At 42.6% G+C, this 68,671-nt stretch overlaps 3 protein-coding genes across 21 annotated transcripts; 1 reads left to right on the forward strand and 2 right to left on the reverse strand.

The window, feature by feature from the left end:
* Positions 1–382: 382 nt before the first annotated feature.
* Positions 383–32,402, forward strand: EXOC7 (exocyst complex component 7). Of its 19 annotated transcripts, XM_083429878.1 has the most exons (23): positions 385–618; positions 1,669–1,734; positions 2,087–2,271; positions 3,374–3,479; positions 4,162–4,384; positions 5,813–5,953; positions 6,559–6,726; positions 8,080–8,091; positions 13,550–13,642; positions 14,333–14,401; positions 16,000–16,145; positions 16,235–16,387; positions 17,822–17,920; positions 18,400–18,462; positions 19,248–19,314; positions 22,071–22,109; positions 24,583–24,648; positions 25,483–25,600; positions 28,162–28,257; positions 29,570–29,633; positions 30,709–30,750; positions 30,873–31,006; positions 32,204–32,402. In XM_083429878.1, exons 1-23 carry the CDS (start codon positions 559–561, stop codon positions 32,304–32,306), a joined length of 2,313 nt encoding a protein of 770 aa, XP_083286004.1. In that variant the 5' UTR covers positions 385–558; the 3' UTR covers positions 32,307–32,402. The 19 variants fall into 19 exon arrangements, with proteins under 19 accessions (XP_083286005.1, XP_083286006.1, XP_083286008.1 ...); XM_083429879.1 differs by lacking the exon at positions 5,813–5,953 and having other exon boundaries at positions 383–618; XM_083429889.1 differs by lacking the exon at positions 8,080–8,091.
* Positions 32,403–35,576: 3,174 nt separating this feature from the next.
* Positions 35,577–48,030, reverse strand: ZACN (zinc activated ion channel). Its single transcript, XM_083429931.1, has 10 exons — positions 47,803–48,030; positions 47,227–47,286; positions 45,924–46,084; positions 44,969–45,013; positions 44,622–44,728; positions 42,841–43,010; positions 41,106–41,230; positions 39,900–40,104; positions 37,117–37,311; positions 35,577–36,244 (listed from the first exon to the last, which is right to left on the reverse strand). Exons 2-10 carry the CDS (start codon positions 47,270–47,272, stop codon positions 36,048–36,050), a joined length of 1,251 nt encoding a protein of 416 aa, XP_083286057.1. The 5' UTR covers positions 47,273–47,286; positions 47,803–48,030; the 3' UTR covers positions 35,577–36,047.
* Positions 48,031–63,700: 15,670 nt separating this feature from the next.
* On the reverse strand, positions 63,701–68,608 carry GALR2 (galanin receptor 2). The gene is made up of 2 exons (XM_083429936.1): positions 67,791–68,608; positions 63,701–66,191 (listed from the first exon to the last, which is right to left on the reverse strand). The coding sequence occupies exons 1-2, from the start codon at positions 68,168–68,170 to the stop codon at positions 65,411–65,413; spliced, it is 1,161 nt and encodes a 386-aa protein (XP_083286062.1). The 5' UTR covers positions 68,171–68,608; the 3' UTR covers positions 63,701–65,410.
* Positions 68,609–68,671: the final 63 nt, after the last annotated feature.

Here is a 68,671-nt window from a genome sequence, read left to right on the forward strand (position 1 = left end):
GATGCACCTGTCAAGATGCTCCAGTTAAGGATATTCTTAACTTAATGCAATCGGTTGAATAATTAAACGAATATGACCAGGTGACTAATCCAAGCTTGCTTTTCTCTATGGCGTGAAGGGACTTAGGTACAACTAGCTCCACCTGTTTGGACCCCGAACAGATTGCCACTGACTGTCGTCTTGGGGCAGCATTAGCTGCCTCTCTTAACATGGAGGCGGCCTGAGAGAGTCATAGGTTCTCAGCGTTCCAACCCTAGCCCCCTTCCGCGCGCGCGCGCTTGCGCACTACCGCACCAAGCTCTCAGAACTCCTTTAATCTCTCAAAAGTTCCGCGCGTTCCCCCCCCCCACCCGCACGCGCTCGCGGGGCGGGGCTCCGTTTGGTTCCTGTCAGGTGGCACCTTCGCCCGCCGCTCTCAAGATGGCGTCCGTCCCATGCCGGGAGAGGGCGGGGAATGAGGCGGAAGTGCAAACGGGTAGTGTTGACAGGGAGCTATAGCTATTGAAGCGGCCTTTGCCTGCGGAGTTGCTGAGGAGGGAGAAGCGCCTTGGTGTCAGGATGATTCCGACGGAGGAGGCGTCCGCCCGGAGGAGGGAAATAGAAGAGAAGCTGAAGCAGGTGGGCGGCACCTCGCTGTGCATCCCCCCCAACACCGTCCTCTCAGCCTTGCCCTCGTTGGGCTGAGGTGTCGGGCCTTGCTCTGCCCCCCCCCCCGTTTAAAGTCTCCCCCCTCCAGCCTTCGGTTCCCCCTGCGTGGTTCACTGCCTCCCTCAGAGACCACAGGCCCAAACCCCTGCCCTTAACCTGGGACTCAGTTCCACTGAGCTCAGGGAGGCTTCCTTCCAAGTAAATACAGGACTGGGTTGTGAGTGATTGCCTAAAACCAAGTGGGGGGTAGGGAGGTGGGAGGGAAAGCCCACTACATGGTAAGATTGCCACTTGTTTACTGTACTTCCCCTGTAAACTGCCTGTGTGACACCCTGAAATACAACTATTTTCTTGGTTCTCTAAATGAAGGGAAAATCTTCCCCTGTTAATTGTTTTCTGTGCTTAGCGGCACAAATAAGCCTGGCTGTTTTGTTTCTTTGTGTCCTTTACACGTTGTCCCAATAACTGGGTGGCTTCCAATAAAATAAAATAAAAGTCAAGACAGAATCGCAACACTAAGGAACTGATGCAGCACAAAACCAGAAGAAAACGAGTGCAACCGAGTTTGCAGCAGCACCAAATTATTGCAGACATTTAAAGTCCAAGAATACTACAAAGATGTAAAAATCAGTAAGCAGTATTAAGGCTAAGAAGGTTGACAAGCCAACGTTTTTGTGTTGCACGAACGTGCTCCAAAATGTTTAGAGGTAGTCCCAAGATCCAGGAGTACAGCCTTCCCCAGCACCCTCGACAAGAGAGTGTTTCTCTAAAGCTCTGTGGGCGTTTAGTTCAGAGAGCGCTGTGCCAAATTGGAAATACTTTAAAATATCATGAAAAGGTATATTGGTTAAAGCTGCTTTTTAAAATTTTGTTTAAATTCATACCCTAATCTTGAAAAAATTACATTAAAACATAAAAGCAACACCCTGTTACCATTTTTCAAGTCTGCTAAGCATCTAGAAAAGTAGTTCAAGAGCCAGAGTAATTGGTTGTGTCTTTCCTCCTCTCTTGCAACGACAGGAAGAAGAAACATTATCTTTCATTAGAGATAGTTTAGAAAAAAGTGACCAGCTCACAAAAAACATGGTAAGTTTGCATAACATGCATTTTATTTTAAAGTGGAGCATAAATATATTATAGGGCAATCCTATGTGTGTATGTACTGGGAAGTAAGTCCTACTGAATTCAATGGATCTTATTCCCGAGTAAATGTGCCTTACATTGCAGTTCTAATACATGTTAACTGAGAAATAAGCTGCATTGAGTTAAATGGAAATTAACTCCCAGATAACCGTGCATAAGATTGCAGTGTAAATCTCAGTTTATGTTGTGTTTCACTTGATGGAACTGCAAACTAAAATACAGCAATGCAGGTGGTTATTGTTGAAGGAAATGGACCCCACTGTGTACATGAAATATCTCTGGTTTTGTTTTTTAGGTTTCCATTCTCTCATCTTTTGAAAGCCGTCTGATGAAGCTGGAGAATTCAATAATCCCTGTACATAAGCAGACTGAGAATCTTCAGCGCCTGCAGGAGAACGTTGAGAAGACATTGTTCTGTTTGGATCACGTTATAAGTTATTACCATGTAGCAAAAGACACAGAGAAAATTATAAGGGAAGGGTGAGTTGAGTTTCAGGACCCTCAATATCTTTGTGAGGTCTGTTCTTTTTTTCAGTGTCAGTCTCTTCACCTGTCTTTTACCACCTTGAATAATCTAATTAATTTTAAGAATGGTGGTTGAATTACAGAAGGTAACTGGAGATAGGCATTTTAAGTTATAAGAAACATGGGATCCCCTTTTATTAGGAAAATAAACCTGACAGTGGTTATGAGCAGGCTTTCCCCAGTTGTCCCATTGGTTTTAGAATAATATCTCTGAGGAGGTACATCAGAGCACACCCCTTTCAGGTTTCAGGCGATGAAAATTCAAGGCACAACTGTTAAATATCACCTTTCTGGTCCAATATAAATTGTGATCATTTTTAAAGCACTCTGCTGTTTTATGCATGCATTTATTATTGTAGATTTCATCACAGAAACATAGAGTTGGAAGGGACCCTAAGGGGCATCTAGCCCAAACACTTGCATTGCAGGAATCTCAGCTAAAGCATCCGTGGCAGATAGCCATCCAACTTCTGCTTAAAAACCTCCAGTGAGGGAGAGTCTACCACCTTCCAAGGGTGTCCGTTCCACTGTAGAGCATTAAACATCAGATGAATTGTTTTATATTATTTCGTGTTGGTTTAAAGCACATAGAGCAGAGCATAAAGAGGGCTAAAATATATAAATAAGGTCATTTTGTTGGAGCATAGTGAAGTGACAGCCTGGTTTTTCCCCCATTGAGGACTTCAGATAAAGGCAGTTATTTACCCTTTGCCTAAAAATATCCCTACCACTTGTCTAGGCCAGTGTCTCAAAGAAAACTGTTCTACGGAAGCTGGTGACCTGGCACCTAATGACAAATCATAGGTCAAAAGGTTGTTCATTTGGGCTGTAATGTATGCCAGCTATCCTTATAACTTACATACTTTGATTCCATCAGTGATGGCAGACTTTCCTGTTGGGAAGAAAAATTACAGGGTATTATTATTATTATTATTATTATTATTATTATTATTATTCTCTGGGAGAAAATGGTAAGCCAGCTTCATAGGGATTTTATGGTAAGCAGTTGCCTCTTCATGTAGCTTAGTTGTTGAACCAGATGTACTTTTAATTGCAGCCCTACAGGAAGATTGGAGGAGTATTTGGCCTGCATGGCTAAAATTCAGAAGGCTGTGGAGTATTTCCAAGACAACAATCCAGACAGCCCAGAGCTTAATAGAGTGGTATGTAAAGCAGTTGCACAAGGGACTACTGACTACAGATTCATCTCTCTTCAGAGCTCTCCTTGCTTTCTCCGTTTAGGTTTTGCTCCATTTGGAAGCAAATATCAACACATCATAATCTCTCTGAAGATAGTTATCCAGAATGACATATGAGCACACCTACATTTTGTTTTTGAGCTTTTCTCAGAGAAGCAGCCTCTGCAGAAGCCCCAAACTGTCTGTGTTTAAAAAAGAAACATGCACAAAAATGTTGTGATACAGGAACTTATAAAATAGAAAATGGTGCTCACTTACATGTAGTATTTCCCTTCTCCTTTACAGAGCGACTTATGCCAAATATTAAAAATGGATTTTGAGCAGATGATTTTAAAGTGGGGGGAAATACTGTATAATACTGCTGGGAATCAGAAGTGGGGAATTCAGGCATTGTGAGAACAGGATACTGGGCTAAGATGGGCCATTGGCCTGATCCAGCAAACTTTTTTTGAAAAAGTTCTTATGCCAAATCTCTAGCTTAGGAGGTGAAAGAGCTATCTGGTAGTCCTGCAGGTGTGTCTTCTGAAAGGAAAACAGACATATTTGTATGCAAATGCACTGTGCAGAAGCCGAACAATGCTGTTTTACCACCTTAAAACCAATAGTTCTTACAGCTAATCTTTTTCATATATGTTATTCCAACCAGAAATTGTTGTTTGAGAAGGGGAAGGAGTCTCTGGAGTCTGAATTTCGTAGCCTTATGTCACGACACTCTAAACCAGTTCCACCAATCCTTATCCTGGATCTCATCACTTTGGATGATGAAATGGAATTGCAGGAAGATGTGACATTAGAACACCTCCCTGAGAGTGTTCTGCAGGACATTGTCCGTATTTCTGGTTGGCTGGTGGAGTATGGGAGGAACCAAGGTAAGTCGTGAAGTGATTAGTTGTCTTTCTTTTTCTTTCTTTCTTTTAAGCTTCAGGCAGTCAGCTAAGACCTCCTTATTTTGCTAAGCTTTCAGTGTGAGTCAAAGTTTGGTCTTGCTGTTTTTATGCTGAATTAATTTTCTTCTCTTCTTGAGTTTATTATATGAAATTGATCTGAATAGTTTGGACAGCCTTACTGCATTTCGTGCATTTTAAGACATCAGTAGTGGTTGAGGTTACATTCTTCTATAATATTTGAATTAGTTGTTGTCACCTCATTTATGATACATGAACATATTCTGATATTTGTTTCCCCAACTGATCCTGTTAGAGTTGCATATTCCATGCAACTCCCAGGAATCTGTGGGGGAAACCATGACTGTCAAAGTGGTATAAATGTTCTTCAAATGTATGGTGTGGTTTGTTTGAGCCCCAGTTCAGGCATAATGCAAAGCCCAAGGATCATGGCTCCTGCTCATGAGCGAAGTGGAAGTAAACCATGAACCTTGGCTTACCAGGACATGCAAATCAATACCACTGTGTGGCACAAATCTTCAAAGCCCTTATTTTAAAGTGACTAAATTTGCATGTATTATAAAACTTGTCAACCTAATACTAAGATCAATTATGGCTTATGCAGCAAAGGTGCATTTTTTAGAAACCCAGTTTGTGTGTAGTAGGCAAAGATGCACAGCTGGACGCCCCTCCCTGGGTCTCATCTGTTGTTTTTCATCTGTAGTTATAATTCTACAGTGTACACTTGTTCACTGAGCCTGGAATAGGCTCATTGGTTTTTTTTCCCACTTCACTAGTCCGCAACCTTCAAAATCCCCTGGGTGTCTGTTTTTTGTCTGCCTTCTGAACAGAGGATGGTTATTTTTGTGGTGATATTGCCAGTAGATGAAAATGAAAAATGAAAACATACCCTCTGCCCTGCAAAAAACTCCAGGTGGAACATTTTGTGTGCCAGCTTTGTAAAACAATGCTAAACATTAAAAAGTGTTTTGGAGTTCATCATGCTTCATCTATTCTACACAGTCTTGTTGTAATCCTTATAATGACCCTGTTTGATATATTCTTCTTATTATTATTATTAACATTAACATTAATATCATTATATTGAGAATGAAAGAATGAGAAAGGGTAATAGTCTATTGCCTACACAAATTCAGAAAGGTCAGTTTACTTCTAAGGTGTTCCTGCTTCTATAAAAATTAACTGTCAGCTACTACAGTATTCTGAAATCCCCACTGTGAAACTTTAATTGCTCTTTGTGATTATTACAGTAATGTATTATTATAGTACTATGCGTATAGTATGTATACTCTGACTATTTGTTACTAGAACCCTAATCTATGAAGCTCTCTTGTAGTCTGAACTAAGCCCTGTGGGCATCAGTTGTATGACATGGTTTTTCTTGTGGTGCAGGATTTAGCTGGCTGTGTGAGGAGGAGCATCTGTCTGCAGGAGCCCAGAGAGGAAGCCTAAAGAGGGAGCACAGAACGGGGTCTTACACCAGCATAGCCTCTAGGGAGAGCACTGTAGGGCGAGAATTAGAACACAACCGTAGTAAGTGTAGGAAGCTTAGATTTAGAAAGCATCTGGGAGTGATGTAGAATACAAAACTACTTTCATGTGCACTGAAAAGAATGCTATAGCTTTTTTACAAAGTAACTAGTAGAAGTGGTCCAATTTTACTATAGTAGTAATATGTTGTTTTTTAACATATTAGTGTTAAAATATTTCTATCAACAACTAATGCAATTTTCAAACACGTTTGCTTTGTTTTTCTTTTTCAGCAGGATTTTTTTTATAAACTTAGTATCTACTGGCTAAACCTCACATTCATAAGAATAAACCTTAAGATGCACCAGACATGCATTTTGATGTACTGATGAGGTTTCTTTTAAAATCAAGTTTATTTCAATTAATACAAAATAAGCAAGTTTTATCTGAACACGGAATATAAAATTTATAATTCAAATTTATGGATTATATTGTTTGAAGATTGGCGTTCGTTTTTCCATTAAGCAAGAAATGCTGTCAAATTTTAAACGAAATTATTGTTTGATTCTCTCCCATCACGATAGCTTTGATAATATCAAATGTGGTTTGGGACAAAAAAACTAACTGCTGATGTACACTACTTTAAGTGCATGTATATTTCTTCCTAGACTTCATGAATGTTTACTATCAGATCCGTTCCAGCCAGTTGGATCGTTCTATCAAAGGACTGAAGGAGCATTTCCGGAAAAATAGTTCTTCCTCGGGGGTCCCATATTCCCCTGCCATTCAGAACAAGAGGAAGGACACGCCAACTAAAAAGCCCATCAAAAGACCAGGTTAGTCCAAAGTGTTACATGCCAGTTCCTTGGATTTGTTCTGGAAGCTCCAGGCTTAATAGTCTTGCTTTTTAATCAGTCTGTTCATCTGATGGAGTTCTCTTTGTCTTGTGATGTTTGTTTTTCATTGGGTATTTTCTAGATGTTTTCATTTTGGTTGGATGCCTACATAAATTTCCAGGTTGCTGTGAAGAGCCCCTTAAATAAAAGCTGCATTGTGTTCTTTTCTTTCTTTTTTTAATGAAATGGTTATAAGGAAAGTGATGTATGGAGGACCCAACATTCCCCGGGCCACTTCCAAGACTTTGAGATGCCCATCATATTTCACTGGCCCCAGTAGACATGCTTGCAGATGCAGCAAGCATTTTAACACACTCTATGAATCTAGACGGAAGATCTGTGAATCTAGACAGAAGATTTTTGTACTGTGTTCCTTGAACCATCAGTCTCAGCAAGAGTGCCTAGGTCTCATTGGGGGCAGATGGGCTCTGCTGTTGTCATTAGTATGAAAAAGCTAGAGTCTGTTATAATTCCTCCATTGTCACAGGCTGTGCTAGCTGAAGAAAATTGCTTTTTTGCCAAATATTCATGCGCATATTTCTCAAGTGTAGATGCTAGAGTGATTTCCTTCATGGAACTCCTCACTGCCCACTGTTGGTGATGTGGAGCCTCAGTAAAATTGCAAAATAAAAATCCCTTTGCTGAACTTTCACCCACAGCAAGTACTGTTGGAGCAAAGGGCTTAATTTTAAGGGTTCCTTGATTATTGCAGTTGCTGTAAGTATTTACAATATTCTCACACCAAGAGTTATTTTAAATCTCCTGAGTGCTGGCTCTTTGTTAAGATTTTCTTGCTATTTGACTGTTCTAGGCTGTTGGTCTTTACATCATGGGCATAGCCAAGGTGGGGTGGCAAGGCGGGCATCTGTCCGCCTAGATCAAATAAAACAATAGAAATACTTAATTAACTGACCAGTCACATTGGTTCTGCCCCCCCACAAAGTCCTGCCCCCCTAACAAAAATCCTGACTACGCCCATGTTTTACATACAAGTGTAGAGTGTTGCTGTTTTATTGATTAAAAATGATAACTATCTGAAAGAGAAAACAATGTTTAAGGAGGTAGGTATTTTATACCAGCTTCATCTTCTGTTTATCCAGATCAGTTCAAAGCATTGCGTAGTGTGTCTGGGGAGAAAGATAATAATTTTACTGGATGAAACAAAGAACTATATATGTTCTCCCAATCTATAGAAATGGTCAGTCAGAGATTGAGTTATGAGGCATTACAATAGCATGTTATAATTGTTCTATGTCTTTGTTTTTGTTTTTATAATCCTTATGTGAATGACAGTCCTCATCCCAGGTAAAGTGTGTGTTCTGTGTGTCTCTTCTGCAGCTTGACAGACCTTAACTAAACATCTATGTGCTAAGATGCCATTGCAGACCTATTACTAGTGCTAGCAAAGTCTGTGCTTGGGTTTTTTCAAGGGGATATTTGCCTATGGAGGGGCATAGTTACAATGCCCTGGAGTTCTTCCTGAAAGCTGACTGTGCTAAGAGAGAAGCTGAGGAGGTTTGGGGTCAGATTTTTAAATTAAAGCCAGGTCCACTGTCCATGTGTACATATACATTGACATATACATATCAGACATTTTACCTCTCAGTAAGATGTAAGCAAATGTTAATTTACTGAGTGCAAGATATCACTTTCTACCAATGATGTTTTTGTTTTCCCAACCCTGAGACTAAAACTGCTGTTTTGTCTGAGACATACCACTTTATCTGGCATGTAAGGCAGTAGATGCAGTGAAGTCATCCTTGTCTGACTGCCTCTGATATTTCCAAACCAGTGGATTGGTACAGTTGTGTGAAGTGTAGGAACAATTCAGTGGACCACACGAGACTAATTAACATCCTTAAATAATTTTGTCATGTGTGCTAACCATTTGCCTACAGCACCTATAATGCCAAACTAAATGAAACACGTATTTCTGACATGCTGGATGTGCTCAGTCTGCTAGCTTTCTCAGTTGGTGATCAACTAGAAACCTGGAAAATGATCAATCCAAACTAACAGTGTGTGTTTGAAACAGACCTGCAGAGAAGCAAATCTTAAAACATAATGACAGATAATTGTGCTATATAATTATTTGGCAGATACTGAATCACTCAGTTTTATTTCCCAAAACTATTCAGCTTTCAAGGGCAGCTCTTCACGTGACATTCTAATGTCTCTGTCAAAATTGTCGCTCTTGGTTTCTTTTGTCGGAATGTAATCATCCCTTATTTTGTCTCTTATCTGTCTTGAATGATGGGCAAAGAAGCAACTGTTCCATTTTCTGTGCTGCTGCTTGAAAAAATCATGTTCACTCCACCACCCCCAGCCAATGTTTAGCTTCTAGTTAGTGTTCCATGGCTCTAATGGAAGGGTATCTCTGCACTACATGCCTATTTTAATCCCATACATTGAATGAGTTAAAACCTTGCCCCTCCCTCCTGAAAAAAGAGAAAAGTCTCATGGAGCAGGTATCATGAGTTGGGAGAATATGTGCTACGAAAGTGTTATATTCATGGATGTAAATGGTAGAGCCCCATGAAAGTGTAACTGAACTTGAGGAGAGCTTGTCTTCTCAATATATGGATGTCAACCCTTTTATGCTGTTGCTCCCCCCCACCCGCCCCAATATCTCTACATCATTCCAGACAAAATCTTACAGTATTCAAGGATAGTTTTTAATGCAAAGAAATTACAAGGTGGCATGCTCAGTGATTCCTTGGGACTTCTTAAATGGATCACTAATTTATTGACTTAGGAGAGATGCTTTAGACACATTTTTGCTTCATAATAGGAACAAAGCTGATAGTATGGTCCTAAGCAAAGTGGGGGGCGGGTTTCTGCTGTGGAATGACTTTTAATAAAAGTCTTTGAAGCCATTGCACTAACAGAATTATTTATGTTGAAAATATGTCTCTTCATGGGGAAAGGACCTAAAGTTCCCTCACCACTAGGCTACAAGTAAGCTAGATGTTTCCAAGTCCATCCTCTTGTTAGTGGATCCTCACCACCCCACCATACAAGAACCACTGGGTTAATGACTTCCAGAATGCTTGCAAGGAGATAATGTTTTCAGGACAGCTGTGTAAGCTTAGAAGTAACAGCCTGTTTCTCCTCTCTCTGCTTGATCACTGCCTCTACCTTGAATGTGATGCCTTCATTAGTAACCGCCATGCTGTCCCACTTGGTTCAAAAGTGCCTAATCGGGAGAAATAAACCTAGAACAAAAGCAGTTGGTTTCCAAGAGAATCCATCAAGGCCTAATTAGGATGCTAAGTACTCTGTTCTTCAGTAGCACTGATTTAATACCCAGAAGCACTTGGTGTGTCTGGAGGTAAATATGGCTAATTGTTCTTATGCAAATCAGAGGAAGACAGTGAACCAAGGTCCCTTATCTGTAGAGAGTATGGAAGACTTAACTTTGTAGTTTTGCATAGGGAATAGCTCATACTGATGCTTGCTGAATACATAGTAGCTAGAGTCATATTTACACTCCCAGCAAAAATAAGAGTGCTAATTTCAATTATGCACCAGCTCTTCAGAGCCTAGTGATGCTTTGCATAATCAGTGGTAAGGCTCAAAAATGTAGCATGGGTAACTTAATTCTAGGAAATCAGGAAGCATGGGTCAATTGCACAGTTCAAAAAGCTTAAGAATGGCTTCATACTTTTGCAGGGAAAAGGGGTTTTTTAAGTTTGTTCAATATTTATTAAATTTACACCCCACTTTTCCTCCCACAGGAGCCCCAGGTGGCCTGTGCCTCATTTAGCAATACTTGCTGACTGCTAGCATTGCTTTCAGACACAAGGCATGTAAAAATTAGGCATGTGCACTCCCATTTATGATCTTGTACTGCTCCACTTTAATAATACAGAATTTGAGCAAAATTTAAAATTTGCTGTTCTTTGCAAGCACTTGGAAGATAACTTGATCTGGCTTTCTTAATGCAATGATTGGTCTCATGATTTATTGCAAAAGCATTATCTTAATTGGAACTGTCCCTTGTAAATGAAGTTCAGTGTTTACAGCATTGTTGCAAGTTTGCTAATATAGAGTGCCTGTGATGATTGCAAGCCATTTGTGGTTTTCTAAAATGTTTTAAAATATACTCTATAGGTTTAGTCAATAAACCTCAGCGCAGATTCTGCAGTATTAATGTCCTTGCTGTTTTAAATATCTGGCAGGTGGAGAACAGCTTACTGTACCTTCTGCCCTGCTGTCGTTATCCTACCATATGATGGCATTTGATAAATAATGCAACTATAATATTGTCACAGTGACAACTTTTGAGGAGAGATTTCTGCTGCCTTAGTTCTTTCCCTGAATACAATTCCACACATTCAAAGCTAAACTTGCCTTCTTTGATGTATACTGCACTTGTATGCCCACAAAGTTTTAGGCAAATTGTTAAGTCACATATTCTCTTGTTTCAGAAAAGTGCATTCCATTGATACAAGGTGTGCTTAGCACAAATAGAAACGTAAAGGCTCGCAGCAGTGGCAAGGGTACTTCTTTCACCATTATTTCGTTACAGCACATAAAGTGCAATTGTATCATGATATCTGCTCTAAGTGGGGTACACAGTATTTGCAGTATTTTTAATCAGCAATAGGGCATATAATATTGCATCTCCATGAGATTATGGGTGCTGGGGTTGGCTTGTTTGTGTGTGCATTGTAATCAAAAGTGAAAGGAATTCTCAGTAATGTATTACATAGTTTGTCCATTTTTACCATCATTGGAAAGGTTATAAAGCACTTTATACCTTTCCAGATTTGTTTCTTCTGCGTCTGTGTCTAGAGTGTTGTTTGTCTGATGTCAAAAGCATTGCTGCACTCTGGGTGCATATGTACCAGGGAGGGCGAGGGTTATGCCTATGTGCGCTCTTGATTCTGTTGGTATGTTTTGTTGCATGTTCACTAATACATTCTCATGTAAAACTGAGGTTTGTTTGTGGACTGACATTTTAACGCTTTCTCTTGTGCTTTTTTCAGTGTTTCTTAGTTGCAGCATCCTGCTTCAGCTACAGTTTAATGCTTTCTTTGTTTTTTTTGTTTTACAAAAACGTTCAATTTTTTGTGATGTATTTCATTTGCATTTATTCAGAAGTAGAGTCCTAGGGGCTGGGGAGGGGCACAGCTTGACTTTTTGTCCTTTCATTTTGCAGCTAGGCAAGGGGGCTGGAGCAGATCTGAGCTGTGCTTTTAGCTTCTGCCTTCTATTTTCTACAGCTCTCATGGATGCTTACCCTGTTCTGTAAAGACTTAGCTTTCTCTTTACTTTACCTTTTTTGTCTGTCCGTGGTGAGAATGCTCAGAATAACACACAGTCCGTAACTACTTTTGTGGCCAGCTGTTCCTGCGCACAAGGCCGTGGGTATGCCTTATGTGGCCATTGGGGGCAGGCATTCCCTGTGGAATGTGGTACCTGCTGTGAAGCCTTGGGGCGCTTGGCTGCCATTTGTGACTTACATTTGTGCTGCTTCTGCTAGACTGGTAGGGGATTGGGAAAGAATTTCCAGGATTCAGTATATGGTGGTCTCTAGCACAGAGTCATGTGCCTCTCTGTGCATCTCCCTACCAATTATCCTCAATGTTCTTCCCTCATTTCATAATAGCAGAAAAATATCCAAAATATTCTGCTCCCACATGCAGTATTGGAAACTGTGTGAATTGATTTGGTTTGACTTCAGACATTAAGTGCAATGTGGTTGATGCAAACAAAAAACAAAACAGAAAACAAAACAAAACCGCAATATTTTTGTGTGGCATGGTCTTTCTTGTTTGTAAATGGTAGCCTTGTGGGAAAATGGCAGACCATGCTTGTGCTCACAGACCTCATGGGAGGTGCTCTAACCTGATGCAATCCAACTGATGCAAGCAGTTGCTGCTTACATTATTATTATTAAATAATATTTAATAGCAGCAGCAATCCGTTATTAGTTTTAAAATTCTTAATGTCCTGTTTCTCAAGATTCATAGTAGCTGACAAGGTAATAAAAACAATAAAGCCATCACAAAAAATTAATAAAAACAAAACAGAAAGGATAAAACAATTAAAGCAAAAGAAGTCATCCAAGACTACGAATTAACAGAAGCAACAGAAAATGAGGATTAACCTTCAACAGAGCAACAGAGTTCTCAGCTTTCCCACAAAAGCTTCCCTGAAAAGCCACATATAGATGGGATGGTGATTTAAAATTAAAGAAGGGACAAGGCTATCTTCCACAGTTTAGGCCCTGACCCTTGTATACACCTGCTTAACCTTAGCTGGTTGGGAAACTCAAGCAGGACCTCTGACTATGAGAGTGCACAGGGCTCTGTGTGGAACTCACACTGCAAAGAAATGGTCCTCCTCTTGTGGTGCTCATGCAGCATCTGTAATAAGTGAAGCCATTTAGGGCTTTATCCACTAGTACTAGCACCTTGAATTGGGTCTGGTGGCACATGGTCCCATCAGGCTGCCCAACTTGCCAAGCTAGCAGCTGCATTCTTCACTAACTGCAGCTTCTGGACCATTTTCAAGGCAAGCGCCACATAGAGTTCTTCAGTCTCCCTAAGGGGATTGGTGGCAGTATTAAAGGGCACATAACTGGGCATTCCTTAGTCTTTGTATGTGTATATGCAGAGCATTCTCACTGTTGGCCAGCACTGCCATGCTAGGTTTGGTTGGCAAGGCACTGGTGGAGGGTTGCTTTGTGTTTTGTTTCTCTCTCATTCATTTCCAAGGTCTCTTTGTCTCTCCTCTCTTGTGGCTCTGGTGACAGGCACGATCCGTAAGGCTCAGAATCTTCTGAAACAGTATTCTCAGCAATGTCTAGATGGGAAAAAGGGGGCCTCTAACCTCATTCCTATGGAAGGTAATCGCTTCTCTCACTTTTCACTCTTGAAGGGGGGCGTCTAACTTGGGTATTGGCCTTTCTTCCGCCTTCAAGGCTTCTGTTAGTCTTTAGCCCCACTGCCCTATACATTGAGGTTGCTCAATAAATATCCTGGCTTCTTTGGGACACAAAAAATGCACAAAGAGCAAAGAGACCAATACAAAAAGATAGGGCAGCAGGTAACTCTTTGCAATGCTCTAAAGAGTTGCAGGCCACATAAATTTAGAGAGGTCCAATCTGTGATGCAGTTTGACTGGCTAACAGAAGTTCTGTTGTAGCTTGGTGTGACCTTTTCTCTCCATGATCTATCCTTGTTCACTTCATCTGGAAGGGTAGCAGCCCTTTCAACCTTGATCAAATTGGAATCGTTAATTCAAAGTACAATGCCTTGCTGTCTCTAAATGAATTTTAGGGACTACATTTAGAAACAAAGGCAGAATAACGGTGGCGCTTGCTTTTAACTATGAACCATGTATTATGCCATACATATTCTTGATCATGTTTGAAACTGCTACTACTGCTATGGTATTGGAAAAGGGGGTCGTAGACCAGGTTGCCAGGAAAACACTTGTAAATGTCTGAGACAAGCAAATAAAACCTGAAGAGACAAGCACTGTGATGGCCTGGATAAACCACTCCTTCTGTTAATGCCCGCTGACATCTCGCTAGGTCATGAGCATGATTTACGAGTTAAACACCTTTCCGACACCCTGAGTGACAAGCATGGGCCAGCTGCTGGTAAGTACCATATTAAAACTTAAGCTGGCTAATTTAATACTTTTATTTTTAGTGTTTCTTGAGGTATTCTCTTAGGACAGTTCCAGGTGAATTTCCTCTCCCACCCCAAATCGGAGTATCTGACTTTTTCAAGCCGCACCGGATTGTGCTGATCTCTGCCAGTCTGAAAGACAACATGGGCACAAGAAGGGTTGACATGGATGGATCCGTCCAAAAGAGTGGCCGCAGCACAAAGCTCCTATACTAGCTGGGACCTCTTTCCTTTAGCACTCTTCTCCACAACCCCCGCATACAGTTTAATCTTATAGTTCTAAGCCACTCATATGAGAGATGACTGTCTGGGCTGTTCTTTCCCATTTATTCAAGATTTCAGTTCAGTAGAACTCGTCCCTGGTATTTTTATGCATAATTATCTCTGCTGTGCAAGTTCTCCAAACATCCATCTTCAACTGAATGGTGGGTGGGTGGGTGTATCTCCTCAGTGGACATAAAACTGAGCAGATTATATGATGTCACAGTGCCAGTAGCAAGATATAAGAAGAAATGGAATAAAATAACATCGTCTTGGCTAATGTCTTCAAAACCCCTATTTTAATAGTATTTGCGAGCATTTCTTTTTAAACCTGAGTTGCAACTTTCCTCAGAATTGTAGAATACCTTCACATGCTCTGGTGATAGGTGTGTATAATGGCAAAATAGATGTGTCAGCTTCTCCCCACATCATAGCAGACATCATGGCACAAGGGTGTTGTAATATATTGGATACCTGTTCCATTATTCAAGACAGAAGAATTGGCTTCTGGGGGTAGATCTTGTAGAAATACTGGGGGAAAGAAGCCAATAGGAAAAGCCAGTAGCATCATGGGGAGAGGCACTGTTCCAAGAAGAGAGACGTGGAACATGTTCCTGGCCCGCCGAGGGCCTTATTCTGCTATTTTTGGCATCAATAACTTATTGACATTATTTATTCATTTAAAAGCATTTTTGTCTCACTCTCAGCTGAAAGACAGATTATTCTAGCATCTTGGAGGTATACTGATGTCTTGTGGCATTAGGGTTTTTTAAAGGCATTACCCTAGTTTTATCAGCTAAAGTATTTTTTTTTTTATGTTCCTGTACTTTGTTGGGCATAAATGTTTTAGAAATGGAATGTGCTACTAAATCAAGGCAAGGCAAGCCCTTCCTTTTGTATTAATGATGCTGTTGCAAATAGGATAGATCCTTTGTAGGATGGAATTCTTTAGGAGAAATTCTGTTTCACAAAGGCACATGTCAATCAACACTAGAGACTGTTGTACAAATTTAAGGTGCTTTTAAGGTGTGGGTGAATGTGTTGAATCATTCACATTTGGGCTCCCCTTAAATGCTTGCGCTTAGCTGCTTAAAACATTGTATCCTGTCAAGAAGAACATGAAATATTCACCTCCCACTCCTAGATGCACCCTGTGGGCTGGCATGTAACAAAATTTGGGTTATTTGTATAGTTTGAAGTCAGTGGTGCTAGACACAAACTGCTCCACTACAAATGAAAATATATGCTAATATTATCAGGTTGCCACAGGAAACTGACATCTTCTACGCTTGTGCAATCCCTACAGGGAGAGATGACATGTTGGACATGGAGATTGATGCTTACATCCACTGTGTTAGCGCCTTCATCAAACTGGCCCAAAGCGAGTATCAGCTACTGACAGAAATCATCCCAGAACACCATCAGAAGAAGACATTTGACTCCCTCATCCAGGTCTCCTTGAAACTTAACATGGTTCCTTCCTTTCGCTCTTGTGGAAAAAGCCCTTTTCTCTAATTCACCCAGGATTTGTTTTGCTGTAGGAGTCTTTAGACAACCTGATGATAGAGGGGGACAACATTGTCTCTGCAGCCCGAAAGGCCATCATACGTCATGATTACTCAGCTGTGCTGACTATCTTCCCCATCCTAAGGCACTTGAAGCAGACGAAGCCAGAATTTGATCAAGTTTTGCAGGTAACTGCCTATCAGTAAAACTCACTACAGTATTGCAAAGCAAGGTCATGTACAATCGGGATGCAGGATCCAGTTGTTCATAGCAGGATCAGGACTCCAGACAGGATTTTGTAACAGTTGAGAACTGGTAGGGTGAAGGCCAATTCACAACACAGATGTCTCTTCTCCTTTGGGAATTGCACTAGCTGCCTGTATGCAGCCCAGAACCCAAATATGTAAAGATACATAGAATCATAGAGTTGGAAGAGACCACAAGGGCCGTCGAGTCCAACCCCCTGCCAAGCAGGAAACATCATCAGAGCACTCCTGACATATGGTTGTCAAGCCTCTGCTTAAAGACCTCCAAAGAAGGAGACTCCACCACACTCCTTGGCAGCAAATTCCACTGTCGGACAGCTCTTACTGTCAGGAAGTTCTTCCTAATGTTTAGGTGGAATCTTCTTTCTTGTAGTTTGGATCCATTGCTCCGTGTCCGCTTCTCTGGAGCAGCAGAAAACAACCTTTCTCCCTCCTCTATGTGACATCCTTTTATATATTTGAACATGGCTATCATATCACATCTCCCAATTTATGGTAGCCCATGCTGTGTGATCAGAGGGAAGAGGCCCTGCTTGAAGTTCCACCAATGAATGAGGTACATTCAGTAACGGCACAAAACAGGGCCCTATCTGCTGTAGCTCCTCCTGACTGTGAAACTCAACTGTCCCCCTCATTGGTGACGTTCTGATGCCAGCTTAAGGAGTTTTATTCATTCATGCATTTGAGAGATAGTCAGAAGTGTGGGCCACATAGACAGACTTTTGTGGAGTTAATTAGGTTTTCTGCTGCATGTATTGCTTTTAACAATGCTTTTAGAAATTTCATTGTATTTTACATGTTTTATGGGAATGTGTGTTGTAAACCCTTCTGGGGTCTGGCTAGATGAAGAATGGTTATAAATAAAAATAATAAGATTTCTAGAAACCAAGTGAAAGAGAAGTAGCTGGGACTGAAGCACAAATGTCCATTTCAGACTAGCAGGCTTGTTCCCTCTTTCAAGAGCCGGAAGAGCCATAACTCTGCAGCAGAGCATCTCCTTTGCAGGTTCAATCCCTAGCCTCTCCAGGTATGGTAGGGAAAGACTCCTGCCTGAAACCCTGGAGAGCGGATGCCAATCAGTGCAAACTATCCTGAACTAGATTGGCCAACAGTCTGACTTGGTAGAAGGCAGATTCCTATGTTCCGATGAATGCATACAAGGCCTGGCAGTGTGTTCCGCAGGGAAGCTTGAGTTTTACCTGCTGCTAACAAAGCTTGTGATTGTTTTCTTAGCACCAGCAAAATTGTGAGTGATACACTCTGTGTTCAGTAGATGATAGTAGCTGCCACACACACACACACACACACACACACACACACTTGGAATTGTCTCATGTGCTGTGCTGGATATTTCAGGGCACTGCAGCCAGCACTAAGAACAAACTGCCCAGCCTCATAACCTCAATGGAAACCACAGGAGCCAAGGCTCTGGAAGATTTCGCAGACAACATCAAGGTAATGGCTGCCTTTCTGCTGTTTATCTATTTAGTAATCCACAGTAGTGCAGGAGATCCATGCAAATATTCCATTAATTATGTTTAGGTGTACTGTAAAATCTTGGAAGTTATAATGGGAGGAGAGGGGGGAAAGCGACTTCCCTTCCTGGAATTTAAAATGTGCATTTATAACTAACTTGATTTTGATGTAGTCTCTTTAACAGGCAGCATTGACAATCAAATGAGGGGAGTCCACATAAAGTTTTGTAAATGTTCACAGATCTTTTAGCAGAGAGAGGGAGAGAGAAGTGGAATCTATTTTTGTCCACGCATCTTTTTTACAGTGACCAGTAGATGGTGCCCTTGACCCGTAGGGCTGTAGAAGTAGTTAGGTGGTTCAGGAAATATAACTGCATAATAACAAGAATGGGGTAGTTCTATGGAGTGCACATTTTTATCCATCTTATCAAATATTCTTTGGGGTTTTTTCCTCCCTAGAACAATCCAGACAAGGAGTACAACATGCCAAAAGATGGGACAGTTCATGAACTCACCAGCAATGTATGTGAAGCAATTCAGAATGTCCCTTGGTAAAACCATCTCCATGACTTCATCCTTGTTTTCTGTTTTTCTTTGTTACACAAGGGTAATATTCTTGTTGAACCAGGAGAAATGGCCTGTTTTAAACCTGGGCTTCCATAACTGACAGTGTCTGGGGTTAAAGGAAATTGATTGATATTAGGCTGAGCTCATTCGTGTGATGCCCATAGCTGCAGTGGCATCCTTCAGACCTTCCCCTGACATCTACAAAAGCTCGGAGCCCCTGCCCACTGACTCCTTTGTCATGATCTTCCTGAGATAATGTGTGCTCAAACCTTGGAGCACTTTTCAGGCACAGAAAGGGTGTGCATTACAGTCTGGCAGGCAATTTGGAGCCTCGCAATTGGGTGACCTGGTATAAATAGTAGATGCCTTACACTCTGCCCTTGCCAGCTCATCAGAGGACTTCCTTCTGCTTGCTGTGCTTCAGACTCCAGAGTCCAGCTTCAAGAATAAAATGTCCTTGAGATCTCTGGGCTGGCTGATGCATCCCAGTGTCAGCCACAACTCTCACCTATTACCAGCAGGTCTCATCTTCAAGCAATGACCTCCCTCTCCCTTTGCTTGCAACCTCCATGATCTTTGAAATTAATTACCATAGATTATGCATTCTTCCAGGATAATTATAGGTATAATTATAGATAATTATAGTTTTCATAAGAATGCCCTCCTGTTTCTTTTTCTTCACAAAGTGGAGAATAACAAATTGATTTTTTTAAAAAAATACATATTCCTTCTTTTTACAGGCCATTCTCTTCCTGCAGCAGTTGCTGGATTTTCAGGAAACTGCAGGTGCCATGCTAGCATCCCAAGGTACTCACACACAGCTCCCTGGATACAAGAAACAACTTCCTTGCACTAATAAAGTCATTTCCTTTGCTTGCCTTGCAGTAAAACCTCCTTAACAAGGGTACAGTTTATGCCTCACCTCATCGCCCGTCTAGCTTTATCTGGCACAGCAAAAAAACAAAAACAACCCTCAGCCATCTAAGAAGTTATAAGAGATTCTAAGAGAGATGCCTCTGGTTTTTCACATTAGTTTGTTAGTCTGCTGCTAGTTCTATAATCCTTGAAGAGTGAATTTTGAGATAGCCTTTCATCTCCTAAGATAGGTAGCTTTCAGTGAGAATCATGTTAGAATATTGTTATCGCCACATGAACAAGTTGTTAACTGGTTTTGTGGCTAAGTCATAATACAGTAATATGGAATAATCATATGTTTCTGGGTCAGTTTCTGTTGGTGGAAGACAGTGTAAACTTTTGAAATTCAGAGAGTTGTTGCTTTTGGCAGAATTAGAAGCTAAGACCCTGGTTTTTAATATGTGTACTTAAGATGTTACATCTGAAACCCAGGGTATATAAAACTGTAGTTGACAATAATTTAGCAAGATATGTTTTTGCCTCAGCATTATGCAATGTTTATGTTGCTAGGTATATATAGGTTATGCAGTGGTGTATCACTATAAGCCAATTAAATATCTTCTATGGTTGTTTTTGTTTGAAAAAGAGGTGAGGCCATTTTAAAGATTATAACGTTTAAAGGGGACACCAGTTTGTCCATTGAAGTCCGTGCTAAGGAGGTTTAACTAAGCAAACTGCACCTTGCATGTGCTGTCCATCATCTGTCCTTTAACAGGTGCCTGTATAATACTCAAAACAGGATCCATTTCTGTGGCTGACTCACCAAAATCCCTTCCGCGTGCTCCTTTGCCCGCTTAAATTGGTAATGGGCAAAGACAGTTGTGGAGCCAACTCTTTCATGGGCCAAAGGAGTGGCAATTTATTACCAATAGAGATAGCTGCAATTACTTTTTGTGTCTTTTGATCAGGAAAACATAACAGTGACTGAGATTATAGCAGCTGCCCAAGCAGTAAACAGCTTTGGACATGTAAAGGGGTTTTTTAAAGTCCTAATGGTTAGCAGAATGTGTCTCTGCTAACCTGGCCTATTATGAGGTTTGGGGCTTAATTGCAAGATTTCTTTTGCAGGGTCTGATTGCTTATATTGTCATTGATGTAAAGCAAAATGTAGTAGATAAAGAGCTGGGGATTTTGTTGCTAATTTGAGACCCAGTCAAAGGCTAACCTTGACTGCACAAATCTATGTAAAAGAGCCACAGTGACCTTCATTTTTCAAGGAAGTTTAAAAGTTTCATGAGTGGGTGCCTGTGATCTCAAGTAGTTGCCTCTTTGGGCCAGGTGCCACCTCTTCAGGATTCAGAATGCATATTTATCTTGTGTTTTGAGTCTAGTCAGGTAAGGGAAAAGGGCAGATAAATGATTTGCAGGAAAACCATTATGCACACACCCCCAGCAAAAAAAAAAAACACCCTTATGGATCTAATTACAGTTATTCAGCTTCTCTCATCAAAGAAAAGGAGTTAGGGAACAAGAGTTGTACTATAATGGCAGGTTCAGGCATAATTATAAACAGTGGCTTATTATTACTTGCATGAGCCTTTGGTTCATGCACTTACGGCTTTCCTCCTCTGGCGCAGTCACAACTAGAAGACTGGGAGCTTTCTGTGCCAATTTCAATTAATCACAGTCTAGTATTGTATTCAAACCCTAAGCTGTAGATTATCTTAACAATGGTTAGTTAAAACAAACCAGCTTCATAAATTATGATCTGAAGTTGGCTTGTTTCAGCTAATCAGAGTTAAAGCTAATCACTGTTTGTCTGCAATTAGTTTGAAATGGAAGCAAACTTCTAAACTCTTCTTCCTAGCTATGCCAGGCATGAGGAGGAGCACACAACCCAGAGGCTTGCTGCAGCTCATTCCTGTAACGATAAGACACGCTTTTTTATTGCACCCAAATAAGATGATAAGATAACAACCCCTTCCCCAAATGATTAGCATTTTTTCCCACAGACGTGAGTGCAATTTTCAATTAACCTTTTATTAGTATGCAGGTTGTGACATTCTTCACCTGTAAAGACATGTAGTGAATCTAGGTTGCAAGCCTATGCGTGCTTGTTTGAGAGCAAGCCCTTCTGAAACAGTGAGACTGAAATTAGACCAGGGAGATGTAGGTTCAAATCCCCGCTGAGCCATGAAGCACGCTAGATAACCTTGGAATTGTGTAGGGAAAGGAAGCAGAAGCCACTATCTGTGCCCACTAAATCCCAACAGAGGCCTTCCTTCCTTTCTTTTTGAGTCCACAGCTGCTGTTGACACATTACTGTGATTGCAGTTTTTGAAAAATCTATGCCCACCAAGGCTGGAAACCCCTGTTTTCAATGGAAGCTGAGATTTTTTGGGAAGTCAGAAGCCCTTCGGCATGATGCGCTGAATATAAGCAGCCTTGGCTATAAGTGGTCTCCTTAGAAGGAATGGCATATAAGCTGCCTACTAGAAACAGAAGTTTCCTCGGTTTCCTGTCACATCCATGCTCTAAAAAGGAGTGGCTCCTGCCTGCTGAACCCATGTAATGCTCTGTGTTGGTATCTTCTGCTTGGTTCTTGAAAGTATGGTTGTCTCTAACGTGTCTTTTTGCACTTTGCATTTCTTCCTTTCTCTTTTTTTCTTCCTATCCTTTTTATCTCTACTCTGCCTTAAATTTTATAGTTCTTGGGGACACATACAATATTCCTTTAGATCCCAGAGGTAAGCAGCAGGTGGTACTTGTACTACCCACATGCATACATAATACTACCTCCCTTTTTTGCGCCTGGTTACATATTTCTGCTTGTCTTTAATTGTACCCGATAAAAAACATGTCTTGTTTCATTTATCAGAAAATGTCAGAATGCAGAGGTGGTTCTCCACCCCACCCCCAAAAAGCTTATAACTTGTATGTGGATGCAGCAGCTCATTTTCAAGGAGGCTCAATGTCTGTAAAGCGGTAAATAGCTCTCTGTGGTTCTTGATGGTGGTAACAGACCACTCGCTTTTGATCTAAGGCGTGTGTCTATAACTCTAATAGGCAAGCTATGAAAACACACATACACACTGATGCCCCAACAGCTAGTGGGGATGCGGGTGGTGTTGTGGTCTAAACCATTGAGCCTCTTGGGCTTGCCAATCGGGAGGTTGGCAGTTCAAATTCCTGCGATGGAGTAAGCTGCTGTTGCTCTGTCCCAGCTCCTGTCAACCTAGCAGTTCGAAAGCATGCCAGTGCAAGTAGATAAATAGGTACCACTGTGGCAGGAAGGTAAAAAAAATTCTGTGCGCTCTGGCTTATGTCACGGTGTTCTGTTGTGCCAGAAGCGGTTTAGTCGTGCTGGCCACATGACCCGAAAAGCTGTCTGTGGACAAACACTGTCTCCCTCAGCCTGAAAGCGAGATGAGCACTGCAACCCCATAGTTGCCTTTGACTAGACTTAACCATCCAGGGGTCCTTTACCTTTACCTTTTTCCTGCCCCAACAGCTGTTTTTTCTTTAAGACAATCAACTTCAGGAGACTGGGATTTGAAGCTGGAAAGCCCATTTTACTCCAAACTGAATGACACCCCCCTATTGTTTTGCTTCTCATTATGTACCTTCCCTTGCAAGCACACAGCTGCGACAACATGAGATGGGAAAAGGGAGCACAGCTAGGCACGGGAAAGTAGCAATGGGAGAATGGTGACCGGGGAAAGGGTTAATTACCCTTCCTGTATTTCTCTCTTCAACAACCTCCTTCAAGCTATTTTTGAACTCGCAATTAAGACTTTGTTATATATATTTGCATACAACACACAGGCTCAGTTTCCACATAGCAGGAACCCAAATCATGGCTTAGTGTGGACATGCAGCCTCCCAGAGAGGAGAGGAGGTTGTAGCCTCTGCATTCCTCTCCTGGTCCTGCTGCTGCCATACTTTCTGGGGGAATCAACATGAAGTGATGGTAAAATCCAGGCATGCTCAAGGTAAGCCTCTTGGAGGAAAGGTGCCTGTTTCCCTCCCCCAGGAGCAGGTAACACACAGTGTACCTGCCCTCGTGCAACAATAAGCAAACAGGGCCTGTGAAGGGGCACTTCACCTGTTGCCAACTTCTCCCTTGAGAAGTAGCAGCATAAGATGTTAGGCAATATCACGTGAGCCACTTCAGCTGGAAGAGCATGTTCTGCATAGAATGAGCCCTTGGAGGCCACATCACTAGCACCTGCCTATAAGCCAGACTTGCACGAGAGCAGTGAAACAGGCTCAGCCCTAGACCCACCATTGGCAAAACTCTTGTCCCCTTCTTCTGTTGGCCTTGTAACATCACCAATAAGTCATATGTGCTTTCGTTATCAATTGGCTCTGCCAGTATGAAAAGTTCACATACACTTCAAATAAAGTTGAGCCAGCTGACAGCTTCTCATCAAACTTAACACAGTTTCAGAAACAAGTACAGCACTGCTTAAAAGTAAGTTGGTCATATTCACAACAATCCCACAGAATATACACTGCTAAGGTTCCAATGAAAATCATGTTTGCGTTCATACAAGCAAAACCTTTTGATAACCTGCCTTGTTTATATAACAGAAAGCTTGGCTATTTCCTTCTAACCTATAAAGTGTCACCCAAATCTTGCTGAAGTCAAACAATTGCTTGCATTAATATGAAATGTTAGCACACTTTTTGTGGTTTACCAAAACAATGTTTTGTTTTTATCCTAAAGAGAATATCTGAGACAAACAGATTTTCGGGGGGTGGGGGTGGGAATGTTTATAACCAGTATCTTTTCTCTGTAACGGCATTCACTATATCTGAACTTAATAAGATTATGGTAAAGTAATTCATAAGGTAGTATAAGCCTAAGGTGACAAAGGTTCGGACTGAATGTAGCTCTATTCTCCATTGCATAAAATGAGCAGGGGTAAATTTAGACCAGCCTTCCCAGCCTTGTGCCCTGCAGATGTTTTGGACTAGCATCCCCAGTCAGCATGGCTAGGGGTTTTGGGATTTGTAGTCCAAAACCATCTGGAGGGTACTAGGTTAGAGTGAGACTGATCAGGTCTAGAGTTGAAGCAAAGCTGCTGTGTCCATCTCATAGTACACCCAAGATTAAAGTTTTAGCTGAACTTAGAGAAGTAAAACGTTGCTTGAGTAGGAGACAAAGTTGCCATATAAAGAAATATAATAATTGATTTAATGCTTGCTGCCTTTCAGAGACCAGCTCTTCAGCCAGTAGCTACAGTTCTGAATTCAGTAGACGGCTGCTCAGCACCTACATCTGTAAGTAACTCCTCACCACTTTGCTACCTTCTTCCTTCTCACAGCCTCCAAACTATGGCTATGATTGGCCCATTTGAATTTAAAACGTGGTGCTGAGTCCTGGCAATCCCTACATTCAGCTGAGACTGATGCCAACCAGTTGTGCAGGAAGGATTCACACCCCCCCCCCTTTACCTGCAGCCATGATGGGCTGCAATTGCTGCTCCTGCCAAAACAGTAAGCAGTCTATGAAATGTAGATTAGTTCCCTGTTTCAAGGAAAATGAAATATAAAAGATGGCATTTTAAAAATGTGTGGTGTTTTTTGTTAATTAAGGCTGCATTCAAACTGTTGCACCTTTCTGTAGATATCTTACAGGTTTATGTAGGTTCCAGTATATGTCGTTGGTGTATTAAGAGTGCACCTTTATAACACATTGCAAAGCAAGTGGGTACATTGTGATAAATAGCAAGGGCACTGCTGCAATCTTACACAACTAATATGATTTAAAAACAAACAAATCTTGGATTTTTTTCCATAAGAAAAATGATGAGAATGATGGCAGTGGATAGTTCAGAATAATAAACATCCTATAAACTGTGTGCAAATTTTGTATATATATATATATTTTAAAAAGGATTAGGATGACTGCTAAACATATACTTCATCTGCAAGTGGCCCCAGTGTTGGTTATCTCACGCTGGATGCTAGGATCTTCAAAGAAGCATCTTCACTGAGACTTTGTGTTATATAGATTGGTTAGAATTTAGCCAGCCAGCTAAGTGGCATAGGTAATCTACTTAAGATCTTTACAGTGGTCTTCTTGTCTCCTACTCATGCATCCTTTCTGTTAAGGCAAAGTGCTGGGCAACTTGCAACTAAACCTTCTCAGTAAATCCAAGGTTTATGAGGAATCTTTAAGTGCCATCTTCCTGCTTAACAACTACAATTACATCCTGAAGTCCCTTGAAAAGTAAGTACTTGGATATTGTTTATGTACCTGCTGGAAGACTGGAATTTCTGCCACTATAATTGAATTTGTTCTTATGAGGTTCTTTCGTTAACTCTCTGGCAGAGCACATTTTGTACTCCAGTTTTTCTGCTTCACTCATGCTTTGCTCCCCTTCAGAAAGAGCCCTTTGATGTCTGTCATTCCTACTGTAAGCAATGTCTTACACAAAGGAATGGAAAAGAAAAGCAGCCAAAAGGGCTGTGATTGCATCAGGCCCTTTTATCTTGTCAGCCGAAAGGCTCTTGTTCTGGAGAGCACTTCCCAATAAATCCAAGAAATAATTTACTGCTGGTTGCTTTGCATGATCAAGAGCAGTTACTCAGACAAATAATAATTAATGTAAGCCCTTTGCAGTTTTACATTCCTGCAGATGATCTAGTCCACTACTCAGTACTCAAGCATTTATATATCTAAATATTTCTACCTGACTATGCATACAATAATACAATTAAGTTGGTAGTTATCCAGATTATGGTGTACCAACAGGTGGCACAAAGCACACTGCCATCAGGGAGAACCATAGTATGTTTGGTCAGACAAACCCTGTTGGCACATAGAAAGTGAAGAATTCCAGTCATTATAGGGGGAAAGAGAAAATTCCAGCTGGTCTGTCCTTGTAATTATGGTGGTGAAATCTTCATAACCACTAGCCTAGCAATCAGCTTTGTCAGAATATGATAGCGGATGGCACTGTGGTCTAAATCACTGAGCCTCTTGGGCTTTCCGATCAGGAGATTGGCAGTTCGAGTCCGTGCAATGGGGTTAGGTCCCATTATTCCGTCCCAGCTTCTACCAACCTAGCAGTTCGAAAGCATACCAGTGCAAGTAGATGAATAGGTACCACTGCAGCAGGAAGGTAAACGGCATCTCCATTCTCTCTGGCTTCCATCATGGTGCTCTGTTGCACCAGAAGCGATTTAGTCATACTGGCCGCATGACCTGGAAAGCTTTCTGCAGACAAACGCCATCTCACTCGGCCTGAAAAGCGAGATGAGCGCCGCACCCCATAGTCACCTTTGGCTGGACTTAACCATCCAGGGGTCCTTTACCTTTTTTACCTTTGTCAGAGTGCCTAATGTTCCTAAGCTTCAGAGCCTTATATTTCAATTTTTAAATGTGAAAACAACACCTATTAGTTCTACATCCCTAGCAGCTGCTCTTCATCCCTAGTGCCTCTCTTACCATGCGCTCCAATAGCCCTTGTTGCTATTGTTTCACTTTCATCTTAAAATTGCAACTGATGGAGGCTACTTCCCACCACCCAGACAAGTGCTCCTTTTCCATCTCCCAGCACCACCACCTCTTAGATTGTTTTGATCCCCGGGGTTTGGAGGAAGAAGGATTAAGGTATGTCTGTTGAGAGTCTAGTGCACAAGCATGCGTATTCTGGCTTGTTAACTTCTGGTTCTGCTCATTTCCCCAAGACCTGACTAAAAGCTGTAACTTCACAGGCCTGGCCTCCTGTGAAAGGAAGGGCAGTATAGAGATGTAATATATAAATAAATAACATTTTACATGCACCCAGAGCTTGCAGGCAAACCTATCCATAAAACACAGCTCAGAGAAAGGACCTTAGCAATTCAACATCAGTCTATGGCTATGCTATCCCATCCTGTATCCCATCTTTGCTGCTAGTGCTCTGCAGAAGAATGGGGGGAGGGAAGTGTTTTGGGGTTTGATCCTGAGCAACAGCTGCCTATTATTGAAATGCTGGGTGGAAATGAATGATACATTGCTCGGTTTAATTGGTTTTCAAGATAAGACTCCTCTAATGTGCTTGCCATTGGTGGCTATATTATTTATTCTGCTCAGAGCCTTTGCTTTTCTCCCTAAGCTGGAGGAGGAGGATAACTATAATAATTATAATAGCATTACTTGTACCCTGCCTATCTGACTGGGTTGCCCCAGCCACTCTGGGTGGCTTCCAACATATATGAAAACATAATAAAACATCACACGTTAAAAAGCTTCCCTATATAAGGAATTCCTTAGACCTTGTACTGTCTTCAGAAAAGCTCAGGAAGCAGTGCATTATCTTGGTGCTTTCCAAGCCTTCCCAAAGTCAGGGCATGATCTGAGAGACTCCATGCCCAAATCTAGGCTTGGAAGAAGGAGGGGAGTCTTTCTGTCCTTGTGCTGAGGCCTGAAATGCAGTGGGACGGATTGTTGCTTTCCAGTCATTTATTAGTCACAGAATGTCAGCTATAATCTCAAAAGCTTGCGCAGGAAGGAATGAGTACTTACCCCCATAGTTGTGCTGAGCCTCTGGTGTGTCTGGAGCATCTCCTGAAGCTCAATGTGATGCCACAGTCAAAACTCCTTCCCCCATGGAGCAGTGATGAACCCACATTATGGCTAGCTATCGAGGCTAGCCAACATTTGTGGGGCCCTGTTTCAACTTAAAACTACAGGTGGACTAAGCAGCTGTTTTGAAAAACTTGAAACACTATCCTCAGAAAAGTACTGATGCCTTGTGACCTCATTGTTCATGTAGCACTGCTTGTCCTTGTTCTTCCTCCTAGGTCTGAGCTAATCCAGTTGGTGGCTGTGACACAGAAGAATGCGGAAAAATCTTATAGAGAACACATTGAGCAGCAAATCACTGCATACCAGCGCAGGTCAGAAGAATGTGGCTTCTCCTTTGCCATTAGAGTCAGGAGGACCTCAATACTATAAATAGCCTATAATCATTGTCTATGTGAAGAGGCCTTTCAGTAGAACATTATGAAGTTGGAGAAGGCAATTTGTCCTTCTTGGAAATGCTATTCAAGTAAAAATAATTGGCATAGATCGCAGTTCTGACTCAGCAACAAATTTCATTCCCACATCTTGCATGCAGTAGGGTACATTGCTCTTTCCAAAGGTTAGTTTTGCTGATGAGATAGGAAACCAATATGTGAATGGATGGCACTTAGATATGTTTAATTGAAAAGGTGCTGGGTATCTATACATATGCAGATTGATAAGCAGCTCAGAGGCTGCCTTTCCATATAAAATAGGTATTCAGGAGGTGAGGAGTTGAGCTGAACTGAAAGCTTCATTTTTATAAGGAACAACTTAGGTGTGCTGATGTGCTAGTCCTGAGATCCAGACATCAGCTAGTACCACAAGCCTTCCTGTCCCAAGTTGTAGCAGACTTCAAGGAACTGATTTGGCAAAAGCCAGCCTTGATCCTAATAACCCGTCTCTGGCCTTTTAAAATTTATTTTTATATACAGCTTCACACTTCAGCAGAATGTTCCCAAGCTGTGCCTACCTACTCTGTATCTGATATCATATATGATGTGTGGGGCACATAAAGGCACGAATCCCTGTTGCAAGAGGGTTTTCCAGGTTCTGCTGATCATTGGTGCCTGCCAACTTCCTGTACCTTTGCCCGAAGGGTTTGATTTCCCTGTAGGTTTTTAAGCAGAAGTTGGATGGCCATCTGTCATGGATGCTTTAGCTGAGATTCCTGCATGGCAGGGGGTTGGACTAGATGACCCTTGGATCCCTCCCAACTCTTAAGATTCTATGATTTCAGGCTGCAAAGCAAAGCAAAATGCTCCATCTGATGTCATGGTGATGCTCACTTGTCAGAATGGCCTACAGGTGGCTGGAGGATGTCAGGATGCAGCCCACTGGTCAGATCCATTTTCGTACCCCTGGAGCAGCCTAACAAATATTATTATTCTTACTTAATTTCTGTATCACTTAATGCCCAAATAACACAAGCTGCTTAAAAGCACGTTTTCTTCTGAGCCCTGGATGTACAGACAGATCCATGTTTGAAGCCCAACATGCTGTGATAAAGGTCTAGACCCCCTATTTGGATCCCCTATATATTGGAGCATATATAGCACATGCATTTGTAATTTGTAACTTATTTTATTCATTTATTTGTATGGCCATCACACCCACGTTGCTTACTCTTCTTTATGTCTATTTCAGCTGGTTGAAAGTAACTGACTCTTTCTTGGACAGAAACTTGCCTGTCGTCCAACCTGGAGTCAAGGTGAGAACACTTCAGAAGTAGCTTTCTGTGTTGGAAAGTTAGGATGTATATTACACACACACACACACACACACACACACACCCCTATATAAGAGTTTGTTGTGGAAATCACATTAGAGCCAAACTGTTCATGGTATTGAATGTGTTTAGTATTCCCTCCCAAGACTCTTATCAGCTTTGTGAGGAAGGCCAATTTTGGCAGGACTGTGTCATCCAGGAAAACAAGCCACCCCTCCAAATTTGTGATTATCCAGATCTTGTCCCATCACCAAAAATTTTTTAAAAATCAGTGGCACATGAAATGCTTATATGCAGTTTGCATTAAAAGCCAGCTAGAAAAAGGAAGTCCTTGCTAACTGCCTATGGATCTCTCATGAGAGGATATTTCACAGGCACCGCCACAGAGAACACCCTGTCTCTCATACATTGTTTCCTGATCTTACCAGTAGACAGGACAGAGAGCAGGGCCAGCAAGATCAATCCTAAAGGCCAAACAGGTTCATATGGGTGGAAGTGGTTTCTCAGGTAATCTGGTCCTAAACTGCCTAAGGCTTTCAAGGTCAAATTCAGCACTGTAAATCAATCCCAGAAAAAATGGGCAAAAGTACAGGTTGATATAAGATCAGAGTTACCCTCTCCAGATAATCAGGCACTAGCGTTTTGCATTAATGAAGTTACTATTTTCCAAGGCAGCACCACATAGAGAGCATTGCAGTGAAAGTAACCTGGGCATGGATAACTGACCCTAGTTCTTTGAGTGTGGTGGTTGCCAGAGGGAAATATTGCCTGCTTTGTGCTGGGAAAACCTTTAGATCCCTGTCTATAGTGCTCAAACAGAAGTGTGGGGAGCAGCTTTATTCACATGCCATTACGCTATAGCAAAAGCAGAAATACTCATTGAGTATAATTGTGTGCATGTCTGTAAGGCCTGTATAAGAGTCCTATGAATGTATAGGGCCCAGCATCAAGCTAAGTGCTCCCAATTATTCAAGAAGCATTGGAATATCAGCCCTGGAACAAATTAGTCTGAGAAGAAGAAATAACCAGAAGAGCTCTTTTTCTCAATCTCCCACAGCTCAAAGACAAAGAGAGACAGGCCATCAAGGATCGCTTTAAGGTAATTGGCGATCGGAGCCTAGACAGATGTTCTTGTTCTTGGCTTTGCACCCATTGTGTTTACTTTTCCAACTGCTCTGCAGAACCAAATGCATGCTTAACATTATCTTCTCTCTGGGAAAGGGTTTTAATGATTGTCTGGAGGAGCTGTGTAAAATCCAGAAGGCTTGGGCCATCCCTGACACAGAACAGAGGGACAAAATCCGGAAAACCCAGAAAAATATTGTGCTAGAGACCTATTCTGCCTTACTAAGCAGGTAATTATTTGACCCAAAAAGATGTCTTTGTTCAGAGAGTTTTGACAGGCTTTGAAAGTTGTGTTCCTGTGTTCCTGTTTTGAAAGCTATCATTGTCTGTGATGGGTTTATAGATATGTGCAGAATTAGCCCCTCCCCCGGTGTCTGAGGGCCCCCAAGTTATTAGTATGCATTGAGAGGATACCTTTGAAACGTGACTATGAATTGCCATTGTTGAATTTAGTATTTTAGTTTGTTGCCTTTTTTTTACTCTTCACTTCTCCTACACCCCCAATTGAAATAAATAGATTCTGACCATAAGGGTGGAGGTTGCCAACCTGCCACCTGTGAAGGCCCACATTGGCACACCTGAACAGGAACAACTGACTCTGAGCTTTCTTTTTTGGGGGGGGTGGGGAAAGGTCTCTAGCTCTTCTAGAAAGAACTTTATGAAGCATAATGTACAAGCAACTTTCTAAGCTGGGGATCTAAGCAGAAGGACAGGTGTAATAAGTCTTCTGGCTCTGTAGCAGCCCAGAGCACTTGTTGGAGTTGCAAAGGCTCGCCCACTTCCAACACCAATGGGCTGCGAGGTTAACTCCTTTCCTCATTTTTGGAAGAAAGGATTTGCCTAGGCAGTTGTTATGGGAGAAAGATGGTGAGGAGAGTTAGGATAGTTGCCACCCCTTTGTGGGCTTTTGTCTGTACCAGTAGCTGGCTACATTGGATTGTAGGTGGATCAAGAAGGCAGCATTTTGTGCACCAAATGTATGTAGTTGTAGTTGTAGCTCAGCCTGCATCACATTAAACTCCCAGCACTCGGAATAAACACAGCAATTCTTTTTCTCTTCAGCCTTGCTGTATAACAGATCTTCGACCGCTTGTAGCAGTTCTCTAACTTCAAAGGAAATGAATAGATGGGGGGAATTCAACATAATGCAATGTTGATTGTTCTGTCAGTACAAGTGGAGGTTTTGCCACCTTTGCCCCCTGAGCCACTCTCAGGGGGCACATGGGAGAGGAAGATGGAAAGCCTCATGGCACCAGCAAATGTTCTTGCACAGGCTTTCGTTAGTGCGACTAGTTAGTTGAATCCTGCCCACTGCATGTTGTTCTGGCATCTGGTGAAGAAGAAGGGGGGGGGGGCGGAATTGAGGAGTGAGAAATCCTGTCCATGCTTGTCACACCTTTTTCTCCCCCTTGCTTTTCCCTTGGCAGGTATGGCAATGTACCCTTTACCAAGAACCCTGAGAAATACATTAAATACAGGGTGGAGCAGGTGGGAGAGATGATTGAGAAACTGTTCGACACATCAGCATGACCTCCCTGCCTGTATGTCTCAGTACTTTCTCAGCCCAGTATGATGGCCATGAGTTATGCTTGTATTTATCAAATTTATAAATTCCTAAGAACATGATTTATGGGTTGTCTCTTACTTCTTCCAAGATCATTGGTTGAAATCTTGCTTGGTGGGTAGGTGTTCCTAAGATACTAGTAATATGTATAGAATTCTCTTTCCTGCACAGGGCTAAATCCTTTTGTATAGTATGCACACAAGTGCAACCTATAGCTTAAGGATGAGCTAGTTTCTCCTTCAGAGGCACTGCCCTGGCCATTCCTATGTAAGCTTAAAACCCACCTCTCTCTAGTTTTCCTTTTTTTATTTTATTTTATTTTAGTTTCAACAGGAGTACAAGGAACATACAAACACCAACTAACAGTTATCCATAAACAAAAAATCTACTTGTAGATGGCACTTGGGACAGCTGCATGGTGCTGTAAGTGGAAAGATGCTGCCACTCACAAAATACAGCAAAGCCTCAAATTATTAAAAATGTCTACAGAGATGGTCAGACCGAAATGGGAGCTAATTGTCTGGAGGTCACCTGGTACAGCCAGCCCAATAAAGAAAAATCAAGAAAGGCCATCAAGTATCTGCAGGCTTACCCAGCTTAATCAAGCCCTTGCAGACTCCGCTCTGTTGAGTTATTCTGGCTCAGTTTATTTCTTCTTTTTTTTAATTTAGAGGTTCTTGCCCTCTTTCCTTGTATGCCCTGTTGAAATGTGTGAGAAGTTATTCCCGAAAAGAAAGGGGGAAATCACTTGTTGATTACTACCAGTGGATATGTAAATGGTAAATAAGTATCCTGAAAGGCCAATAATTGGCAAGAAAATAGGGTAATGGATGCAATTGTAAAATAATCTCTTCCATGCCTGGTTCAGCATTTTATAAGTGAGCCAGAAAGTTCAGTGGAGATTTTCCTGACATGAGGTCTTGTGCTAACAGTGTATCTTGGTCTCTTTTTTCATTCCCTTCTCCTCTAGGGACAAGTAAGACTTGGATGTATTTATTTAAATTTTTTCTAAGCTGCTCTTCCTCTAATGGATTCCAGGACAGTGTACAAAGAGATATTAGCACAAAAGCAACACTTGTAACATCTTTCATAATACCTTAGCAATGGGGAGGCAATCAGAGACTAAAGAAACTAAAAGCAGATTGAGGCAGCTTAATGCTTTCAAATGCCAACACCACATTTTATCCTGAACCTGGCAACATTATACTCCGGGCATTGTACTACTTTGGGGAGGGCACTCCAGAATTGGAAAGCAGAAAGGCATTTTGTGCTGGCTTGGCACAGAACATATGTAGCCATATGCAGACATGCGTTAAGATGTATCTGATAGTATATTTACTTGTACTGCTTGAAAGGTATTGAATTGCACTGTTAGCCATTTGGGGAGCTCCACATCATAGAATTGTAGAGTTGGAAGGGACCCAAAAACTATCTCTATGGATTTCCACTTCAATTAGAGCTCTTAGCTTGAAGGTGTAATTTTTCAATGGTAGATTCAAGAGCATCACCCCTTTCAAAAACCTTCCTTACAGTGCAGTCACTCCAGAGTGCCTGAAGATTTGAAATAATGTTACATGTTGGTTATCTCAGTGGCACTCAGTAAAGAGCTGGAAAGGTCTCATAGCTATTCCCTGCGGGTTTTGAGTGTTTTTCAGTGGAAATGATAATGCATCTTCTAAAGATAACCTGCAGATATATTGGATTGTTACTTTTCAACTACTGGATCACAATGTTCTGCTTCTAAAAGAATTGCAGTCCAGGCAATTGATTTCTCTAAATTGCAGTAAGAGCACAGATTGCATCAACACTTGAGGCATTTTTAACAGGGGTCTGATTTTCCTACTTAAAGCTGAAACAGTCCTAAAACTTTAAGTAGGAAAATCAGACCCCTGTTAAAAATGCCTCAAGTGTTGATGCAATCGGTGCAATTTAGAGAAATCAATTGCCTGGATTACAATTCTAGCATTATCTGAGAATAATTATTATCTAGCCCTATTGAGCTAGAAACAAACTTGTGGGAAAGAATGAGGAAGAGTGTCATATTCTCAAAGCATTGCTAGGAAGTATGGATGACCTGCTTGTACTCATTGTAGACTTCCACAATTCCCATGACACAACCAACTTTTCTCACCTAACCAAGATACACAAAAGTTAGGACAAGAAATAGAAAGCTGCCTGAGCTATTTAACACTTAATTTGACAGCTCCTGTGTGATCCCATTGCTGCCTCTGTCTTCAATATTATTAAAAACTCAACATTTGTTTCTTAATGGTAGGTTACCCCCCCCCTCCACTATTTGGTTTTCTTACTAGCGACCCCTATCTTTTATTCACATTTGCATGTCTGCTTCTTGCAAGAGTCTGATTTGACTTTGTTAGGCCCGTTCATATGGCACATGCTCACTGCTTGAGTCATGTGTTGTTGAATACTCACAGCTGAATATATGAACAGACTCCACTGAAATGCACTGTGCCTGAGCTGGTAAGCAGGTTCCATTTGCAGTGCTTGATCTCTGGTCCCATTCACACATGCAATTTGTAGCAAGGGCAGCACACGCAGCAAGTGGTGAATGGGTATTTGTGAGCCAGATAACTTGGATTTGGTACTGTTCTGGCTTTCCACCTGCATGTGCCTTGCACCTTTACTCTTCTCTCAGTATTTGTTCTAGCTAGTTCCTGAGTCATGTCTCTTCTGTTGTCTTTTTGGGCAGGTGAACTAAGACTGAATGTTATTCCCTTAATCCATCTGGTTGTTTTATCATAGCAGCAATGAAAGGCATCATCTGTACTCCTTTTCTTTTTGTGCATTAGTAATTCTACACTGTCCTTTTATTGGAAAATGCAGATCCGAGGGAAAGAAGAATAGCACACACAAAGGTTAATCTAGGTGTAATTGGAGAGCCACATTTCAGTAACTGTACGATGCTGGTAGCAGCAATACATTACCAGATAGGTGAGTGAAAACTACCTGGGCTTTCTAGGAGTGCGGTAGCCCTGGCTACTGCTCTGTTTTTGTTTATGTGCAATATTTATCGATTGCAGGTGAATGAATTTCCCCTTCCTATATTTCCCTCCTGCAGAGCTGCACACACCCCTAAACCTGCTCCAAAGAGTGCCGCCACAACTCTCCAAAGCATATTTGGTGGGCAGGCAAGGGGTTGCAGGAGAGAAGTGAAGAAAAGGAAGCCCTGTTGTGTGAGCGGAAGTGTGTTGCAAAACTGGGCAGACACAACTGGGTATCACTCATTGTTTCTATTGATGAAATGATTGACAATAATTCAAAAATGCAAATAAACCTAACCTATACACAATAGAAAAATAGTACCACAAAACAAAAATACATAATATCTCCACTAATCCCCAGATTTCCAACAAAATGAAAAGGTTTTCACCTGCCCACAAAATAATATCAGAGTAAAGCATCTACTGTACTGGAGAACATTTGCTCTGCAACATACACGGACTGGGAAAACTCCACATGTTTTAGGGAGAAGCTGTGTCACATCTAAAATACCATTTTCAATGTATTCTTCCTTTTAAAAATTTAATCAGTTCAGAGAAATGCATCTCCTGGAAGACTGCTGAATGCACTCCATTTTCCATAAATCTTTAGATCAAAGCAAATTATGCAGATAGAGGATCGGCAAATATGCATAACTTCAACTCAGTACAAAGCAAGGCTTTAATGCGGCTTTAAGGGTGGCACCATTATTTGTGTTCCCATTTGATTTCATCTAAGTAGTCTTCTCCTGGAGGCTTCTCTGATTCGCATTTCCAAAAGAGCCAGAGTGCAGAAAACAGGAGATGAAACACAACAACAAGTCCAAAGTAGATGAAGAAGAAGAGCCTGTCCACATGGGCAGAAGCTTGTTTGAGATGCGATGACTCTTCAGTCGTCCCACAGTCTGAAAGGTAAAGGAGAAAGATGAGCTGAATGAATGCTCAGTTTGCAAGCTTCATATGACCAAAGCACTTGAGGGGGAATTCAAGTGATCTCTTATTCAAACCCTTTCGGGTGATTGCCGCAGAAAACAAAATAAGCAGAATCCGAGATGCTTTTGAAAGGTACATTTGAAGTATTACCGATGGACTTTGAGAAAATAAACAGCTGGTAATTGATGAATTTGAATTCAAACCCCTTTGATATATTTAATACATTCATAGTTCTAGTGTAGATCCAAACCCCTTTCCTAAGCATTGGTGTTTGTTTGGGCCCAGATTCTGCAACAAATGGATTTTGCCTCTGATCAGAATTCAGGAAATGATTGGGCTTGTTAAATTCTGAATAAATGAGGTCTTGTACTTTAAGTGGGTTCTTTTCTTTGCAGGATAGATCCTTGCTTGGAGGGAGGACAAAACTGGGACAGAGTTCTCCTGCCTTAAGGCTTCAAGGCTGTGTTGTTGAGGCTCTCATGTTGCTGCAGCTGTCCATCTATTGATATTCAGAACCACCTTTCTGTTGCAACACCGTAGCACAGTTTGGGAGAGAGTGGGGTGGCCCTGCTAGCAATTAATTACACTTCTGATTCTTTTCAATCATTCTCTGGCACTACACCATCTTCCTTCCACAAAACCTTCGGTGGATCCAGAGGCTTGCCTGCATCAGGATGTTGTATTGTTAAGACCAGCTTTCCCCAGCTTGGTGCAATACTGGCTGGAGCTGATGGTAGTTGAGTTCCCCATGTTTGGGAAAGGCTATTGCACACTGAAATGTGGCTTGCTACTAGTCACCTTGCTTGGGGAATGTCATTCTATTTTATTTCCCGTTAGCACCTACCGCTTTTCCCAGGATCTTTTGTATGTTCTGGATCATTGCTTCGGTCTTTAGGTAGCATAGTGGTAGCCTTTGCCTTTCCCCACTGACATCCACAATTCAGCCAGAGATTACTGTTGTCAGTAACCAACTTTGTCACCAAAACAGTCTCAATTGTGCTAAGGAATAGTAACACCAGGAGACTGATGTAGTAATAACCTGGAGTTTAGAAAAAAGAGGAAATTAATTGCACAGCTGTTGAGCAAATCATTGGATAATTGTTCTAAACAATTGACTTCAAAAAAATTGTTTAGCATAGCTGTAGAATGCCAAAGGGAAACTAGCAGACATGGACTGAAAAACTCAAAATAAGCATGCACATAATTTCCAGTGAAACCATCATTTTTACAAAACATTATTTTTACGTCGATTGCCAGAAAGGAGGGCTGGAGCTGCCTGCTTGGCCTTGATGTTTGGTCTTTGTGACCACTCTTTTGACGGCATTACATTCCTTAGTGATAATGTGCTGCAAAGTAAGGAATTTTTATAGTAGTGTGAGCTGAGGCTTAACCAAGAGGTTTCAACCAGGATGAAGAAAACAAGACAGAGCTAAAAGATTGAGCAAAGAAAAAGCATGAGGTGATTTCAAAAGATGGGGAAAGGTTTTTGTACTGTATTGCAATGGACAAGAGAACCAGGCACAGGCAACAAAAAAGTGACAGGGTTGAAGAGGCACACGAGGAAGGCAATCCTTATAGTGTTATTCATTGCAGGAACAGGAGCAATAAAGAATAGCATTTCGGAGGGAATGAGCAAGTGTTTTGGCAGTATCAGAAAATGATGGAAGTTGAGCAATAAGTGGAATCGAGTTCCACCTGTACTGATAGCTGCTTACTTGCGCCGCTCATTCCTACTATCCATCAGCCTAAACCAGAGAGGGGAAACCTGTGCTCCCCCGGCTGTTGCTTTACAACTCCCATCTCCCTGACCATTGGCCATTCAAAGAGGAGGCTGCTGGGAGTTGGAGCCTAACAACATCTGGAGGGCCAGAAGTTCCCCATCCCTGACCCATGTGTATGCCAGGCGTGTTGTTAAACACATCATTCTCATGTCGCCACCCCACCCCATTGTAGAAATAGCTAAGGCCTGAATCTCACTCACACAGGCCCACTTAAAAAAAATTATTTTGTAAAAGAGGACACTGATGATGTGTTTAGCATCAGGGGAGGCAGACTTTTAGTTTTGCACATTGTATTCTATTAGAATGTCAGGATCTACGAACCAGTGCCTGTTGCAAAATGGTATGTGCTTAGAATTAAATAATTCTGAGCCCAGGAATTTGCTTCTAAGTTCCAGAACTAAACTGAGCTCCTGGTTCTTCAGTACAAAAATCCATACCCAGTTACCTTAAACTTTCTTCATTTCAGCAATATCATTTAGGATGGGTAGTGGGGGAGTCATAGAACAGAATAATATAATTATAGTGTTGGAAGGGACCCCATGGGTCATCTCCCATCTCCTGATCTCCTGCAATGCCTGAATCTCAGCTTAAGTATTGGTGACATTTTGTTGCTATTATTCTTAAACAATAGTGAGTCGGACTCCTGGTCAATACACCACAAATCACCCAAAGATGCATCAGCAGAACAGATTGACCTTCTGCCTATCTCTATTAATATGATATTTAGTTTGGTCATGTGCATGCATGTGGAAAAGAAAGAAACCTTCACTTTGCAGTCTTGTAACAGCCATTAAAACTGGTCTGGGAAGGAGCATATGAGTCATGGCTCATGACTCATCCTAACAAATGTCTCCTATTCATCAACAAAGTCAACCATGTTTGAAAAGCAAGGGATACATGTGTGTGTGTGTGTGTGTGTGTGTGTGTGTCCCTGCCCATGTAAGCAGCCTTCTCTTTTGCTCCTCTCCTGCCCTGACTCCATGCAAATCCAGAGTTGTGATGAGGCACTACAAATCCTTCCACAAGGGCTGCACAATGACAGCCTTACAATTTTATGCATATAGGAAGAGACGCCCACACCCACCCACCCGCCCACCCACCCACCTCCCTCTCTTTCTGTAAGCAGCTATGCGGTGTATAAAATGGTGAATAGAATGATATTGCCATTTGATGTAAGAACCATTTGATTAATCTTAATTAAGAGAATTTAGGCTCTTGTTCCACAGCACTCTAGCTCATTCTTGGGCGCCTCAGTGCACAACAAAGGATATTCTGAGTTAGGGTGAAGAAGTGTGCGCTGGGAGGGGAGCTCTTAACTAAATCAGCGCATTGTTTTTCTTATTCACAAGAAGTGCTTGGGGAAGCACCGCACAGTAGGAAGAACACTCAGCCGCTGACCAAAATGACATCCCTCTGGCAAGCTCTCCTTTCCACATGCTCATTGCCATGTGCTGGGCAGGGGAGTGCACCCTCTCCTCCCCACATGCCACAGATGGGATGGAAATCAAGTTCTCCTGGCTTTTCACCTTAGGAGAGGGAAAGGCCGAATCCTGCTACTCAGCCTGCTGAAAAACAGACGGCGTTTGTCCATTGCATCTCCGCTGATCTCCAATAAGCTGCCGGGGCCCAGCTTTTATGTCCATTGTGGTGCATCAGCTTGTGGGGGGCGGGAAGTTAACCCCCCACTCACTGCACTCCATAATGTGTGTTTCTCCCTCTAATTGTTTACCAACATTACAGGGAAATGCGCCACGGGCTACCATTTTGGGCTACGGCCCCATGTGGCTTGTAATACAATTCCGCCTGCAGTTTTGCAACTTAATTTTTCCTGGCCTGTTCAACTTACTGAGCAATGGGTTGCAGGAAGAAGAACCGGGCAAGGAGCCAATGAGTGAGGAGTGGAACACCAGGTAAGCCAACAGCAAGGTGATCATGTATGCCAGCCTGTCTTTGAGTGGGATAAGGAAGCCACAGAGATCCGCTACCACAAGTGCCAGGCTTGGCACAATTACAGAGAGGACGATTCGCATTCCTGTGTTTTCTAACTTCACCTAGAAAAGAGGTTGGGGTTTGTGGGTGAAAGGAATGAGCGTTTGAGCCTTTCAGCATTTCGCAAAACATCGGCATTGGTTGGCAAAGTGGCTGGATAAGTTGTATTTATTTATTTAATCAACCTCCCTCTAATAAGTAAATACCAAAAGAAGAACACAAGCTTTGGCACTTTCCACTACTGTCATCTAATGTGGAATTGGTGAAGTCAAACAACGTTTTAAAAGCCGCTTGCCTAAGTTGGTCATTCATGCCCTTCTGGCCATTAATGTAGAAAGAAGCAAAGTCATCTAAAAGTAGACGTTCGCAAAAAGGTGCACTGAATCTTCTTAAGTGAACATTTTTGTCATTAAAAGCAGACTTGGAAACCCCCTCCCTGTGAACGTTTTCTAGACCAGGGGTGGGGAACCTGCAACTCATCAGACGCTGCTCAAATACAAATCCCATCATCCCTCGCTTGGGCTGATGGGAGTTTAAGTCCAACAACACCTGGAGGGCTTCATGCTCTCCATCCCTGATCTAGTCCTACCTTACAAGGTTGCTGTCAGGATTACCAAAAAATGTACACGGAGTGCTCTCAACCCTCTGAAATGCTACAATAAAAACCACGTTGCAGCAGCAAACTAAAGATGCTCCTTAAATCTGGGGTGTGGAACCTGTGTCTCTCCAGGTGTCAGTGGACTAAAAACCCCATCATCTCTGACTACTGATTGGCCTTGCTGTCTGAGGCTGATGGGAGTTGGAGTCCAATAGCATAGGTTCCCTGCTGCAAGTACAGTTCACATTTCCAAGAAAAGCATTCCCTGCAGCTCCTCTCCCAAGTCGTTTGCTCTGTCTCACTTGCCTTCTTTGCTTTCACCAGCAGGGCTGAAGGCACATGGTGTAGGGAGGTCCCGCCCCAATCAGATGAGAGGGCACAGGTTGCAGGTGGGAAGCAACATATAGCAGCAGAGAAGCCCCTTGCATGCCTTCTCCGAGTTAGAGTCCAATTTCATCTCCTTACCATAACTACAAAGCAAGGCTGTGGCAAATTCTTCAGGCTGCTGACTTTCACATCCGTGACAAGGTATTCACGCTTTAAATTCAGAATCTGGTTTTGAATGGAGACGTTGAATTCCAGCTCATTGACTTGAAAGAGTTAAACACACATACACACACACAAGTTCTTTGGATATTCAATGGAAGTATAAGAGAGATTTTAGGAATCCAATCGATCATCTATGCTCCCTTCAATAGAAGGGAGTTGCATCTAAATTGGTAAGAGCCCCAAGGACCATAAAGTCAGGCTACCCCAAGACATTTTCCCCTTAAGGCAAACCTCACGTGGGCATACCCTCCAACATTTCTCTGATGAAAATAGGGACATCCCATTCCATAATGATAATTGTACTATTTATACCCCACACATCTTATTGGGTTGCCCCAGCACTCTGGCCAGCTTCCAACCAGCATAAAAACGTAATAAAACATTAACATTTTATTTTAAAAACTTCCCTATACAGTGGTACCTCAGGTTAAGTACTTAATTTGTTCCAGAGGTCCATTCTTAACCTGAAACTGTTCTTAACCTGAAGCACCACTTTAGCTAATGGGGCCTCCCGCTACTGCCACGCCGCCGGAGCACGATTTCTGTTCTCATCCTGAAGCAAAGTTCTTAACCTGAGGTACTATTTCTGGGTTAGCGGAGTCTGTAACCTGAAGCGTATGTAACCCGAGGTACCACTGTACAGGATTGCCTTTAGACAGCTCAGGTGTCAGATAATTCCATACCCTCCAACATTTCTCCAATGAAAATAGGGGGGGAAGTGGGATATTCCGGGATCAAATCAGAAACCAGGACGGCTTCTCTAAATCAGGGAGCTCCCTGGAAAATAGGGACACTTGGAGGGTCGGCATATGGAACTCTTATTTGACTTGGTAATTGCTGGCACAGGCACATAATGGCTGTGGCAGGTGACGGGCAGGCCACAAGAATGACACCGGAGATTGGTATTGGGTTGAATTAGGCCACAGCTTTATTGATTCCAGGAAAGAGTAGGTTTGGCTAAGGCATTGGGCATGTATCCTGCATCAGGCAGCCTGCCTGCTGCCTGATAGGAACCTGGTGGGGTCAAACTTGTGCTAGGGAGTCACCTCCCAACATGGATTGGATGCCACGACTCCACACAGGCAGCCATTAAGAGAGATGTAGTGACCCTTTGGTCCCTCAGTGGACTCCCGGACACAGTCACCCCACCTGAACTGAGCGGGGGGGGGGGGGCGGGGGACAGACAGGCTACTTGTCCTTTCTCCTCACTGATTCCTTCACTTTTAGTAACTACTTCCTTTCAGGCTTCCTTCCTGCGACTTCTCCTAGCTCAGTCAAAACAGGCATAGGCTTCTGCAGTGGCGTAGCGTGGGGGGTGCAGGGGGGGCCGGCTGCACCGGGCGCAACATCTGGGGGTTAGGGTTAGGGGGCGCAAATCCACGGGTTAGGGGGCGCAAATCCATGGGTTAGGGGGCGCAAATTACTTGCCTTGCCCCGGGTGCTGACAACCCATGCTACGCCACTGGGCTTCTGTTGAATTCTTGGCTCCATCTTGTAACAACTATACCTAGAATAGGTTTGTTTGCCATGAGTAATCAACCTTTTTTCTTTACCCTTTCAACCAGCAGTCTTGCCAGGCTATTTCCTTCTGCACTACATTGACCAGATTCTGACATTTGCATTGCCCGGCATAAGCAGGCACCTCACTTACCCGTGTTGGCTAGAGAGGAGAAGCTCAGAGTGCAGCGAGTGCTGTCTCTTGGGTAGTAAAAGAGATCAAAGTTGCAGTTGCTGTCAATGCGCAGAGAGAGCGCAAACTCCACTTTCCCATCACTGTGAAGCACTACAGGAGGAGACTCCGTTTTCCATGTCACTTCAAACCTTCAGTAAACAAATGGAGCTGTAAGATAAGGGGGACAGCAGAGGAGAGTCCTCAGACCTTCCTTGCTCACTGTGACATGTTTTGACATGTAGAATGGCATCTACTAAGAACTCGCCCGCAAGGTGAGTGTTTGGGTCACCTAGAATCATAGAATCATAGAGTTGGAAGAGACCACAAGGGCCATCGAGTCCAGCCCCCTGCCAAGCAGGAACCACCATCAGACCACTCCTGACATATGGTTGTCAAGCCTCTGCTTAAAGACCTCCAAAGAAGGAGACTCCACCACACTCCTTGGCAGCAAATTCCACTGTCGAACAGCTCTTACTGTCAGGAAGTTCTTCCTAATGTTTAGGTGGAATCTTCTTTCTTGTAGTTTGGATCCATTGCTCCGTGTCCACTTCTCTGGAGCAGCAGAAAACAACCTTTCTCCCTCCTCTATGTGACATCCTTTTATATATTTGAACATGGCTATCATATCACCCCTTAACCTCCTCTTTTCCAGGCTAAACATGCCCAGCTCCCTTAGCCGTTCCTCATAAGGCATTGTTTCCAGGCCTTTGACCATTTTGGTTGCCCTCCTCTGGACACGTTCCAGTTTGTCAGTGTCCTTCTTGAACTGCGGTGCCCAGAACTGGACACAGTACTCCAGGTGAGGTCTGACCAGAGCAGAATACAGTGGCACTATAACTTCCCTTGATCTAGATGCTATACTCCTATTGATGCAGCCCAGAATTGCATTGGCTTTTTTAGCTGCCGCGTCACACTGTTGGCTCATGTCAAGTTTGTGGTCACCTGGGCAGGTGGATAAGAAAAATGAGCAGGGGTGGTGGTACAGGAAGAGCTGAGTGAAGGGAGGCAACCACTCTGCAGCTCAGCTTCCTATGAAAAGGTCAGCTTTGTGTTACTAGACCAGTTCCTCACTCAAGGTTGAATGTCCTGTTTTCACACATTGTAGTATGAAGATACACAATGCTGTATGAAAATGGGGAGGAATGAAATCCAGAAAAGGAATTTATGCTTAGCTAAAGTTTCCCATCCGCCGGTATGTTACACTCTTCTGTGTTTGTGGAGAATTACTCCTATCAGTTGGTGCATTGGCCAAGAGAGACACGGTACGGCGCCTTGTCAGATTATTCTGTGTGCAAGGCTGTATAGGTTTCTGCCTTCAAGGAGATGGGTGCTTTACAAAAGGAGTGGGCAAATTCATGGCAGGTGGGTACATTTCAAAGGAGCATACCTCTGGGGACCTGATGCCACAGGTTGCAGGTGGGAAGCAATGGGATGGTTGTCATCATCTGGCCCTATATGCAACATCCCAGGGACTTTGGGTCTGGTACAGTGTCGGATGCTGTTCTCACATTTTCCTATTCCTTTCCACATTCCCTCTTTCAGTGATGAGGACTCTGGGCCCCTCTAGATGTTGCTGGACTCCAGTTCCCAGCATTCCAGAATAGTAGTCGTGCTGGCTGGGGCTGATGGGAGCTGCGGTCCAACCATACCTGGAGGAGGGCTTCAGGATCCCTACCCCTGTCCTGTACCTTTTTCAGGGTCAGAGACTGGAGAAACCCTTGGGACATATGTGGAATGGGACATTTTTCAAGGCTACTCACGATTCTTGAACTGTGAGGGAAGGAGTCCACACCGAACCCCAGGGCACAGTGATGGTGGTGAAGGGGAACTCTGTCTCATTCCAGGCCAGCTGTTCAGCATACCATGACTGAGGATTTCAGTGAAAGGAAACGTTAATCTTGACTGTATCCTCCTCCCCACTCACCCACTCTTTCAAATCTAAAATCTGCTTCACTCACCAACTGTAGCACTTCAGCATCCCATGGACATGATCAAGCTAATTATTTGATCAGGAAGTGTGAGCAGACAATGTGGAGAGTGGAGCCTGCTTTCAGGACCGCTTTTATCTCCTATTACCGTACTTCCCAGTTCTTTGATAAGAAATTACCTGATAAAGCACGAGGACAGATGAGATAGTGTATTGCATGATGTCCTGTTGGATAAAGAATTCAAAGTCAAACACACACAAATACATGCACACACACACGCACACACACACTAAAGTTCATAGAAGAATTTTCAAGAAAACACAGTGCTAAAAAGTCTGCCTTTTTATGTTGGCCAAAAAACTCTCTTGTCACTTCCATATAACAGCTCTAGCTTGGGAGACATCTATACTCAGTTTCATCATCATCATTATACTGTCCTATAGGTAAGGTAAAGGTAAAGGACCTCTGGACGGTTAAGTCCAGTCAAAGATGACTATGGGGTTGTGGCACTCATCTCACTTTCAGGCTGAGGGAGCCGGCATTGGTCCACAGACAGCTTTCTGGGTCATGCCGCCAGCATGACTAAACCACTTCTGGTGCAACAGAACACTGTGACGAAACCAGAGTGCATGGAAACGCCGTTTACCTTCCCACCACAGCAGTACCTATTTATCTACTTGAACTACAAGGTTGGCAGGAGCTGGGACAGAGCAACGGGAGCTCACCCTGTGGCGGGGATTCGAACAGCCAACCTTCCGATCGGCAAGCCCAAGAGGCTCGTGGTTTAGACCACAGCACCACCCGCATCCCCTTACCCATATACTCTATACCCCTTACCCTATACCCATGGGTCTCAGGGTGGTTTGAACATACATTATTTTGAACATGAACATTATATTAGTGTAATCCTTGTTTGCAGACAGAATGTCAATTTGTAAGCGTGGTACAGTCATACCTCAGGTTTAAGTTGCTTCAGGTTGAGCGTTTTCGGGTTGCGCTCCGCGGCACAGAAGCGGCGAATCGCAACCCGCACATGTGCAGACACGGGTTGTGTTCACTTCAGGATGCGAACGGGGCTCCGGAACAGATCCCGTTTACATCCAGAGGTACCACTGTATAAGTTGTTATACCTACCACATGAAGCACGTTAGACATCTCTATCTTGACATCCACCACAAGGGGGCCGGTTCCATTTCTGGGAATCAGGGATGGGGAATATGTATTCAGCAGTGACTCTAATAACTTCACTTCCAAGGAGTTGATAGATTCTTGCCAAGTCACCTGAGGCAAGGCTGCTAAAAGCAAAATACACAAGTACTCCGTTTCAGAGCTGTTCTCAAACCAAACATTAATTCTTTAATGTTGGAAATACGGAGGATATTTGCAGCAAATTATTCCACTCACAACTATTAGGCAACAGAACTATTTTGCTCTGCGAGGGCTATTCATATATGTATTTGTAGGATTTCTTTCTTTCTTTCTTTCTTTCTTTCTTTCTTTCTTTCTTTCTTTCTTTCTATCTATCAATTTAATTTTTACAATTAAAACAATTTACAATAATCCAAATACAAAATACCATGTAGGATTTCTTATTCACGTTTTACCATAATGCCCCAGGGCTGTTTATAAAGCTCAAACGCAAACTGAATCAAATTTCTCCCTCATCCTTAGTGTTACATGAGGAATATGTGCTTTTAAAAATTCATTTGAACAGGTCCCTCCCTCCCTCTTCTACCCATTGAAAGGGTAAATGATGATTCCCTATATATGTATGAGTTTAGGTGCATATTTGCCATTTCCTCACATTTTATTTTGCTTGCATATAGGAAAAGCTGTTTCCTAGAACATTTCTTTTGCCCTTCTCTGATTTTTTCTTTTTTAAATAAAGCTTTACCCTCTAACAATCCAAAATTACTTCTGCATTACATTAGTGGAACCAAGAGCAGGCACCTATCGGTTAGACTATATGGGTTGCATCCAACGTTGTAATAAGTGAATGTTCCATCAGAGTAAGGATTTCTGCTTCTCCTCCTCTCCTTCCCCCACCTGCCCTCTAAATCTGTTCTAGGGCTTTCCTCCATTCATCTGAAGCCAATTTGGGGAGGGTGGGCTGGGGAGAAAGTCCTGTTGTGCAAGTGGAAATCCTTGTGCTGGTGGGACACAGTAACTGAATACAGTGGTACCTCAGGTTACATACGCTTCAGGTTACATACACTTCAGGTTACAGTCTCCGCTAACCCAGAAATAGTACCTCAGGTTAAGAACTTTGCTTCAGGATGAGAACAGAAATCGGGCAACAGGAGGCCCCATTAGCTAAAGTGGTGCTTCAGGTTAAGAACAGTTTCAGGTAAAGAACGGACCTCCGGAACGAATTAAGTACCACTGTACTGCCCCAAGTGTATACAGCGTTTTAAAAAAAAAAGGAAGTTCCTCTTACCTAGCACCAAGAGGAAGAGATTCAGGCAGATCCTTGTCACCGTCATCTTTTTTTAAGGTCCTGCAATATGAAAGCATGGCATCTGGCTCTAATGCAAGGTCAATTTGACACCAATTCATAGCACAGAGAGCCAAAACGACCATTTGTCACACACGGTTGGTGGCACAGCTAGAGCATGAAGCTGCCAGTGAAAAGGAGATGGAAATTTCAATTCTGCTAGTTTTGAACTCTGAAGTGGCTTCCAGGTGTGTAGGACTGCCTAACGATACTTTCATGGGTATTCTCACATTACAAAGCACGTGATCTTACAAAAATATGTATCTCTCTCTGTTCTCCACTGAGTGAGGGCTACTTGAGCTTCTCCACTCACGGCTTTCTGGAAGTTATCATCTCTAGGTATTGGCTTCTGCCTTATCTTCTCAGGCTATGGGGCAGTCAAACAATACTTATTATTCTGTAACCACATGAACACAGGACAAGAGATTCAACAAAAGCTGCCTTTTGCAAAATCTACAGGCCTCTGGACCCCCCCCCCCACAGGATAATTTGCAATCAACACGCACTTATACATCATACCTGCAGAAGATGCCACACTGTTCACATCAGACATGAGGTAAGGGCTGACCTGAGCATCACAGAACCAGTTTTTATATAGGCCATTTACTACAATATCTCTTTTGGGGGATGGATTGTAATGTCAGCCTGCCATGCTTCAATTCATGAACAACAAAGCTCTGCAACCCTCTGGTTTTCTTTCTACCAACAGCTGCCCTTTGGGAGATAATTTCCTGGGCTTTCATTGCACTCCCAGCAACAACAACAGTCCATTGTGAAACAACACAATGGAAATGTGTGTGTGTGTAGAAGGGTGTAAATTGCCATGAAGAGAAGTATGAATTAGTTCTCTGCATCACTAACCAAACAAAACCAACACCTTGTTTATTATGTGCTTAGATGTTGGTGTGCGTTCTCTTTCATTTCTTTCTGTCTATTGGGGAAATGAAATATAGGGTTTATCTCAGTATTTATTTCCAGCCAATGAAGATTTAAACATGGACTCACTTCTTTGCAAATACCTGCTATTAGAATACATTTTTAAATATTTCACAGAAAGAGGGACAACTCAAGTCTGAAGCGACTACGCAATCAAAATAAGTGGTGCGTTATTTTTAAAATTTGTAACCGCTTTTCAAAAGTTCAAAGCTGTGAAATAAATCATACAAGGATAAAAACCACTCTAAAACAAAACAATTACAAGTGAAATAAAATAAAATAAAATGGCACAACGTAAAATCTAGCCACCGATTTGGTTGCTCAAAGCACAGTGTGTTTTGCTAGCCTATTCTACCCCTTACAGCAACCTTCTAAGGTAGGCCACTATTACTATCTCCTTATTGCAGATGCGGGACTGAGGCTGAGAGCTAGCAATCTACTTGAGGGCCCCTACTGAGTTCGTGGCAGAAGTAAGATGCGAAGCAAGGACTTTCCTGATTGCTAAGCCTCTAAAGCATGAATCCCATGCACACACTTCCCTGGGGGTAGGGTCACCATAGAGCAATTCTGCACCAAACATGCACAGAAGGACTGCTGCCAGCCCCTCAGCCACAGTAATTCTGTATGCAGGGCAAATCTCTCCAACCCTTGCCTTGTGACAGCCAAACACAAGCCGGGAGAGAGCATTTTGCAAAGAGTTGGTTCAAACCCGACACTAACAAATGAATGAGCAGCAGGCTAACACTCATGATGCAGAACAAAAGTCAAAGGTGCAGGGTCCTTGTCCCAGACAGCAGGCACAGAGCTGCCAGGAAATAAATAATTGGCAAAGCAATTCTGTTGCGTGAGGCAGAGCTCTGGGAGAAAATGGATTTCTGGGGTTCTTCAAGTCCTCCATTAACCAGCTCTAAACAACTGAAAGCTAAAAGGACTCCTATATACATCCTAAAATCCCATTATACATCTCACTCTCAGGGCACTCGCTGTATGCAGCTGCACAAAAATAAAATGATTATCTTTTATGAGACTATTGCCAGTTTGTATAAGAGCAGGCAGGTAAGGGCAGCAATATGATTGCTGCTACTGATGCTGTTTATTTTATTTTCAACCCTCCCCGAAAAGTAGCTATTTTGTTGGGGGGGGGTGTTAATATTTTATTTCAACGTTTGCATTATTTTATAATGGTTTAGCAATGCAGCTCCTTTCTAATTTTCTCACCCGTTTATTAACACAGTATAATGTCGTCATTATACTTCCTCATTACAAACAAAAAGAGACAACCCTTGTTCAAAACTTTGTCTTTTAAGAAGGTTCAATGGGCAGGTAAACTGTTCCTGAGCCAAGTTGGCATTTCAAACCTTGTTGGAAATATCTGATAAAGAATGGATGGTCAATTCTCTCCCCCGCCCTTTCTTTTGTAGGAGGGAGAGCTGTCTCAGTTGGTTTGTGTTAAATTGTGGGTGAACATATCAGACAACACAGAGATTCTTCAAACAGCTCTTGTTTATTCACAGGCCAGGACAGAACTGAACTGAAGGGCTCAGTCAGCCTGCTTATATAGAGCTCCAGTACCACGTTACTGTAACAACTTTCTAAGACTATCCAATCACTGAACGTCACTTTCTATCCTTCATTTGCATAACTATCTACAGTATCCCCCTGCTGGCCCAGGGTGAGAACTTCAGTACATAACAGTTTGCAACCTGTCAGCCAGAGAGTATGGCTGCAGCTAAAGGCAGTATAATTTCAACTCCCCCCATCCTGACCCACTTTGTCCCCTTTCCTCAATCTGCTGTGGGGCAACACAGGAATCTTGCTTGCCCCAGGAAGAGAATATCACATCACGTCCTTGGCTGTCACTGTTGTGGAGTGCTGAGCCATTTGTGCTTGTGCCTATGAACAATTTAGGAAATAGTCTGTCTCAAGCAGGCATATTCACATCCGCTACTAGTAGGGATAGAAGTTCCTTGAACATTTCCCAAGAAGATAGGCAGGGGTCACCTTGGACATGTTTTAAGCTGGGGGATCTCAAGTCGGTCCAGTATTAAATGAAACATGACATAAAAAGGAAATCCCAGTGGTATTAACACTGTTTATTCCCAGCACAGCAGTGCATAGATACAGGTCAGGTTCAGATTAGTTTTGCCTGTTCGGTAAACTCTTCCAGGAAAAAAAGAACCTGGATCAATAAATGTGCCCCATTTATAGGACACCTCTTGTTCAAAAGCAGCCTCAGCTGTTACAGAATACTGCACACCGTTGTCCTTTTCACCAACAAAACTGTCCTTTCCCACAGAATATTGTGGGGCCACACACCACAACTTTAGAGCAGCCTGACAGTCAACTGTATTTTCACAGCTTGTTGGACCTGCAGTCAACCAATCTTTGACATCTCACCGGAACTCAATTCCAGAACCTCTCAGGTGGGCATCACTGCCACTCTAAGAGAACAAGGGAGGTGTTCATGGTGAGTTTCCAGCACCTCTTTTTCTAGAAAAATAGCACTGCTCCCCCCCCCCCCCGCTCCACCCCTCTCCCCCTTTTCTTCCCAATGTCTAACAAATGAAACTGATTTGTAAAAATGTTACATGGAAAAAATACGAGAGAGAGAGACATTACACATACTTCTGTAAATCAAGAAAATCTTTAATACAAATACATTAAAAAAGCACTGCTCTTGACTAACCCTGTTCCCTAATAATACTGTCTTCAGATCCAAAACATATATTTGAAAGCTTCAATTTGTAAGTTAACGCTGCCAGAGTTGCTGCTCCTTGAAGCAACACTGTCACCCTCATGGCAGATGGAGATGCCTTGAAACTTACATGTAATAACATTGCATTTACCATATTTTTCCGTGTATAACACACACCCATGTACAAGACACCCCCTATTTTGGGGTACTAAAATTAAGAAAATTGGGGAAGATTGTCCCCGTGTATAAGACTACCCTCCCTTTTTAACATTATTTTTTAGTAAAAAAAAAAACCTAGTCTTTTACATGGAAATGTACGGTATTTATTTATCCCACCCTCCCTCTTGATGCAGCCCAGTCACCTTCTAAATCTGGCCTGCGGACGGTCCGGGAATCAGCATGTTTTTACATGAGTAGAATGTGTCCTTTTATTTAAAATGCATCTCTGGGTTATTTGTGGGGCCTGCCTGGAGTTTTTACATGAGTAGAATGTGTGCTTTTATGTTAAAGGCATCTCTGGGTTATTGTTAGGGCATAGGAATTTGTTCAGGCAGATCTGACCAGCACAATACAGCTTGGGATGAATGCCCTACAGTGCTGTATGCAATCCCAGTGCTGTGCTCTGTGTTCAAGGTATAAGTCTGCCTATTATACTCTAAGCCATTGGGGAAGGCTCTGTAAAGTGGCAACAAGTCTTAGCTCTCCGTTGCTTTTAATTGGCCATTAAGCAGCAAAAAGTGCACTGCTGGCAGGTCAATGAGCTGCATTATGGTTTTTGAGGCACCTGGTGCCTGTTGTTCCTCTTGCTTCACATCATTAGGTAAGGCTGTTTGCACTAGAAAGATGCTTAGCCTTGCAGAACACACCCATTTCCCTTGAAAGATGGAGATGTGGAAGAGGCAGAGAAGGGTCGTGGTTTCCCCAGTGTCAGCTGTTACATTCTTTAAGTGCCTGACAACGCTATACTTTGGATTCATAATCAGTTATTTGTCTGAAGCTGATCTCTGGGTGAAGCAGAGTCCCCAAGGGCATATCTACACTCTCACCCAGCTAGGGAACAGCCCCGAGCTGCTGGTGTGTGGTGGCCAAAGGGCCTCAAGGGAACAGGGCTCAACTTGCAGTGTTGCAGGAATTAGAAGCACAACCAAGGCCAGCTCAATAACTTACCATTGGACAACCTTTACTCTTGGTTAGAAACAAATAGCATACCTTTAAAGCACATGACTTACCCCCAAATAATCCTGGAAATTGAGGGTATTGGAAATTGTTGCCCTGTGAGGAGTTAACCACAGGTCCCAGGATTCTTTGTGGGAAGTCACGTGCTTTACAGGCACAGTGTGGATGTGAACATCTCACAAGAAACTGCCACCACCAAGTATGTAAAGAGATTACCAAGCAAATGGCAACCAAGATCCTTTGGGAGAAGCCATCACTGTTAAAGTAGTATGATACTGCTTTAAATGTAAGGTACAGATGTGGCCTGAGACAATGTTAGGAAGAACTTCCTGGAAGTACAAACTGTTCTGATGGTGGAACAGACTACTTTGGAAGGTAACGAACTCTCCATCATTAGCAGCTCTTAGGCAAGGCTAGATGAACACCTGCCATCAATGTTGTTTCAGTATGCTTCCTTCACTTGCACAGGATTGTGATAGATGCCCTTTGACATCCCTTCCATTGCTATAATCCTAAGATTATATGCATCCCTTAAGAGTCAGTCGCCATCACTCCTGAAGCGTCAGCAAATGCCTGTTATCATGGCTTATCTCACCACAGCAGTTACTACCACAGTGTTGGCTTTTGAGGCCTATCAACTCTTTCTTTCCGATTTACATCAACAAGAAGGATGGTTCGGCAAAACAGTGGGGTTACTAAGTAAACAGCAACTTTCAATAAAAGCGAGCCAGGCAAGTGCTTCAGGAGAACATTGCTGCAAAGTGGCTTCCTGGGATGTATCTGATTGCTGAATGCTTCTCAGTGGCAGGAGACCATAGAAACTTTAATGCCGTGGAAGGTGAGCCCTGTGCAAAATTTGGAATGATCTCAGAAGAAAAGGCAACCATGTCACCTGAAATACTCCTGAAAAAAAGGATTGGGAAATACAGGAAATGGTAGAATGTAAATCTATCTAAAAGATAACAGCGGAAAGCTAGGGTGACAGGAAATGGAAGTGGAGGATTGTTATATTTAATCTGGAAGTCAAGTTGTGAGGTTGGACTGGAGGAATTCTATGGCTGACTCTTACTCATAATTGTAACTGGAGAACCGCTCTTGGATTTCTTGGATGGAAAGGAAAAGGAACGACTCTGTGCTTCCCGGGTTGAACATTGGGAAAACATCAGCAGAGGGAGGAATAAATGGATATTATTCGGGACTGGACATTGAACTATTATGAGGAATGTTTCCTGGCACAGCTGCTGGATGGATAGTTGGAAGTCATTTTTATCACTTTCTTCATCTTTGTTATTATTCTTCTCTCTCTCTCTCTCTCTCTCTCTCTCTCTCTCTTTTCTATTATTATTTCCCTTAATATTATTTCTTGTTGTATTTGGGTAAGAATTGCATGCATATGAAGGTGGTGGGCCGTTTGGAGGACCTTGTGTGAGAGACAAGGGAGGGGAGATCTCCCCGGGTGAGAGGCTGAAAGAAGAAAGGGATGCTTCCAGGTGAGAGCTGGGGGGGGGGGAGCATCTTTTTCTGTATGGGACAAAAGTTGGGTTACACTTGTGAGAGAGAATCTCGTATTTTAAAAAATATTTCTTCTTTTCTTTTCTTTTTTGTTATTCTTTGTATGGGTTGGTGTGACTTTTATTGTATTGTGAAAATAATTAATAAATTTTTATTTAAAAATACTGTCTTTAGAGTATATTCATGCCTGTATTAAGTAAGGGGGTTTTATCTGCTCTTGCTGTGTTGTATTTTCATGTTGCGTCTTTTATGTTGTAACTCATGTTGGGCTTGGTAACAATGAATGGCAGGACGAGAAATATGCTAAGCAATAAATAGTCATTAGAGACAGCGGAACATTGCTTTTTTGTAAGCACAATTAGATTCCTTTATTGTAAAATTCTTTATTTCACAATAAAACAGTGTGATAAACTATGCCCTAGCTTATAGATTTACTTATGCATTTCATTTATTTCTCTTTTCTGCACATGAATACCTCCTTTCCTTACATGTTGCTTGCTGAATTTGCTTGGCTTTTCCGCTCCCCCTTCCCTCCAGCCCGCTCTTCGGTGTGCTGGGATATAAAAGAAGAGAAGGGAACGATTTCGCATTTAATTAGCACAAAATGCATTTGAAAAAGGGCTTTGCAGCTATGTCATCAGGCCCTTTTGAAACAGCAATACCCACTCAACGGAAGGCAATGTTATTTGTTCTGGATTAACAAGCTCCGAGTCCTCTGTAGAGAGAGGCATTGCTTGCTTCCCCCAATCAGTGAACTTGTCATATGGGATTCGTGAGGAGCTCTCCTGGGTGCTGTGACAACCAATTTGCTTGCCACCTTGCCCAATGGCAGGGCTGGAGAACCTGGTGCCATCCAGATGATGTTGGACTCCAACTCCCATTAGTCCTAACCAGTATGGCCAATGATCAGGGATGATGGGAGCTGTAGTTCAGCTGCAGCTGGAGGGCCAAAGGTGCGATGGGCCCGACGCCTCAGTTACCGCTCGCACCAACTTGCCCGCTCTCTCTTACATATATTGTCCCCACCTCACTGAACAACCCTTAAAACAAATGCTAACTATCCCAGAGAATCTAGTGGGAGATTCTAGTGGGAGTACCTTCTTTTGTGGCCGGGATCCATTCTGGAGCCCCAGCCACTAGCCGAAAAGGTTGCAGGGCGAAGCACAGTGTCTGCACACGCACATGGAGTGGTTTGTGCTGCTGCGCATGCGCAAGCGGCAAACCCAGAAGTAACCCGTTCTGGTACTTCTGGGTTTGCCGAGGACATTCGCCAGAATGAACGCTAGACGAAGCAGATGCTTGTCGAGGTATTACTGTATTGTAATACAAGTGGAGAAACTTAGGTTACTTCAGAATCAATATGCTAGTTTGCTGAATTTGTTTCACAGAGGTTTCGGCTTTTTTAGTTTGGTTCCTTTCTGAGGCAGCCCTTTCCAACTCCTGAGGTAACTTTCAGTAATAGTCTTAAGGGCTCACAACCCACCTTCCTTAACTGGATTTTGGGAGTCTCTTCCTTCCTCAGAAGAGTCTCTCCCCTCCAGACTCTACCGAAGTAGACTGATCGTTTTCCAGCTACTTCTCCTGTCTCTCCCTCAGTCTCCCAGCAAGATCTGGTCCTATTATTCCTGCAGGACACTACACTCAGTCCTTCTCTGTACACTCGGCGTGAATGTTTTCTCCTGAACATTCTCTCCCTCCTCAGCACTCTGTATATTTCAACCTATCTCCTAACCTAACTCCCAACCTCTCCAACCTCTATTCCAACACCCTCCACAACCACAACTCAAAACCAACCTAACTCTCTCCTTCCAAAGCCTCTCCTTTTAAACTCTCCCTCCTGGAACCTCAGCCAGTCAGAGGCTGCCGTTCTTTAACCATTTGCTGGCAGGAGATAAAAGTAAAATGAAATACTTGTGGAACCAACTTTTCCGTCACAAAAGGTTTCCCAGCCCTGGTTGGGACCAAGACTGGGCAAAGCTTTAGAATCCACCAGTCTATCTTTTCAACATTGGACATCTCAGTTCTGGAAATGTAATGAATGGCCCTGATTTGCATGCATCCACAGAATATTTGGCATACAGATTCCAACATGGAACTCTAACGTTGATTTTTTGTGGGGACAGGGAAAGAAATGTAGATTCTATAAGTCCAGGTGGCCACCACATTCCGCGGCTTCAGAGGAGCAGTGCCTAAATAATTTCACAAATATTTTGTGCAACTATGGAATAAACACAGAAAACAGAAAGCAAAAGCATTAACCTCCACCTGAACAACCATGGTAACGTGTGATGTGTCAGTTTTGCTGCTGGAATAGTGAGATTAATGTAGGTATATTTGTTGTTAAAAGCATCTCAGATGTAGGTGGTTTTTGAGTGCAGCGGCAAGCAGCCCCCCTCTTTTTTGCTGCTAATAAATAGAGTTCTAATTTTAGTATATGTGCTGCCGAAACGAGCACTAGAGTTCTTAGCATAATAATGCTTTTTAGTAATACCCAAGGGAGAGAGACAACAAAGTTTCCAAAGTGTTTGAGTGGTGTTATCCAAAGGTTTTTAACAGTGGAATATTCTGTGCTATTTGCAGCAGGCTGCAACAAGTAAAGGATGATCATAGATACTGTGGGCACTGAAGTTAATGTCAATTGCTTTTCCACTGTATTCATTGAGAGTTTTCTGCTCTAATGGTCAACCTCATCACTTCATTCCCTTCAGCATCTATGAATACCCAAGAGACATCTGCCAAACTTCTACAGCTGCAAGGGGAGAGGTTGTGCTGTCTCATCCCCTCATCCCATGTGGAGACGAGGGCCACCAGCTAAATCTTCAAGAAAATCCCCCAGGGATGTCACAGAGCCAACCAGATTCATCAATCATAATCAAACTCAGTCCTCCATCTTCAGAGTGTAGCAGTGGCCTCATCAGGTAATGACAGCTTTGGCCAACGGGATCTTTTACAGCCAAATTACGGTAGTTATTGATAAGCAGGCAACTAAAAGTTTTGAACATATCATTATTTCTTTTGGCCCCAATGCCAGAGGTCAAGTGTCACCTATAAAATAATAAGCACTAGACATTGGCAATTTGACTGCTTTTCAGCTGTCTTTGGAGGATGATTTACAGTATAAGCTTAATAACTCAGCAAGCTGGAGTAAAATTCAGTGAAGAGCCTCATTATGCTCAACCTCTGCCCTAATAAAAGGAACTACACTTAAATGGCATTTAGATGGCATTTCACTCCAATTAAACTTCCATATATAAAGTCAAATCTTTCTCCGCAATATTGGTGCAGGAAACCTAGTAAGGACACATACTTCTACATGGTGGGACCTGCCCATCAGTATCAGAGTTCTGGGATATGATCTGTGTCAAAATTCAGCTAATTAGTAAGCAGGCCATTATACAGACCCCATCTGTTCCCTTTCCAAGGGCACAGGAAGGACAGAATGAAGAGTGTCACCATTATAAAAGAACTGATTCTGCATCTCCTAGCTGCAGCACGAATCGCTGGGTCTTAAAAACTGGAAACATCTAGAGGGAATCAGCAAAGAGGCTTGGTACAACCAGGTGCGGTTTTTTAATATTTATACCAGCGTATAAAATACAGTTGAGCTGGGAACAAACTAAGAAAGACAAGATTCTTAAGGTTCGGCAAATGTTTCATTTTTATATAAATGATGCTAATGATGTCCAGACTGTTCTGGCAAGATATTTGGAATACTTTATGCCTGCCAACCAATGCTAATGGTTGATGATGTAGCTTTGGATCCTGGAACCTATAATCTAAATAGGTCCAAAACTCCATAAAAGAACAGAACTGAAAATGTCCTGATTTTTGGCAACAGCATGTTGTTTCCTTAACTGAGCAGTCACTGATTATTCTTTTTCTTTCTTTAAGAAAATGTTGCCCTTTATTTAAGGCATTGCAAGCAGGCCAGGAGCATAGGCCTGGGAGACCTATTGTGGGGGAGTCCCCACAGGGCTGTTCTAGGCTCCCTCTCTGAAATTTCATGATTCATTGGGAGGGGGAGGAAGAATGTAAGCCTCTCTAGTCTCTTTTTCATGGAGATATATAAGAGAAAGCAAGCAGGCAAGACTCTACCCAATTGCTCATTAAGGTGTAAATTTGCTCTGGCAAATGAGTGCAAAGGCTCTGGAATGACTGACAAGCACTAGACTCTTGTTTTAAATGTTACAAGATTTGTATTTAAGGCAGTTAAATAACTTTGTCTACCTTGCAACCTGTTCTCATGTCCTGGCTGTTCTGCAACGATTTCCGTAAGTCCCCTTAACTACAAAATGTCTGATTATAGATAGGCTTAAATGGAGGCAAGACTGGAAGTGAGAGAGAAAATGGTGATGCAAAAGTGGTGTGTCTGTGCAATTAGGAACAAGAGGATGTCTCTGTTAATGGGTGGTGGAGAGAGGACAGGAGATGGCAACAAAGCAATGAAAGGACAAATTAACTCAGAATATCCTTATAGATTCTGCCTTGGAGCTAGCAGCCTCAAGCTGTTTCCTTGGATACTAAGAATCGGTGCAGAACAGCTCATCAGCAATTTGCCACATCCTTTTCTATTGGCCTCCTTTGATTCCTTTTCATTTGGAGCTCGGGAAACGTTAATCAACACTTTTGCCTTCCAGGTTGCAGCCACTGGGCTCTTGGACCCGCCAGGCATGATCTTTTGAAATCCCAAACTAGCCTCCAAATCGCTGTGTCTCCCATGAAGTCACAACCCACCCACGACTCCCTTGCCTCTGCCAGGCTGCAGGGATCAAACTAATTGAGTTTCTCAAATTTTGTCTCAGTCCTGGCGTGAATTTTTCATGTACAAGTGCAGAAGGAGAAAATGACTAGCTTTCGTGTTGCCACCTGAACTCTAGCGGTTTTCTGAGGCTGCTTCTGAACTTTCTGAAGAGTGTAAGAACTTCTTGTATGTGGCGGCCAAATTGTTAACTGGGATCTAGGTGTTGGAAGCATATTGACTCCTTGTTTTGAAAAAGCTTCATCGGCTTCTGAATTGTTGCTTTCCAGGTCCATTTCAAAGCGTGGGTCATTATGACCTTTCTCACAAGCCTTTATGGTTGCTAAGGGACTTGTACTTGACGTCCAGAGGATAGCACCCACCATCTATTACACAATGATTTGAGGACTTCCCCACTTTTGCTATAATTGAACATTTTTTGTTACAAATGTCAGTTTTGTGTGGATACCTATCTGCATATTTGGATAGTGTATATATCAGTTTGTATGTTTAAATTAAGACGGGTGTGTTGATGGTTTAAAGGTAAAGGGACCCTTGACCGTTAGGTCCAGTCGTGGACGACTCTGGGGTTGCGGCACTCATCTCGCTCTATAGGCCGAGGATCTGGCGTTTGTCCTCAGACAGCTTCCAGGTCATGTGGCCAGCATGACTAAGCCACTTCTGGTGAACCAGAGCAGCACATGGAAACACCGTTTACCTTTCCACCAGAGCGGTACCTATTTATCTACTTGCACTTGACGTGCTTTCGAACTGCTAGGTGGGCAGGCGCTGGGACCGTGCAATGGGAGCTCACCTCGTCGCGGGGATTCGAACTGCCAACCTTCCGATCAGCAAGCCCTAGGCTCTGTAAATGTGCTGATTTATGAGCACTTAAGCCAAAGCATCTGAATCTCCAAAGCTGAACTCAATAATGTTCTGACACAAATAGACAGGAGTTTGGGGTGTTTTGGGGGGATAGAGGGATTATGAACACAAATAACAATAACATGCTAACAGAAATCATGAATTCATTTCATGCAGTCATAATTACTTTCCTCTTGCGAGTTCCTAAACTGGTATGCTAGACTGTAGAAGAAGAAACAAAATCTGAAGTATACCCTTTTTATGAAAAAGGGACTTATTGGAATAATGTTATGCATGATAATGGACTAAACTTATTCTGCACCTCTAATTGTGTAGATGCCACAGGTTACAGAAAATCAAAATCAATGTACAAGAAGGCAGAAAGTCAAACAAACTGAAAGGCTGTGTCTTCCTCACATTGTTCCCCTCCCCCATGAGTTGATTTAGCAGTGTCTAGGGACTAATGTGTGACTGACATATAATTTGCACCACACTTCATCACTCCTTCCGAGCCATTCATCCCTATTCTGTGGCCCAGAATGGCCACAAATGCATTTGATAGTCAACATCCTGCATTATTTGAAGAGCAAAGTTGGCTTGGAGTTTGCCTTTGTCACACTTATCCTGTTTTTCAAGGTACCTTTCTAACTTTCATCCCCTGGTGGCAGCGATGAGTGCAAAACAAAGCCTGCAACTTATAATATGTTCTTTTCTTCAGAATCCAGATAGGCCAACCAAAATATGGGTGTGTCTCTGAATACAGGATTTATTGCCTATTCAATTTTAAACCAGCTTGCTCCCTTTCAAACCAGGCCAAATGGTTTGGTGTCTGGAGTTTTCTTTTTTCCCTAGCTTCCTAATTTCCTCCCCAACCCCACAGCTAATGCTAGCCAATGAATAATTTGAAAGATACAGTCATACCTCGGGTTACAGATGCTTTGGGTTGCGCGATTTCGGGTTACGCACCGCACCGAACCCGGAAGTACCGGAACGGATTACTTTCAGGTTTCAGCGCTTGCGCATGTGCAGAAGCACTAAACCGCACTTTACGCATGCGCAGAAGTGCTGAATCGCGAGCCGCGCATGCGCAGATGCGGTGCTGCGGATTGCGGGCACTGCAGGTTGCGGACGTGCTTCCTGCACGGATCACGTTCGCAACCCGAGCATCCACTGCATGCAGCTATAGTGAAGTAAAATTGTACAAGTGGTGAAAATGAGCCGTGGCTGGTTGTCCCACCTCTCTTGAGTTTCCGTTTGTGTTTTTTTAAAAAATCAGCAGCAAGAGAATCTAATGAAAGATTACTTGTAGAGAACATTTCTGAGAGACTTGAGATTTTTGCTTCATGGTACTTGATGAAATTGGGGGGGGGGGTTAGTTTCTTTTGAAGTGGTCCTGAGTGACCTAATTGCTAGATGGAGTTAAGATGACCATTTTAGCTGCAGTTGCTCATCAGAATTGCAGGGGCAGCCTGACATGTAACCCTATCCACTTTTATGTGTGTAAATTCCCCAGATGCATCCTCAAGGGAATTCAATCAATGCCTTGCATAATGCCTGCTTTTATAATAGCAAAAAGAAGGCAATGGAGAAAATGCTTCATAATATAATCTCATATCTAGCAGGGAGAAACCTCCTCTATCTTTTGTGTCTATCAGTATTTTATATTTTATTCTTGGTTTTTCCACTCACCTCTGTTTCTAGAATCTGTCTCCTGAACTCTGAGTTAAGTGACTTTCACTGGACAACTCCTTATGCACATGCTTCAGTTCCCAGTGTATGAATAGTCATTTGTTAGTTTTCTTGTGAATTTCAATAGCTTCCTTCCTTTAGTTCTCCTTGAACCTGCCTCCATTGTAGGAAGAAGAAGAAGAGGAAGAATGGGAGGAGGAGGAGGAGTCTGGATTTGATATCCGCTTTATCACTACCCTAAGGAGTCTCAAAGTGGCTAACATTCTCCTTTCTCTTCCTCCCCCACAACAAACACTCTGTGAGGTGAGTGGGGCTGAGAGGCTTCAGAGAAGTGTGACTGGCCCAAGGTCACCCAGCAGCTGCATGTGGAGGAGCGGAGATGCGAACCCGGTTCCCCAGATTACGAGTCTATCACTCTTAACCACTACACCACACCACACTCACTCCTAAATGAGTTGGGTGAGGATATGTGCTTCTCTCAAGAGGGCCAGCTCTATCATGAGGCAGAGTGAGGCAGCCACCTTAGGCAACAAATGGGGAGTGGGCTGATTCATGCTACCTCACCAGACCACCTTGAAGGTAGTCTGCTGCCCTCATTTGTAGTGGAGATGTTGTTCCATGTTGAAGTAAGCCTCAGTTGTCAGTTTGGTCAGCTTTTATACATAGGATGAGGGAAGGTGCCATCTTTGTCTTCGTCTTAGAAACCAAAATGTATTGGGGCAGCTCTGTCTGTGAAGGACACATTTATTTTGAACCAGGAGAGAGTCCTACATCACCTGTTGAAAATGGCTGCAATTTTATTCCACCCAGATAGTGGATTCGTTGCTATATTATGAAATGAGTATTCAGTAGCATATATCACAGGCTGTAAATTACTGTGGTGGTCAAGGTTAGTTTTTCTTCAGCTCCTCCCACCTTCTGCTCATGTGCACAATTTAGCAATGGAAATCTTGCTCCTTCTTTCACTCCTCCTCCAGTAGTGGAACTAAGCTAAGATAAGTAGCTAACCACTGCCACAGTGTCTCCTCTTTCAGAAACATTAACCCTTAGCTAGAAACATTAGAGAGAAACCTGTCAATCAGCCAGAGGACTTGAAAAAGATGAAGAGAAGGCATGAGAAGGAACTGAAGAAAGATGAGATGCGTATTAAATATATCCCTCTACTGTAGAACATTTGGACCAGGGAGGTAAATAAAGATATATATATAAAGGATGTGTTTATACAGTTAGCGTGCATGATTCATGCCAGAAGAATTGTTAGACTAAATATAGAGATTATTGATAGGGAGCATTGCAGACCTTGACGTAGGAACAACCAGTTCTGGATACAATAAGGTTTAATGGAGGTTGGCTGACATGGTCAGACAAAAGTTTCCAAGAACCTCAGAAGAGGAGGTAGGATCCAAAAGGTGAGGACCAAGGGGGTTTGTGGAGTGTAGATGAGAGACTTTGCTACACTACTAGTCCATATATATTCTGCATTCTGGGATTGTTCGTTTGTCTTGAATTTGGTATGTCTCCAGTTTGGGACGCAGGTGGCGCTGTGGGTTAAACCACAGAGCCTAGGACTTGCTGATCAGAAGGTTGGCGGTTCGAATCCCCGCGACGGGGTCAGCTCCCGTTGCTCGGTCCCTGCTCCCGCCCACCTAGCAGTTCGAAAGCACGTCAAAGTGCAAGTAGATAAATAGGTATCTGGCGGGAAGGTAAACGGCATTTCCGTGCGCTGCTCTAGTTCGCCAGAAGCGGCTTAGTCATGCTGGCCACATGACCCGGAAGCTGTACACCAGCTCCCTCGGCCGATAAAGCGAGATGAGCGCCACAACCCCAGTCGGCCACGACTGGACCTAATGGTCAGGGGTCCCTTTACCTTTACCTATGTTTCCAGTTACAAAAAGAAGAGGAAGAGGAGGAGGAGGAGGAGGAGGAGGAGAAGGCTCCATGGAGGTTGAACTGAAAAAATAATGTTGCACAAATACTTTTTAAGGACTTTCTGCTGGAATCCACAATAGTGGTTTGATTAAGTTTCCTTATAGAATATTGTACTCAGAGCTGTGTGCATTATCCATATCAACTGCCATCAATCAGATACCAGGAGTTAGAAAGGATTCATACAGAATAATCTGTACCTTTCTATCAGGAAGAGATGGAACACAAAAGAGGACCTCAGCCACTGACCTAGCTTTTATTGACAAAATTCAACAAACAGCTCTCGCTGCTGAGATTTCCGTTCACTGAACATCAAGTCCAAGCTATATAGAAAATTACTTTGTGCTGAAAATTGCACAAATAGCATCAGGGTGAAAGCAAAATATATCCACCAGGCATGTCCCAATGGCCTCTTTGTAAGATCTGCAATTTGTATTATTTGTCTGCAATTTGTATTATTTGTACATATAATACATGCGAATTTCCTGTAACCCATGACCATAGTTTTGTGTGTGCAATGTTCCCTAAAGAGAGAAAACTTATCTGTGCACTAACTACATTGCACAAGTAATCAGAATAATAAAGTTGACTTTAAAGCCTTTCCTCTCTCTTAGCATCTCAAGTCCAACTTGACATACTGTCCTATTTTGCTATAACCAATATGTAAAAACATGGACTTTGCCCCCAGTAAACGCTCATTCCTAAACACTGTGGGATTGCACTGTGGTACTGTATATACCATAGAAAAACACCCTTGTTTTGCATCACATCATATACATTAAATATTATGTAGGGTCCTCATTTTATGGTCTTCAGATTATTAAAAAGCCTTACATATTTTCTGAACTATTTTGGATGAATGAAATTGACTGTACACACAATTTCAGCAAACAAATAACACACACTGGGTATCTTTTATTATATAAACCAAAAGCATCTGCTATACATCATTATTGTCTCTGTTTCCACCATCATAAGTTGATTGATTTATTGTAGGCATAATAACAGAAGTGGGTCCTATGAAGAAAATAATCTGCTCACTCTAGGAAAGCAAATCAAACAAACAAATTGCCAAACCTATTGACTGGATACTGTTGTTTTGGCAGTGAGTAGAGGGAATATTGTGAGATACAAGAATTTATTTTTAGGTCTAAACTCATGTGATTAAGAGTGCAATCATATGCATGTTTACTCAGAAATAACTCCCAATGAATTCAGTTGGGCCTATTCTCACATTAAGTATGCACAGATTGAAGCATAAGCAATGAAGATACAATACAGTACAAATAAATTTTATGGACAGAATAATGTGATTCTTTGGACAGAAAAACTAAGCATAAGACTTAAGATTCCTAAACCCACCATGAACTTTATTCACAACCCATCGAAGCCAGTTGGAACCATGAGTTGTTGGACTCAAATCTAGATCTGGAGAGTGTACGGCCCACTCTGGGTGCCCAAGATCAGAGATGGGGAACCTGTGGCTCTCCACATGTTCCTGGACTCGAGCTCCCATCATCTTTGGCCATTAGCCATGTTGCCTGGGGTTGATGGGAACTGAAACGCAACATCATCTAGAGCAGTGCTATTTTTCTAGAAAAAGAGGTGCCAGAACTTACCATGAACACTTCCCTTGTTCTTTTAAAATGGCAATGGCACCTACCTGAGAGGTACCGGAACTCAGTTCCAGTGACTTCTGGCTGGGGGGGAAAGCCCTGATCAGGGACCACAGATTTCCCATCTCTACATTGAAGGATGGAAGTTAGAATCTGTAGTATACACACACACACACACACACACACACACACACAGAGAGAGAGAGAGAGAGAGAGACAGACAGACAGACAGACAGACAGACAGACAGACAGACAGACTTTATAAGATTCATATTTGCTGGCAGTGAAGGGACTAAACTCTACTGCTCCTGAAGGGGGCTTTGTGACTTGAGCACAGAGAGATCATGGTTTACCCTTGTAACAGATTCCAGAGGTTTCCTCCTCAAAGTCCAAAGTCCTTGACACAATCAACCAGCCAGTCTCATTTTCTGGTGTAGTCATGCTTCTCTTCTTCCTTTAGGCTATTGAACCCCATTCCCCAGGCCCCTGTAATACACTGGTGAGTCCAGAGTCCCAGTACAATAATTGCTTGATCAGCTAATCTCTTCAACGGAGTTTTATTTTAATTCGTTTATTTACTTATCAAATTTGTATAATGCCCTTCCTCCGAAGATCACAGGGCAGTTCACAACATAAAAATACAAAATGAGAACACAAAATGCACAACAATGAAAACAAACCAATAACTGAAGCCACTTTAAAAATGTGCAAAATGAAATGAATACACCTTCCAGTGCTGTTCTCTGCATGTAGCGCTACTTCATGCTCAGTATACTGTGAGCTTTGCCTGGCAGAGTCTTGGATAGTGCAATGGCTTCTGGTGGAGAAGGGAGCGATGAACAATCAAATATCGTTGGCTGGAGCCATCTGCTGGTTCTTGTGTTTTCAGCCACTATCTTCTGTTCTTAAAACCTTACATCCTTCAGTTGCCAAGGAATTCATCCTTTGGTTAGAGCCTAGAGAAAAGGCACTTTTCTAAGTGACATTGAAAGTGATGAAAGGGTTGGTGACTCTCTCTTGGCGACTCAGCTGCTCTGCCTCACCCCATGTCTGGATGGGGATTTGACAGCAGCTGGAGGCCCTGGCATGCGTGGGCTCACTGACGTGTATCACCTCTGTCAGATCCGCTTCCAAGATGCTCACTGTGTGAGTCACCTGTGCCACATGAACCTTGTTGGTCACTCTTTTGTGCAAGAGGCAACTGAAGATCTTCTTGAATCCCTTACGGAAATGTTTGGATACCAGAGCGTAGACGATGGGGTTGACACATGAGTTGGCGTATGAAATCAGGTGGGAGAGGATTCTGAGCACGTAGGTCGCGTTGTTCAGTGGGAAGTAGCCAAACCAAAAGCAGAGGATGACCAAGTGATGGGGCAGCCAGCAAAGGCAGAAGAGAACAGCCACAATGATGATCATCCGCGTGACCTTGCGCTTGCCTTTCTTGGAATCAGACATGTCTTTAATGGGGTCCACCGACGTCCAGAGGTAACGGATGGTCCTCACGTAGGTGAGGCTCAGAATCAGGACAGGAATGACATAACTGAAGGCAAAAGTGCAGAGGTCCATAACTTTGCGCTGAGAGACTTTCCAGATGGGATGGCAGACGGTAACATTGGCCACCTGAAACTCCTGGTAGTAACTGATGTAAGGTCCAGAGAAGATGAAGGAAAGGCCCCAGATGAGACAAATGGCGGTGAGGGCATTCCTGGGGGTTCGCAGTTCTCTTGAATGCAAAGGGTACCTTATGGCCAGATACCTAGGAAGGCAAAAATAAAGCAAGAGAAGGTCACGATGCTGAGGTGGTAGCAGCATTTAAATCAAATCAAATCTAGTAAATACTGTATGTGGGAAGAAACCAAAGTTACAGGGCGTGGTTATGATGGTAAATGCGATAGCCAAAATAATATCTTGAATGTTGGAGAAGTTTCTCCCTGTGATGAAATGGCAGCACCAGAGTCCACTATCATACAATCGAGCTCCTTAACTCAATATGTGAAAACAACGAAGTGTCTTGTGGCACCTTAAAGACGAGCAAATTTATTATGCCTTAAGTTTCTGTTGACAAATTTCCACTTTGTTGGATGCATGAGGTGTTTTGTGTGTGTTTGTGTGTGTGTGTGTGTGGATAGATTGTGGGGAAATGAAATGTAGAATAGTACAATGGTGATAATTGCAACACACAAAGTTGTTGTTGATAGCTCTGGCACTGGAGAGCCAATTAATGTGGAATGCAATTTTTATTTTTTAAAAAACAAATTTTAAAAATTCACCTTAGTATTCAGCTAGTTTTGCTAAGAGTAGACCCACTGAAATTAAGGGACCTAACTCAATCATGTTCATTAATATCAATGGGTCTACTCTGAGTAAAACTTAGCTACATACCACCCAGTGTCCCAATTCAGTCTGTAATATCAACAACTTTTTTTTTACATAGTAAATATTAATAAAGTAATTATCAGTGTCTTTATTTTTTATTTTTTGTATTTCTCTTCCTCCACCCTCTGCATTTCATTTCCTCCTAACCTCACTATATGCACGTATCTGTAACACAGGATATTATTTTATATATGAATGTGACTAACAGGTTTTCATAATCGTGTAATATACAGCTGCACTTAACAAGCAACTAGGATACATTGAGGTTCCCCAAAGAATATGCTCTTCAAGCAGTCTGGAAGTAGTTATTTCAGAGACACCCTTCTTTACCCCCCCCCCCCATTTTTTAATTTTCAATTTACAACATAACTTCAGCAGCAACAAAATGCTTTCACATTACAATTTTCTTCTTCTTTTAACCAAAACCATATGAACAATATAGATTCTCATATCAAAAATTTCATTTACTTTTGTCATTGTAAGAACACCGACTGCATATATTTGGAGTGACACCCAATATTTGGGTGCAAATACTGGAGTTAAATTTTCAGACAGGTTACCTCAACAAAAGGAGTCGGGAAGCCTTTGGACATGTGTTGACATGCGAAATAAAAGAATGCCAAATCTCACAATCTATCTGACTGTGACTCTGTGACTGTGGTCTGTATAGTATTGGGATAATTTGTTTGAAGGGAATTCTCGATGTAAGGGCAGAGACAAGATGACCCTTGTGATGCTGTTATTCTGGGGGCCCTCCTTTGTCTAGACAATGTTTCCTTTTTGGATCCATTGTCCTGGATTTTTAAAACACTAAGTATATTGATGGAACAGTGAGAAAGTTATGAAACAAAGTTTTACATGCATGCAAGGAAATGGGAGGCAGGGAATCGTTAGTAGCTGCGGAGATATTGAAACTCTATAGTGACTCTAAAAGTCCAAACTCCCCTCCCCCCCCCCCGCTCCCCAACTGCTTGCTCACCTGTCTAGGGATACAGTTGTGAGGGTGAAGCTGCTGGCATACATGGTCAGGTAGATGAAGAAGTGCACTGCTTTGCACATGAGTGGCCCAAAGATCCAGTCATCCAGGGTGTAGATGGTGGCCTGGAAGGGCACGCAGAAGACTATAAAGCACAGGTCGGCCACTCCCAGATTGAGGATGAAGAGGTTGGTGGTGTTGTTGACTTGCCTGTTCCTCAGCAGCACTGCCAGCACCAGAGAGTTGCCCACCGTCCCTACCAGGAAAATCAGAGAATACGCTAGAGGAATGAGGATAGACACCAGATGCCAACAGCTGCTCTCGCTGCTTCCTGAAGAGTTTAGCTGGGGCAATGTTCTGTTCATCTTCGAAGCAAGTTGCATGCCCTGATTAGGGAGGAGACGATGGAGAAAGGCTTAGCCAGGAGGAGACAGGTGGCTTCTGTTTGGAAGTCAACTTTTCTTATAAGAAAATATCTCCATCACAACAGATCTTTTGCACAGCGACTCTCCTCTTTGCAGTTCTTCAGCTCAGCCCAAGTCCCATTCACAGATGCTGGACTTCTGCCTGCCATCAAGTTTTTCTAAAAAACGGTACCGTTAAAGCTCCAAGTTTATTTCCTTTCACAGCAAACAGATTCTGACTTTGTATGGAGCTGGAGTGCCTTTCAGACAGCTGCCTTTTCTCTGAAGGGAAGCCCTCGCTGGCAGCCACTCTTGTAGGTGTGCGAAGCTGAAGGACTAAACTTCTTGCCAGTTGCGCTTTTATGGGCGTTTTAATATAGCGCTCAGTGCGTTCTGAATCCATGCTATGCTTGGGGGACTAATATAGTCAAGCCTGCCTCTTGTTTCCAGGGAGACAAACAGCTAAAATAAAAGGAAATG

Source organism: Podarcis tiliguerta (genome assembly GCF_965153285.1).
Source record: "Podarcis tiliguerta genome assembly, chromosome: 2".
Classification (NCBI taxonomy): Eukaryota; Metazoa; Chordata; class Lepidosauria; order Squamata; family Lacertidae; genus Podarcis; species Podarcis tiliguerta.

Coding starts and splice junctions, on each gene's coding strand:
- ZACN (XM_083429931.1), bottom strand. CDS start 47,272: ATGACGGTGACAAGGATCTGCCTGAATCTCTTCCTCTTGGTGCTAG. Junction 46,085..47,226: donor TCTCTTCCTCTTGGTGCTAG/GTAAGAGGAACT, acceptor TTTTGCTTTTAG/CAGCCTTGCCTCAGGTGACT. Junction 45,014..45,923: donor TGTCTAACGTGCTTCATGTG/GTAGGTATAACA, acceptor TTTATCCAACAG/GACATCATGCAATACACTAT.
- GALR2 (XM_083429936.1), bottom strand. CDS start 68,170: ATGCAACTTGCTTCGAAGATGAACAGAACATTGCCCCAGCTAAACTCT. Junction 66,192..67,790: donor ACAACTGTATCCCTAGACAG/GTGAGCAAGCAG, acceptor TTGCCTTCCTAG/GTATCTGGCCATAAGGTACC.
- EXOC7 (XM_083429878.1), top strand. CDS start 559: ATGATTCCGACGGAGGAGGCGTCCGCCCGGAGGAGGGAAATAGAAGAG. Junction 14,402..15,999: donor CAAGCATGGGCCAGCTGCTG/GTAAGTACCATA, acceptor CAATCCCTACAG/GGAGAGATGACATGTTGGAC. Junction 18,463..19,247: donor TTCATGAACTCACCAGCAAT/GTATGTGAAGCA, acceptor TTCTTTTTACAG/GCCATTCTCTTCCTGCAGCA.